Source organism: Mustelus asterias, chromosome 12 (genome assembly GCF_964213995.1).
Source record: "Mustelus asterias chromosome 12, sMusAst1.hap1.1, whole genome shotgun sequence".
NCBI lineage: Eukaryota > Metazoa > Chordata > Chondrichthyes > Carcharhiniformes > Triakidae > Mustelus > Mustelus asterias.
This window is the reverse complement of record NC_135812.1, coordinates 3,716,798-3,777,745: the sequence shown is the minus strand read 5'-3', so window position 1 is coordinate 3,777,745 and position 60,948 is coordinate 3,716,798. Positions and strand designations below refer to the sequence as shown.

At 48.6% G+C, this 60,948-nt stretch overlaps 1 protein-coding gene across 2 annotated transcripts; it reads right to left on the bottom strand.

The window, feature by feature from the left end:
• Nucleotides 1-1,650: 1,650 nt before the first annotated feature.
• LOC144501179 (transient receptor potential cation channel subfamily V member 3-like) lies at nt 1,651-49,414 on the bottom strand. Of its 2 annotated transcripts, XM_078224598.1 has the most exons (21): nt 49,304-49,404; nt 48,245-48,398; nt 41,278-41,373; nt 39,458-39,550; nt 38,154-38,225; nt 35,962-36,024; nt 33,959-34,009; nt 32,000-32,133; nt 28,381-28,560; nt 27,066-27,209; nt 24,051-24,340; nt 18,747-18,923; nt 16,528-16,728; nt 13,609-13,698; nt 10,721-10,794; nt 9,018-9,183; nt 8,086-8,152; nt 6,212-6,480; nt 5,648-5,784; nt 4,084-4,184; nt 1,651-2,189 (listed from the first exon to the last, which is right to left on the bottom strand). In XM_078224598.1, exons 2-20 carry the CDS (start codon nt 48,358-48,360, stop codon nt 4,112-4,114), a joined length of 2,493 nt encoding a protein of 830 aa, XP_078080724.1. In that variant the 5' UTR covers nt 48,361-48,398; nt 49,304-49,404; the 3' UTR covers nt 1,651-2,189; nt 4,084-4,111. The 2 variants fall into 2 exon arrangements, with proteins under 2 accessions (XP_078080724.1, XP_078080725.1); XM_078224599.1 differs by lacking the exon at nt 38,154-38,225 and having other exon boundaries at nt 49,304-49,414.
• Nucleotides 49,415-60,948: the final 11,534 nt, after the last annotated feature.

The window sequence follows — 60,948 nt, the reverse complement described above, 5'->3', positions numbered from 1 at the left end:
GTGGGGGGGAATGAGGCTTCGGGCAGCACACTTACCCTTGGACCTACTGAGGTCCTTAAGTGGTGACTTATAAGTGCCTCGTTCCACCTTGTCACAGCAGGGGGAGGCCCAGCTAAATGGGTAATCCAGCAGTTTATTAGGCATTCTGGTGTCTGATAGGAAGGGGGACGATCTCCTATGGGGGCCCTGTGCCCATCGGAAACATTCCCTCCCCCCCAAAGGCCATACCCCTCTGTAACCCCTTGCCCCTGGCCTATGGTCTCACTCCGCCCCACTTCCCTCAGTGGGCTTTGCCAGCCAGGCCCCTGCTGATATCCCGGACTTCCATAAGTCCGGCTTTCATAACCCCCTCTTCTTCAGGGACGGGCTGAGGTCCCAGCTGTGGCCGTCCCTCCAGCCTGGCTCTTCAGGGACCACAGAGCTGTCGGCCAATCGGACTGGCTGATGGTTCTCTATGATGGGAATTCCTGTCCAGAAAAGGGCAAAGTCTTGACCCGGGGCAGCTAATAAAACCCTGCCAAACGTGAAGTGGCCGAGACAGCTTAAAATCCGGCCTGAGGGAGAAGTCAAGCCCCAGCCTGTTCCAGCTTGTCTGAGAGTTGCGACTTGTCAAAACATCCTTTTAATTTTGTTCTGCAGTCTCCAGTGATCCTACATCCTGATGTGGAAACCAGGATTTCTGCAGGGTATTCGGAATGTGGCCTCACTAATTCAACGGAAATTTAACATTACCTTCCAGTTATTGCTTTCTGTTCATCTGGAAATTAAACTCAATTCTAGGTTCTCAATCTTTGGAATTTGAGTGAGTCACCGTGCAGCTTTAGTGAATTATGTATCTCTATCTCCCAGATCTCTTTGCTTCACTGCACCACTTTGTTTCTTCACACACGTCAGCCAAGGGTGGTTTTGTCATGTGGCCCATTATTGACCCTTCTACTGCTTGAAATAGATTTAAATATTTCCATAACACCGTGACAAAACTGGGCCTCTGAAATGTAATGGCCCCTCCCCAGTGATAGGCATAGAATACAATCCCTATAGTGCAGGAGGAGGCCATTCAGCCCATCAAGTCTGCGCCAACTCTCTGACAGAGTATCTTACCCAGGCCCTCTCCCTATCCCACATATTTACCACGGCTAATCCCTCTAACCTACACATCTTGGGACACTAAGGGACAATTTAGCACGGCCAATCCACCTAACCTGCACATCTTTGGAGTGTGGGAGGAAACTGGAGCACCCGGAGGAAACCCATGCAGACACAGGGGAGAACGTGCAAACTCCGCACAGACAGCGACCCAAGGCCGGACTCGAACCTGGGTCCCTGACGCTGTGAGGCAGCAGTGCTAATCACTGTGCTACTCTGCCGCGATACAGAAACAGGCCCAAGTCAGGAGGGGAGGGAGATAGGATAAAGGATGAGAGAACGCGGGGGGGGTGGGGGGGGGGGGGGAGCAAGTGGGGAGGAGGGATGTGGAGTGGGGAGGGGGGAATGCAGAAAGGAGAGGAGAGAAGGGAAGCAGGGAGAAGATAATCACTCCCATTTCCTTATGAGTTGCCGCTTCTATGTATCCAAGTGCAGTTCTTCTGTTAGAGATTTAAAAATAATTGCATTTATTAATAAGTAATTGAGATACAAAGATTAAAACTGCCAGTTTAACAGATCTCACAGTTTAATAACATATTTCAACACAGTTTAGACATAGGAAATTTGCAAAATATCTTGTAATATTCTGACTCTTAAGTTGAAAATATTCTAATTCACAATTAAATTCCCTTAAATGGGAAAAGTCCATCAGGTGGGACATTATATTCCAAGGGATGAAACAGTCTTGGGCAGTAGCGGGAGTGAATGAATCAGCGATCAATCCAAATCAGACAATGTGTAGAACTGAGTGCTGAAAAACCAGCGTCGGATTTACACTCAGCGCCAATATTCTCACCAAATGGTTTTCCAAGAAACCAGTCCGACTGGCTCCTTCCACAGATCATATTTCTGACTTTAACCTGCTGATGTTTATCATTGAAGCATTACCGCAAACTCCCGGACATCCCCATCGGATTTACCTACAGAAATTACAGCACCAAACAGTCCAGGTTTCTGGTCCACTTGAGCTTCCACAGATCCCTGGTTCGTCTCACACAATTAACATATCCTTCAGAGGGCTATGTCCACAATACAGGCATAAACTGCGACAGAACACACAGAAAAGCCCAACATTAGACTTGAGAACATCCAGGATAAAGAGGCAGAGCTTTTAAACTCGGGCCAGGCTGTTCAGGGTGGACCTGCTCACACTAAGGGGAGTTTAAATCTGCCACTCTCTCCCTCAATAGGTGTTGCCAGGGGGGTAGGGGAAAGAGAGGGAATGGGGATTGGTATATTATTAATAGCTCAGAGTATTCAGGATCAGGGATCCAAGGTGCATAGATGGAGTTAAGGAACAGCAGAGCAGAGGGGCAGAGTGGCCTCGTGTGTTCCAGCTTTGAACATTTTCAGAACATATTTATGGAAAAGAGAGTGGCAAAGGATTCTGAAACAAAGTCCAATAAGGACCTGAACTTGATGTGAGACCCAGGGGAGAGTGTTAAAGTTTAAAGTTTATTTATTAGTCACAAGTAGGCTTACATTAACACTGCAATGAAGTTACTGTGAAATACCCCTAGTCGCCACACTCCGGCGCCTGTTCGGGTCAATGCACCCTAACCAGCACGTCTTTGGACTGTGGGAGGAAACCGGAGCACCTGGAGGAAACCCACGCAGACACGAGGAGCATGTGCAAACTCCACACAGACAGTGACCCAAGCTGGGAATCGAACCTGGGTCCCTGGAGCTGTGAGGTAGCAGTGCTAACCACTGCACTACCGTGCTGCCCAATGTGTGACTTGGGGGGAAAGTGTGTGACCCGGGGGTGGGGGGTGGGGGGGGGGGGGGGGGAGCGGGGGCGGTGGTGGGGTGGAGATGGGTGTGACCCAGAGAGTGTATGATCTGGGGGGAGGGGTGTGACCCAGGGCTGGGGACTGTGACCCGGGGTGGAGGGGTGTGACCCGGGGGGGGGAGGGATGTGACCCGGGGGTGGATGTGACCGGGGGTGTGTGAGGTGGGGAGGTGGGTGACCCAAGGGAGGGGTGGTGTGACCAGCAGACTGATGTACCTCAGTCCCACCTTATAGCACAAATTGAACTTTCATCTCTCAGTCGGAAGGTTCATGTCCCTTTCATAACTGCAATGATAGTCCAGAGACTCAAAGACAAAATTTAGGCTGACATTAAGTGATTGCCGCACTGTCAGAGGGTCAGTGCTGAGGGAGTGCCGCACTGTCAGAGGGTCAGTGCTGAGGGAGTGCCGCACTGTCAGAGGGTCAGTGCTGAGGGAGTGCCGCACTGTCAGAGGGTCAGTACTGAGGGAGTGATGCCCTGTCAGAGGGTCAGTGCTGAGGGAGTGCCACACTGTCAGAGGATCAACATTGAGGGAGTGCTGCCCTGTCAGAGGGTCAGTGCTGAGGGAGTGCCACACTGTCAGAGGATCAACATTGAGGGAGTGCCGCATTGTCAGAGGGTCAGGACTGAGGGAGTGCTGTCCTGTCAGAGGGTCAGTGCTGAGGGAGTGCAGCACTGTCAGGGGGTCAGTACTGAGGAAGTGCCGCACTGTCAGAGGGTCAGTGCTGAGGGAGTGCCGCACTGTCAGAGAGTCAGTACTGAGGGAGTGCCGCACTGTCAGAGGGTCAGTGCTGAGGGAGTGCCGCACTGTCAGAGGGTCAGTACTGAGGGAGTACTGCACTGTCAGAGGGTCAGTACTGAGGGAGTGCCGCACTGTCTGAGCTGCTGTGCTCTCTCAGGTGAACACAATGTGTCCCATGTCATAGTTTCACAGAGGAGCAGGGAAATGATTCCTGGTGTTTTGGCCAATATTCATCCCTCAACCAACATCGCTAAACAGTTGACTGGTCAGTGTCGCGGCTAAACTGTCTCGATTACAACAATGACTACATGTCCAAAATACGTCACTGGCTGTAAAACACTTTGTGATGTTCTGAAAGGAGTTATTGAAATGCCAGTGCGTGTTTCCCTCAGTCACACATACCGTGCAGTCAGCGTGGCTCTGTGCTGTATCACTGTTCATCAATCAATTCAGCCATTGTTTCGATGCGAGTGTCCCATTCATTCCAGTTGACCTCATTTAACCTGGTTTGTGATGATTTGGAGAACAGACATTAAACAGGATTCCCCGGGTGTTGCAAACTGATTGTTTTTACCCCTGCTGTTGTCCACTGCCCCCCACAGGCACTCCGCATTGCTGATGCGATGCCTCCATTGGGCCCTGGCTGACAAACTAGCACCTCACCGCAGAGTCACATCTCCGGACAGATTAGCAGTGCGGGGAAAGAGCCTGGGTGAGCTCCTCTGCCAATGAGTCAGTGCAGACACGGTGGGCCGAATGGCCTCCTTCTGCACTGTAGGGTATCTGTGTCACACTGAGTGCCTTTGGTCATGGAGCCAATGGAATCCTCAGCTGATATCCAGTCAGTGCGAGGGTGATCATTCACTCCGTTGTGGAACTGTGACAGATCTGTTATTTGACCTTTATGCTTCCCGATGTGATCCCACCTTAATGCCTCTGACTTTGTGTGCCCCGAGAATGGAAATTGATGGGGGTGGGGGGTGGTTTTGGTTTAAAACTGCTGGGGTTACCCTGTCTAACATGGAGGCTCACCTCTTTCTAAGCTGCGGTTCTCGCCACAATCGGGCCTCAGAGAGTTAATCCATGCCCTCTGCGAGGAAAAAGCCTCAACATTGAAAGGGGCCTCACAGCCAGTCAACACTCAGCACCCAGCCACCTGGTGCCTCCGAGCTCAGGACCCCAAAACCTTGCCCCAGCGGGGCTGCGACGCAATCTTTGGGAACCCCTGATTTAGCTGGTTAAAGAGATTCTATTAAGCTTCACCAACATTTACCCACCGCCCACCTGCCCCAGACTCACCATTGCCCACCTACCCCAGACTCACCATTGCCCACCTGCCCCAGACTCACCATTGCCCACCTACCCCAGACTCACCATTGCCCACCTACCCCAGACTCACCCACCGCCCACCGACCCCAGACTCACCATTGCCCACCTACCCCCAACCTCACCCATCGCCCACCTACCCCAGACTCACCATTGCCCACCTACCCCCAACCTCATCCATCACCACCGACCCCAGACTCACCCATCGCCCACCTACCCCAGCCTCACCCATCACCCACCTACCCCAGACTCACCCATAGCCCACCTACCCCAGTCTCCTCTAATTGTAACGTATTCATTCCAGATATGGGTTTTGGAGGAGTGAATGGATAGCGGGGAGGGTCTGATTATGAAGGTACAGATCGGATTCCTTCCCAGTCCCTGGTGTCTGATGTGAGCTCCCTTCAGTTGCTGTCTTGACTGACACCAAGAATGGGTCGAGTGACTGAATTCTGCTCCAATGTCTTATGGTCTTAATGGGGAGTGGCCGTAATGATTCCTGACTGTGTTGTGAAGTACCTGCCTATTGGAGCATTGGTCAAAGCCCAGAGCCTGGTTAATATAGAAATTCTGCCGCCATCAAATGCCGTGATATTTCTACAAATCTGTTTTCTTGTGAGCACTTGGACATTATGGTTACCTCAGGCACCATCGCTTGTCTTCCCTCCCATCAGGTGTGATTCCGACTGTCACCTCAGTGAAGCTGTGGTTGTTTTTACATCTGGTCCGAAGCCACTTAGGCAGACTTCTCTCAAAGTGAAGAGTCGTTTCAGCTCTCTGGAAGGATCACATCGAGTTACTTTGCATCTTTGGCACAGAAACAGGCCATTCGGCCCAACTAGTCCATGCTGGTGTTTATGCTCCATCGAGCCTCCTCTTACTTCATCTCCCCCCATCAGTAAATCCTTCTATTCACATCTCCCTCATGTGTTTATCCAGCTTCCCCTTAAATACATCTGCACTGTTCACTTCAGCTGTTCCTTGTGGTAATGAGTTCCACTTTCCCACTATTTCCTGGGTTAAGACGTTTCTCCTGAATTTCCAACTGGAATTATCAGTGACAACTAACATTCATGGTCCCCCTGTCTACCCTTTCAAACCTGTTCATTAGTGAAAGACCTTTATCAAGTCATCTACGTTTTTCCTTTTCTAGTAACACTCAGTAACGTTACGGGACGTGAGGCTCTTGGGATTCTCCACCAACCTGCAACTTCCAGATCTTCTCGCTCTCGCTGGAGATCTTGGTCACGGTCTCTCCCATCAGGGCGATCAGCATGTTCAGCAGCAAGACAAAGGTCAGGATTACATAAAGCACGAGGAGCGTGTGGAAGAAGATGGGGAAAGTGGAGTGCTTCTGGATGTCCAGCTCTCCCAGCCCGATGGTGAGTTTGAACAGCTCCAGGATTGCAGAGCTGAACCCATTGTACAGGCAGTCGGTGCCGGGCGGACATTCCTCAATCAGCGAGGCGAGAGCTATTGGAAAAAGCACAAACATTATCGTGGAATGAAAGCAAAGGGAATGAAACGGGAAGGAGGCTTGTATTTCTGCAGCGCTTTTCACAACAAAAGCACATCGAAAAATACTTTACAGTCAATGAAGCACTTCTGAAGTGTAGTTACTGTCATAAGGTAGGAAACGCAGCAGCCAATTTTCACACAGCAAGATCCCAATTTTCACACAAGATCCCAATCTTCACACAGCAAGATCCCAATTTCACACAAGATACCAATTTTCACACAAGATCCCAATTTTCACACAGCAAGATCCCAATTTTCACACAAGATCCCATTTTTCACACAGCAAGATCCCAATTTTCACACAACAAGATCCCAATTTTCACATAAGATCACAATGTTTACACAAGATCACAATTTTCACACCAGATCACAATTTTCACACAACAAGATCCCAATTTTCACACAAGATCCCAATTTTCACTCGGCAAGATTCCAATTTTCACACAGCAAGATCCCAATTTTCACACAGCAAGATCCCAATTTTCACACAGCATGATCCCAATTTTCACTCAGCAACATCCCAAGTTTTACTCAGCAAGATCCCACAAACAGAAGTTGTAATAATGACCAGATACTGGCCACCATTCTCCTTGTGGCCACAGTTGCAGACAACTTCAAAGCAGCGAAGTGCTTTTCATTTCCTCTTTTGCATAAACATTGAGGTTAGGAACAATGGAGGGTAATTTAGATGTTTTCAAGCGTGAAGAGAAAGATAAGCAAATAATGCTGACTGCATGCTGTCTAAAACCATTAAGCTGTCAATCAAAGAAGAGTTAAAAGGACTGGAGTGAAATTGAATGGAAATATAACTTTTCAAAGGGTCTGAAGAGATTTCAAAGGCTTTCAGCTTTCTATGAAGGCTCAGAGACTTGAAATAAATGCTGTGTTAAAAGAATGGTGTTAAGTGAGCAGCAATGGAGAAAGGAATTCCACATCCCCCTCATGAAAGTGACTGAATTCTGTCAGTCCGAGGACTTGAAAGGGGATTTCTCAAACCTGCAAAGTTTGAGAGATGGAAAGGGGGATCCCTTCTGCTGTATAAAGTGCTGCTGGGATTAGGGAGCCTGCCCGGTGCTTCCTCCCACACTCCAAAGGTGTGCAGGGTTAGGTGGATTGGCCATGCCAAATTGCCCCTTAGTGTCAGGAGGACGAGCTAGGGTAAATGCATGGGGTTATGGGGAAAGGGCCTGGGTGGGATTGTTGTTGGTGCAGACTCGATGGGCCGAATGGCCTCCTTCTGCACTGTAGGATTCTAGGATCATCTCAAAACTCCATGAGAAAATTTCAGATTTACTAAAGTAATGGGCAGGGAAAAAGCCAGATGCTTCATTAAAACTGCGGGACTGTCGTAACAAAACATTCCCGGTCTCCCTGCTCCCCATTCCCACAGCCGGGGAAAATTCTGGAGGAAACCAAGGGCACAGAGCGGAAATATTACCCTGGGGGAAAACTCTCTCCGAACTCCACAGGTGATTGGGACAATTCCAGGAGACCACACAGACCGAGTGTTCTCCAAAACGGCAGCGACAAGCGCAGGAATATTTTCCAAGCCGATCTTACCTGCTGCAAATCCCACGATGAAAACTGCATAAACCAGCAGGAACCGTAGGATGTCCTGCAGAATAATCTGTCAAACACAGTTGGAAAGATGTTTCTTTAATTGATTCGGATTGTGTGGCTCTGCTCATCTCAGTTATACCAGAACCATACCAGTTACACCAGTTATATGGGGGGGGGGGGGCGACACCACCACAGGACTTCCCAGAAGCTTTTCCAGCCAGTGCAGTCCTTTCTGAAGTATACGCACTGCTGTAATGTGGGAAACACAGCAGCCAATTTGTACACAGCAAGCTCCCACTAACAGCATTGCGATAAAGACCAGCTAATCTGAACTTGAATGATGTTGATTGAGGAGGAGGTAATGTCCGGGACACCCAGAGTAACTCCCTGTTCATTATGAATGAGTTCCATGTTGTCTTTAACATCCAACAGACCTATTGGAACAGGATGTGGGACCCAAACCTCTGCAGGTCGGAGCATAGCAACAGGAAGACGCCATAGAGTTTTACAGCTCAGAAAGAGGCCCTTTGGCCCATCTGCACTGGCCATCAAACGCCTATTCTAATCCCATTTTCCAGCGCTTGGTAAGTTCCTTATATGCTATGGTGTTTTGAGTGTTCATCTAAATGCTTAAATGTTGAGAGGGTTCCCTCCTCTACCACCCCTTCAGGCAGCGAGTTCCAGATTCCCACCCTCTGGGTGAAAAAGTTTTTCCTCAAATCCCCTCTAAATCTCCTGCTCCTTGCCTTAAATCTCTGCCCCCTGGTTATTGGCCCCTCGACTAAGGGGAAAAGTTCCTTCCTATCCACCCTGTCTCTGTCCCTCACAATGTTGTACACCTCGACCAGACTCGAATACTGGACAAAGCAGCAAGTGTCCATAAGCGGAGGGGAAACAAGGTGCAGTCTCACTGGGAGCATTTCTCCACTTACCTTTTTAATCATTACGCAGTAAATTCCGGTCAGTTTGAAGCCTCGCGTATAATACAGAACGTTGAACCATCCCAGGGCCAGAGCAAGAACGAGCAGGATTCTGGAACCTTCCACCTCTGCCCAGCACAAGGTGTTGAAGATGATCACGAGAGAGGACTGGAGAAAACTGACAAGAGAAAGCAATTCACATGTTTAGATGACTAATTGACCAGCTATTTGGAAGAACCAGCAGAAATCAAATGGGCCAAATGGCCTCTGTCTTTTGATGGACCGTTCTTCGATGAGGCAGCAACAAACTGTCTTCCTTCTTCTTGCTAAATTCTCTGCTCCCTTCCTGTAGCCCTCACCCTCACTGGGTAACTGCCCCTCTCATGTCTGCCATCCTATACTCAGTCCTAGCTCCCTCTAGCCCATCCTCAAAGGGGCTGAGAATTCAGCCTGCCCTCACATAGATCAATTCACGCTATGATGATTGTAGTGCAGTATGGATATCTACATAAATAGGGTTCTTGTGTTTGAGGGGAATGTTTAAAAATTCAGCTTAATGCTGCAGGCAGTCAGTATGTCTGGAAGGAATGCAATTCAGACTCTGGGAGAGCAGGATAATTACTCATTTTTAATTTTGCTACGACTTTCACCAATCTTTACAGATGCACCATAGAAAGCATTCATTTTGGTTGTATCACAGCTTGGTATGGCTCCTGCTCTGTCCAAGACCCCAAAAAACTACAAAGGGCTGTGAACGAAGCCCAGTCCACCACTCAAACCAGCCTCCCACTCATTGACACTGCCGACACTTTTTGCTACCTCGGAAAAGCAACCAGCATAATTAAGGACCCCACTCACCCCGGACATTCCCTTTTCCACCTTCTCCCATCAAGAAAAGATACAGAAGTCTGAGGTCACGTACCAACCAACTCAAGAACAGCTTCTTCCCTGCTGCCATCAGACTTTTGAATGGACTTAACTTGTATTAAGTTGATCTTTCTCTACACCCTAGCTATGACTATAACACCACATTCTGCACTCTCTCTTTTCCTTCTCTATGAACGGTATGCTTTGTCTGCATAGCATGCAAGAAACAATACTTTTCACTGTATACTAATACATGTGACAATAATAAATCAAATCAGATCAAATCAAATCAAAAACGTGGGTAATATGCAATCCTGATTCTGTAGCAGAGAGAAACAGCTTTTGCAGAAAGCAGTCAAGGTAGAAGGATTTTGCAGGCTTTTGGAACTCTCTCTATCTCTGAAATCCTCAAGACTGTCTACACACATTATAGCAAGGATATTTATGGATGCTAACTGTATTTAAAGTGGCATTTAAGTCTGTAAGAGGAATGTTGCTTATTTGGAACTGAAAGAGTGATAAGTTAGAAAGTAACATTGTTTTCTTTTCATTTTTAAATATTGTTCAACGGCTAATAGTTAGGTTGCTTCATTTGTTAGAGTTATATTTAAACTGTGTTATTAAATAAAGTTTGTTTTATGATTTAAAAAATCCCTAAATTGTCAGCATTCTTAGAAGGAAGCATCCTTTCCTCCCGCTGATGCCAAAATAGGAAGATTGGTGCGTCTAGTCTGGCTTCATAATATACCCCGGCGTTCTGGTCCAGCAGCCTAACACCACGCAGACTCAGATTCTCATTCTTACTCACATTCACACACCCTATGTAGTTAGCTGACAGGAGAACTTACAATAGAACGTGAAAGGATCCATCCACCAGCACAGAGTGTAGATTGGAACGCCGCAGGTAAATCATTTCTGCCCCCTGAAAGAAATAAAGGGAGTTGATCAGTATTTGCTCAGGTTCTGAGATCTTATTTTTTTAAGTTTTAGTTTATTTGTGTCACAAGTAACACCGCAATGAAGTTACTGTGAAAATCTCCGAGTTGCCACACTCTGGCGCCTGTTCGGGTACAGTGAGGGAGAATTTAGCATGGCCAATGCACCCTAACCAGCATGTCCTTCTGCAGCTGATATGTCTGCATCCACTGCCTCCCCTTCCAGCCTCTTTGAAAGACGCACCTCTAGTAGCAAATCAATCCAACTCTCCTGCCCTGTTTCCCATCAACTTGCAATCTTTCTCCTCTTCTCTTTCCCTGCAGTGCTAATGTTCAGCACAGCTCCTGTCTGAGTGGAGAAGGTTCAGAGGTGATTGAACAGAGGTGTTCGAAACCAGGAAGGGTTTTTAGAATAAATGGGGGGTAACTATTTCCAGTGACAAAAGCATTGGCGGCCAGAGGTCACAGATCAAAGGTGACTGGAGAAATGCAGGAAGGAAAAGAAATTGGAGGGTTATGGGGCAAGTGCAGGAAGAATGGGAATAAATGGATAGCTCTTTCCAAGAGATGGGCTGAATGGCCTCCTGCTGTCCTGTGTCATTATTGATTGCAGGGCTACACCTGTAAGTCCTGGCGATCATCTTTATAAACTTGTGCTGAGTTAGCTCCATTTGATTTGTTCCCATTCTGTCGGTCAAAAGGTTTGGAAAAGGTTTTGCTTGGTTTAAATCAGAAGAGCAACTTTTATTAGCTTCAGCGACTGAAAGTAGACCGCTGGGAATGAGAAGAGCGCAGCCCTCAATCCGGCCCTGTTCCAGACTTACCTCAATCCGTCTGCTGTTAGACCCCCATCGATGCCGTTGTAACGCCAACACTCTGCTGGCTGTTTTTCCATCTTAAACACAGTAAGAAGTTTAACAACACCAGGTTAAAGTCCAACAGGTTTATTTGGTAGCAAAAGCCACACAAGCTTTCGAGGCTCTAAGCCCCTTCTTCACCTGAAGAAGGGGCTTAGAGCCTCGAAAGCTTGTGTGGCTTTTGCTACCAAATAAACCTGTTGGACTTTAACCTGGTGTTGTTAAACTTCTTACTGTGTTTACCCCAGTCCAACGCCGGCATCTCCACATCATGATTTCCATCTTAAAACCATAGAACCATAGAATCCTAAAGTGCAGAAAGAGGCCATTCGGCCCATCGAGCCTGCACCGACCACAATCCCACCCAGGCCCTATTCCCATAATCCCATGCTTTTACACTAGCTAGTCTCCCTGACACTAAGGGGCAATTTAGCATGGCCAATCCACCTAACCCGCACATCTTTGGACTGTGAGAAGAAACTGGAGCACCCGGAGGAAACCCTCGCGGACATGGGGAGAATGTGCAGACTCCGCACAGGCAGTGACTCAAGCTGGGAATGGAACCCGGGTCCCTGGCGCTGTGAGGCAGCAGTGCTAACCACTGTGCCACGTGCTGCCCCATCTTCTATAAAGGCCGGCTGATCCAAAGCTCTGCCGTCCATGTCCAAACTCAGATCAATCCACGGTCACCCTTGTCCTCACTGACATGGATTGGCTCAATTTTAAAACTGAACTTCTATTTTCCAGTTTGGTGTTCTGAAGAGCCATACTGGACTCGTAACGTTAACTCTATTTCTCTCTCTGCAGATGCTGTCAGACCTGCTGAGATTTTCCAGCATTTTCTGTTTTTGTTTCAGATTCCAGCATCCGCAGTGTTTTGCTATTAAACATGGAAATCTGTTCCATCCAACTACACCCAGGGAGAAACTACTTCTCCCAAAGGGTTGTGAATCTGTGGAATTCGCTACCCCAAAGTGCGGTGGATGCTGGGACAGTGAGTAAATTTAAGGAGGAGTTACACAGATTTTTAATTGGTGATGGGTTGAAGGGTTACGGGGAGAAGACAGGAAAATGGAGATGAGGAGCATATCAGCCATGATCGAATGGCGGAGTGGACTCGATGGGCCGAATGGCCTAATTCTGCTCCTATATCTTATGAATTTATGTATTTATAAACTTAAAGGGCAACTGTTCGAAACAGCCACCACATTGGATCACCACATCAAGACCAGCGAAAAGATGTCTAACTGTATATTCCTTTGTTTTACCTTATCCATTACCTTATCCAGAAAATGGGTGACACGGTGGCACAGTGGTGAGCGCTGTTGCCTCACAGTGCCAGGGACCTGAGTTTGATTCCTGGCTCGGGTCACTGACTGTGTGGAGTCTGCACATTCTCCTTGTGTCTGCGTGGGTTTCCTCCGGGTGCTCCGGTTTCCTCCCACAGTCTGAAAGACGTGCTGGTTAGGGTGCATTGTCCATGCTAAATTCTCCCTCAGTGTACCCGAAAAGGCGCCGGAGTGTGGCAAGTAGGGGATTTTCACAGTAACTTCATTGCAGTGTTAATGTAAGCTGACACGTGGCTAATAAATTAATAAACTGAAAAAAACTTTGATGTCTTATTCTGCGAGCTGTAGTATTGTGTATGTGTGCTCAGGGAATGGGTGTGACAGGTGGAATGGTGGTTGCAATTTACTCGCTATTTTACATTCGGGAAATAGTTTCAATAAACTATTCCTTGTTCTTTGTTTAAGTGAAGAAACCCGGTTTGTCTGATCCTTCGCAATCGGGGAGTGTAAATAGTGGGATTTCTGCAACATTGGCAAAGCACTTTCTAAAGCCCCTGCGATTGTCAGAGCTGTAACAGCAGAATCGGGGAATCGCGTTTCCCTCTCCTCACTTATCGTGACAATAGCAAAGCACCCACAGAACCGTAACACCCACCTCCTTAATCAGAAAGTACACAGTGGTGAGCAGGATATAATTCTGTGTCTGGAAGAGCCAGGGCAGGTTACTCAATGTCGAAATCAGCGTCTGTGTCAGAGGCAATCAATTCAAATCATTAAAACAGTCATCAAAGATTCAGCTCACTCTAATTAAACACACTAAAGTCGTGGTATGAAATACCAATCCTGGTTAATATTGCATTGTTGTATAAACGTGTGATCTTGCTGTGCACAGGCAGGCTGACGTGCTTCTGACATGACAACTCTTTAAAGGCTTTCCATTCCAATGTCAAACACTGAGGGACATCCTAGAATCATAGAATCCCTACAGTGCAGAAAGAAGCTGCACCGACCACAATCCCACCCAGGCCCTATCCCTATAACCCCACGTATTTACCCTGCTAACACCCCTCACACGAAGGGGTAATTTAGCACGGCCAATCAACCTAACCCGCACATCTTTGGACTGTGGGAGGAAACCAGAGCACCCGGAGGAAACCCACGCAGATGCGGGGAGAATGTGCAAACTCCACACAGACAGTGACCTGAGCCGGGAATCGAACCTGGGTCCCTGGCGCTGTGAGGCAGCAGTGCTAACCACTGTGCCACCATGCCGCTCTACATCCTGTTGTTAAAGGTACTATACAAATGCACGTATCTCATTTTCTTCCTCAATACAGTGCATTATAATTCATTCATTCATCACAGACTTTTTAAAGTACAGAAGGGGCCATTCGGCCCATCATGTCTGCCCTGTCTTGCCCAGTGACATTTCACCGATTCATCTAGTGACATTCTCCTGCCTTCTCTCCGTGACCCCGTATGTTGTTTCTTTTCAAATAATGATCTCATTCCGTCTGGAACGTTCTGAGTGACCCTGCCTCCCTCACACCCTCATTCCAAACTTGAACAATTGGGCTGAATTCTCCGACCTCACCCACAGCTGGGATTCTCCAGTCCCGCTGTAGTGAACAGGGATTTGGTGGAGTTCCAGATTCTCGCTGGCAGAGGAGGTGGGGCGTGAACGGCTGGAGAATTCTGGACATTGGCTCTATTCTCCCTCCACAGACACTGTCAGACCTGCTGAGATTTTCCAGCATTTTCTATTTTTGTTTCAGATTCCAGCATCCGCAGTAATTTGCTTTTATCAAAGTACTTTTTTTACTTGCTCTGCCATTTCCTTATTCCCCATTATAAATTGTGCTGTCATTTTTTTGGCACCTTTAGAAACCTTTTCCTTTGATCTAATCCAATCTTTAACTTTCTTTGTTACTCACAGCTGACTCACTTTTCCCCTTGGGTTTTTGTGCCTTGAAGGAAGGTCAGTTTGTAATCCTTGGCCTGAGATTTACATCCTCCCGGCACAGGAGGGGCAGGAGGGTCGTGTAAAATGGCGTGGGTGTCCGTCCCACCACTTCCTGCCCACACCCCACCGAGCTCAGCCGTATAATGTGCAGCAGGGGGGCCAGGCAAGCACCCAAATTGGCGGACATTGTTCAATCAACAACGGGTCAATTAGGTTTTTATCAAACCTATTAACTCTGAAATACACTGCCCACTACCCACTGCCCACTGCCCACTACCCACTGCCCATATCCACTACCCACTGTCCACTACCCACTGCTCACTACCCACTATCCACTGCCCACTGCCCATATCCACTACCCACTGTCCACTACCCACTGCTCACTATCCACTACCCACTGCCCACTGCCCATATCCACTACCCACTATCCACTGCCCACTGCCCATATCCACTACCCACTGTCCACTGCCCATATCCACTACCCACTATCCACTGTCCACTGCCCATATCCACTACCCACTATCCACTGCCCACTGCCCATATCCACTACCCACTACCCACTATCCACTGCCCACTGCCCATATCCACTACCCACTGTCCACTACCTACTGCCCACTGTCCACTGTTCATCAAACACTGCCCACTACCAACTGTCCACAGCCCACCAGACACCACCCACTGTCCACTGCCTCCTGCCCACTATCCACTGCATGCCCACTGGTGTTGGGGCAGGGGGAGGCCCTACGTTTCCACCACCCCCCTTCCCACCCCCACCCCCCCAATTATTCAGCCCTATTCTTTACACACCAGCCATTCCTGTCGACTATCACACATTTAATGCATTTTTCCAATTCACCACAGCCACCCTGCCTCACAGACCACCGTAGAATCCCAACATTGCAGACGGAGACCATTCGGCCCGTCATGTCTGTACCGACTCTCCCAAAGAGTCCACCCCTCTGCCCTATCCCTGTGATCCCCGCATTTACCATGGCCAATTAACCTAACCCACACAACTTTGGACTGTGGAAGGAAACCGGAGCACCCGGAGGAAACCCACGTAAACACGAGGAGAATGTGCAAACTCCACACAGACAGTGACCCGAGCCGGGAATCGAACCCGGGTCTCTGGTACTGTGAGGCAGCAGTGCTAACCACCGGGCCACAGTTTGTTTAGATTTAGGACCCAAGTTTTGGATTGAAATACATTGTAGATACATTGCGGGGATCTGGATAAGTATTCAATGGGGAAGGGAACAGAGGGTTAGTTACTTTGATAGATTTAGATGAAGAAAGACGGGAGGAGACTGTAAGGAGTCTCACAACACCAGGTTAAAGTCCAACAGGTTTATTTGGTAGCACAAGCTTTCGGAGCGTTGCCCCTTCATTGGAGCAGGTGATCAGGTGAGTGATGACCTTGACCTGATGAAGGAGCAGTGCTCCAGAAAGCTCGTGATACAAAATAAACCTGTTGGACTTTAACCTGGTGTTTGAGACTTCTTACTGTGCCCACCCCAGTCCGACGCCGGCATCTCCACATCATGGGAGGAGACCGGAGTCGAGTACAAACGCTAGCATAGACCGGTTGGGCCGAATGGCTTGTTTCTGTACCATATGTCCTATGATGTGTGAATACTGCTCCTGGACCAATGCTTTGCTTCTCTCGGGCCTGTAGGAGGCGACGAAGGTGAGGGTGATGATGTAGGTGAGGTAAAACAAGAAGCTGACAAGAAATAAACAGGCGCCAAAGTCCTCCCACTTCTTCTGGAGAAGTTCGTTCATTGGCTCCACACAGAGCATCTCGTGACGGTTCTGGAATCAGCAGAAGACTGGTAAACATCAGCCCGTCCCAGTAACATGTTCCCCAGTAACAATTCCCCCCACCACCACCCACCCCCCCCCCCCTCCACCCTGCCCCCACTCCCCCCCCCCCCCCCACACCCTGGCTGCCTCTGTGTGCGCCCAGATGGGGACCCAGATGGGGCCTCCCCCTGCCCCAAAACCAGTGGGCATGCAGTGGACAGTGGGTGGTGTTTGGTGGGCTGTGGACAGTTGGTAGTGGGCAGTGTTTGATGAACAGTAGACAGTGGGCAGTAGGTAGTGGGCAGTAGGTAGTGGGCAGTAGGTAGTGGGCAGTAGGTAGTGGGCAGTAGGTAGTGGGCAGTAGGTAGTGGGCAGTAGGTAGTGGGCAGTAGGTAGTGGGCAGTAGGTAGTGGGCAGTAGGTAGTGCCTTCAGGCACTTTCTCCAAGTGACTAATCATAGAATCCCCACAGTGCCGAAGGAGACCATTCGGCCCATCGAGTCGGCACCGACTCTCTGACAGAGCATCGTACCCCGGCCCAACCCCCCGCCCCATTCCCTTAACCCTGCACATTTACCCCCCCCTAACCTACACATCTGTAGTCATCATGTGTGCGCCCAGATGGGGACCGTTGGCAGACTACATGGGGCATCACAGCTGAGCACAGATACGTAGGCATCAGCAGCAAGGCAAGAGGAGAGTAGGGGGGGGAAAGGGAGGAGGGAAGTGGAGATCCAACAGGCTCCTCCAAGAGGAGGAGGAGAACGGGAAGGGAAAGGGGGAATGAAATGGGTGCAATCCCAAAATGAAGGGAGAATACGGAAGCTCTAAAGACGCCCCCTGCTGAGATCAGGGAACACCAGGAATGAACGCTGGCACCTGGGCAGTGCCAACTGACCCTCTGGAGAGAGTGGGGGGGGGATCAGAGAGCGCTGGAGGTGGGCAAGAGGGAGAAAGAGAGAAAGGGGTGGGAAGAGATAAGAGAATGGAAGGGAGTGGAGGAGAGGGTTTGAGAGGAGGAATGAGATGAAGTGGGGGGAAGTTGGAGGGGTAAGGGAGGGGCGGGAGGAGAGAGGGAGGGTGGCTTGGAGAGGGGAAGGGGTGATGGATGGGTGGGGAGGGTGGGGTAGAGTGGGGAGGGGTGAGGGAGGGTGGGATGGAGTGGGCGAATGGTGAGGGAGGGGTGAGGCAGGGGTGAGGGAGGGGTGGGTTAGAGAGGAGGAGGGCTGAGGGAGGGGGAGGAAGGGCTGAGCAACGGGGGAGGGAGGGGTCAGGGAGGGGGAGAGAAGGGTGATGGAGGGGTGGGATAGAGAGGGGGAGGGGGTAGGGAGGGTGGGGTGGAGAGGGGAAGGGGTGAGGGAGGGGTTAGGGAGGGTGGTGTGGGGAGGGGTGAGGGAGGGGGTAGGGAGGGTGGAGTGGAGTGGGGGAGGGTTGAGGGAGGGGATAGGGAGGGTGGGGTGGAATGGGGAAGGATTGAGGGAGAGGGAGGGGTGAGGGAGGGGGAGATGTGAAGGAGGGGAGGGGCGAGGGAGGGTGGAGTGGAGTGGGGGAGGGTTGGGGTGGAGTGGGGGAGGGTTGGGGTGGAGTGGGGTAGGGTCGGGGTGGAGTGGGGGAGGGTCGGGGTGGAGTGGGGGAGGGTTGGGGTGGAGTGGGGGAGGGTCGGGGTGGAGTGGGGGAGGGTCGGGGTGGAGTGGGGGAGGGTTGGGGTGGAGTGGGGGAGGGTCGGGGTGGAGTGGGGGAGGGTTGGGGTGGAGTGGGGGAGGGTCGGGGTGGAGTGGGGGAGGGTCGGGGTGGAGTGGGGTAGGGTCGGGGTGGAGTGGGGGAGGGTTGGGGTGGAGTGGGGGAGGGTTGGGGTGGAGTGGGGGAGGGTTGAGGGAGAGGGAGGGGTGAGGGAGGGGGAGATGTGAGGGAGGGGAGGGCGAGGGAGGGTTGGGGTGGAGTGGGGGATGGCTGATGAGGCAGTGGGACAGTTTGGGGGTATCTTGCTGCCGTTCTCTCGGTGAGCTCTCTCTGGCAGGGGAAACGCACCGTGTTCCTGCTGCTGTACACAACAGTCTGAAGCACCGAGTTCTCCTCAATGGTATCGACCCCCGACAGATCATATAGTGAACAAGACACAGGTCCGTACTCCCACTCGGTGAACTTTCTCGAAAGGTGCTTGTACTTCTTCTGTTTCATTTCCCTTCCCAGAATGTGTTTGAATATCTGCAGGGAGGTGAGAAATGTTTAGTATCCAGGTAAGTATGTCCTCTGGGACTCTCTGTGAGAAATATCAAGAAGAAACTGTGGGAATAACAGCTACACGATGCCAACTCCCATTCCGAGCACCAGCAAAGGAAGGCCATTCTGCCGTTCGATTGGACCATGGGCAATCTGTCTCTCAACTCCTGTCTTTGCTCAAATCCTGTGATCACCCCAAAATTCTCCTGATATAAAAACAGAAAATGCTGCATAAACTCAGTGGTTATGGCTGCATCTGGGGACAGAGAAACATCCATATGACCCTACTACACAACTGGAGTCATGTGGCAACATGGCGGCACGGTTGCACAGTGGTTAGTGTGGTGAACCATAGATGGTTACCACTATGGGTACTGAACCATAGATGGTCAGCACTATGGGTGTTTGTAGATATGTTACTGTTGTCACTGTTGGGGTTAGGGTTGGGCTGTTCTACCTGTTGATATTGTTCTGTGGTACACTCCAGTTGGCTCTGCCTACCTGGAGGAGTATAAAGGTCACTGCACTGCCTGGTGACCCTTTAGTCTGGGATTGTATTGTATATAGTGTGCTCCATTCTTGTCAGTAATAAAAGCCTTTATTTCCCGGGTACGATCCAGCCTCCCGAGTGATTTAATCGCGCATCAGTTAGTGCTGCTGCCTCACAGCAACAGGGACCGGGTTCAATTCCCAAATTGGGTCACTGTCTGTGTGGAGTTTGCACCTTCTCCCCGTGTCTGCGTGGGTTTCCTCCGGGTGCTCCGGTTTCCTCCCACAGTCCAAAGATGTGCAGATTAGATTGACCCTTAGTGTCAGGGGGATTAGTGAGGTAAATATGTGGGGTTACAGGAATAGGTGGAGTGGGGGAGGGTTGAGGGAGAGGGAGGTCAGTGCAGACTCGATGGGCTGAATGGTCTCCTTCTGCACCGTAGGGATTCTATGAGATGATTCTATTTTCTCTCTGCGCAGATGCTGCCAGACCTGCTGAGTTTATCCAGGATTTTCTGCTTTTGTTTCAGATTTCCAGCATTTTGCTTTTATTAACATTCTGTCAGTTGAAAATTTCAATCCATTCTGAGCCGCAGCAGCATTCCAGGTTTTCCCTCCCCGTTGTGTGAGGAATTCCTTCCTCACCTCACTCCGGAATAGCCTGGCTCTCACTTTAATGAGGGATGTGCTGGTTAGGATGCATTGGCCATGCTAAATTCTCCCTCAGTGTAACCAGAACAGGCGCTGGAATGTGGCGACGAGGGGATTTTCACAGTAACTTCATTGCAGTGTTAACGTAAGCCTTACTTGTGACACTAATAAATAAACTTTGCTTTACTTTTAACATTCTGCCCCTTTGTTTATACACATTCTTACACGGTTTAAGAATGAGTGGTGTCTCTGTCCAGACAGAGATGAAGAGGATTTATTTTCTCTCTCGGAGGGTTGTTACTCTGTGGAATTCTCTTCCCCGAGAGCAAGGGGAGGGTCAGTGAATTTATTCATGGCTGAGTTACACAGATATTGATCGATAAGGGAGTCGAGGGTTACGGGGGAAAGAAAGGAAAATGGAGTTGAGGCCATGACCGGAATTTAACCGTCTGGCCCACCCCGAGGCTAACGGAAAATGCCGTCCTGCCAGCCCCGGGTGTGCCGGTGAAATTCCGGCCCAAAGCTAGGTCGGCCATGATCTTATCGAATAGCGGAGCAGGCTCAAAGGGCCGAATGGCCTATTCCTGTCCCAAAGTCCTACATTCCTGTGTTGTTTTGGATTCCCCCACCGGAGGAAGTAGAGGGGCAGAAACTAACCCATAAAACAGGCAGGCTTGGGTCAACTAGGATGTAAAAATCTGAAACCTCTTCCTGCCTCCACCACCCCCCCTTCCAGTTTTAACCTTGGGTGGGATACGGGGGGGCAGGGTGGGTGAACAGACACCCAACCTGCTCCCAGGAGGTGGGTTCCAACCTAAAACTAACCAGGCTGCACACCGCAGATTGAACCACCATTTCAAATTTAACCCCGGCTGTGCCAGGCGATCAGGACGAGGGGCTAAGGGAAGGTTAGGAGTTGGATCCACGTGCTTCACCAACACCCACTGCTGGACATCCACAGACTCCCCCAATCTCCATCCGGTCCTTCTGGTCCCAGCCAGGATTTCTGATCTCTCTCCCAGTGTCTGCGGTCCTTCCCTCTCCTGCACTCCCCAATACCAGCCTGGTAGTAGAAACACCTCCCCCCAATCCCTTCATCCCCTCCCCCAATCCCCTCCCCAATCCCCTCCCCCAATCTCCTCCCCAATCCCCTCCCCCAATCCCCTCCCCCAATCGCCACCCCACCAGCCTCTCAATCTGGATGTGATTGAAGATACAAAAAGCAGGAATACAATCTTGTCATTAAATCCACAAGGCCAGAGGGAATCTGTAAGAAATTTTGTTCCTCCCTAACTTGCGGAACCATTCGCACGTTAGTTAAATAACAACTGGTGAACAGGAATCATTACAGAAACACCATCAATCGGATTTAAAACCTTAATCCCACTCTACCCCCACCTCCAATCATTACCCAGTCCTGTTTCTCCTGATCTATCCGACCAAAATCTCCAAACATCTTAAACGCCTCAATTAGAAACATATAAAGATAGAAGATAGGAGCAGGAGGAGGCCATTTGGCCCTTCGAGCCTGCTCCGCCATTCATCACCATAATGGCTGATCATCCAACTCAATAGCCTAATCCTGCTTTCTCCCCATAACCTTTGATCCCATTCGCCCCAAGTGCTAGATCCAGCCGCCTCTTGAATACATTCAACGTTTTAGCACCAACTACTTCCTGTGGTAATGAATTCCACAGACTCACCACTCTTTGGGTGAAGAAATGTCTCCTCACCTCCGTCCTAAATGGTCTACCCCGAATTCTCAGACTGTGACCCCTGGTTCTGGACTCCCCCCACCATCGGGAACATCCTCCCTGCATCTACCCTGTGAACTGTGCCTGGGAATTAGCTCCCTGTTTATTTTTTTATTCTGATGGGAATACAAGTCTATATAATCTGTCCTCCTAACTTAACCCTTTTACCCCGAGTATCCTCCTGATGTCTCTTGTCGAACCAGACCAATATATTCCTCCAGAGGCAGAGTGTTAGAATAGAACATTGTTCGGAGCTACACCGCGCCCTCTAGTGTTCTCTTTGCAAGATGCAGCTACAGCACAGGCTGCCTTTCCCACAATAGCACTGACATTTCAGTCCAAAACTTTGGAGTCAGAACACAGGAAAGGACAGGAAGGCGAGGGGAACAGGAGGAACACCGGGAGAAGATCAGGAAACCCAGAAACAACAGGAAAACTCAGGAGAAGATCAGGAAGCTTGGAAATAACAGGGAAAACTCAGGAGAAGATCAGGAAGCTTGGAAATAACAGGGAAAACTCAGGAGGAGATCAGGAAGCTTGGAAATAACAGGAAAAACTCAGGAGAAGATCAGGAAGCTTGGAAATAACAGGAACAACTCAGGAGAAGATCAGGAAACTTGGAAATAACAGGAAAAACTCAGGGGAAGATCAGGAAGCTTGGAAATAACAGGAAAAACTCAGGAGAAGATGAGGAAACTTGGAAATAACAGGAAAACTCAGGATTATGAGGGAAACCACAGGAAAATGTGGGAGAAGATCAAGAAACTGAAAGAACAGGAAATTCAGGGCAAGATGAGGAAACTTGGGAAAAGACACGAAAGACTGGGAAAACACAAAAAACCTCTATGGAGGAAAGGACATTTCTAGGAAATTCCTCTAGTTCTGACCCTCTCAAAGTACCTGCAACCACAGTAACCGACTACAATAAGACCAGGGTCCAAATGACCTGTTTTTCAGATCTGCAAGGTCCCCCATTCTCAGGAACATGTCTTGGATTTACCTAATGATGGACTGGGGGGATTTGTGGGGAGCAGGATTGTTTAGTAACATACTGGATAAAAGCAAATGACTGCGGAAGCTGTAATCTGAAACCAAAAGAGAAAATGCTGGAAAATCTCAGCAGGTCTGGCAGCATCTCTAAGGAGAGAAAAGAGCTGACGTTTTGAGTCCAGATAACCCTTTGTCAAAGCTAAAAGGCAGAGAAAGTGGGAGATATTTATACTGCAGGGGGAGGGAATGAAAGACGAGTCATAGCCACAGAAACCAGGGGGAAAGACTGCTAATGGCAGCCCATAGAGAGAATAGAAGGTGTGAATGGCCGAACGGCAGAGAAGCTGAAATCAGAGGATAAACTGTGACGGATGATGTGGGGGGAGGGGGAGAGATGGGTAGGAGAGAGGTAAAATTGGGAAAAAGGGGGGGAAGGGGAAGCAAAGGGGGAGAAAAGGTAAGGAAAGGGGAGATAAAGAGGGAAAGAGTGGGAGGCAAAGAGAAATAAAGAAAAACAATAAAGAAATAAGAGGTGGAGAACAGTTAAAAATGAAATAAAATGAAAGGATTGTTTAGTTGCGTGAGGGATGATTGTGTAGTGATGCTGTTCCTGAACTGGCGTTCAGGGAATTATAATTTAGTCAAATTTGAGATCAAATCCCTCCCAGGAAGTGGAGAATTTCAATTCATTTTTAAAAATTTAGAAGTAATGTGTCGATCTCAGTAAAAAGGCGATGAAAAGCTGTGGGATTGACGTAAAGTCCATCTGACTCACTAATGATGTGGAGATGCCGGCGTTGGACTGGGGTGGGCACAGTAAGAAGTCTCACAACACCAGGTTCAAGTCCAACAGGTTTATTTGGAATCACGAGCTTTCGGAGCGCTGCTCCTTCAACAGGTGTGTGGAGAGTTGGGTTCACAAACAGGGCGTGAAGGAGCAGCACTCCGAAAGCTCGTGATTCCAAATAAACCTGTTGGGCTTTTACCTGGTGTTGTGTGATTCACTAATTGTTCTTGAAGGGAGGAAAGCTGCCACCCTTACCCGGCCTGGCTCTGTCTGTGACTCCGGACCCACATCAGCAGGGTTTAGTCTGGAGTGGGCACTCGATTGTACAGTGACCTGGTCCCACCTCCACTTCCTGAAAGGTAATTATAGCTGGCAGTTTACCTGCCAACCTCTGCCAGTGATACCCCACCCCGAAGGAGAGCCAGGTGGTTTCGGACGTACCCCGATCTTGCCAGTGTGAGCGGCCAGGCGCAGTGGGGTCAGACCCTCGTGGTTGGTGATTGTCTCCAGGTTGGCGCTGGGCTCCATGTCTGTGCTCTTCATCAGGATAAAGTCATACATCTCCGTCAAAAAGCTCCGCGAATCCGTTGTGTCATAAGCGATGGACACCAGCGCGTGTAGTACCGTGTTCCCCGCCCGGTCCTGTGCCCGCGGGTCAGCGCCATGGTCCATCAGGAAGGTCACAATGTCCAGCTGGTTGGTGCAGGCGGCCAGGCTGAGCGGGAACCCCCCTGTGCCCGGTGTTTGGGGGTGAGGGTTGAGGGTGGGTGGGGGAGGGGATCGAATAGCACAACATCATAAATTTAGTCACTGTCAACATGAACTCTCTGTACCCCCTCCCCCACCATCCCTTCACCCCACCCCCTCACCCCACCCCCTCATCCCACCTCCTCACCCCACCCCCACCACTCCCCACCCCCTAAAGTGACAGAGTCATAGAGTCAGAGAGGTTTACAGCATCGAAACAGGCCCTTCGGCCCAACTTGACCCAGTTTTTACTATTAAGCTAGTCCCAATTTCCCACATTTGGCCCATATCCCTCTGTACCCATCTTACCCATGTAACTGTCTAAATGCTTCTTAAAAGACAAAATTGGACCCGCCTCTACTACTACCTCTGGCAGCTTGTTCCAGACACTCACCACCCTCTGTGTGAAAAAATTGCCCCTCTGGACACTTTTGTATCTCTCCCCTCTCACCTTAAACCTATGCCCTCTAGTTTTAGACTCCCCTATCTTTGTAAAAAAAGTTTATTTATTAGTCACAAGCAGGTTTACATTCACACTGTAATGAAGTTACTGTGAAAATCCCCTAGTTACCACACTCCGGCGCCTGTTCTTTACTATCTACCTTATCAATGCCCCTCACTATTTTATAGACCTCTTATAGGATCACCTCTAAGCCTCCTCTGCTTCAGGGAAAAAAGTCCCGGTATATCCAGCCTATCCTTATAACTCAAACCATCAAGTCCTGGTCGCATCCTAGTAAATCTTTTCTGCACTCTTCCTAGTTTAACAATATACTTTCTATAATAGGATGACCAGAACTGTACATTATGCCAAGTGTGGCCTTACCAATGTCTTGTACAACTTCAACAAGAAATTCCAACTCCTGTATTCAATGTTCTGACTAATGAAATCAAGCATGCCGAATGCCTTCTTCACCACCCTGTCCATCTGTGGCTGCACTTTCAAGGAGCTATGAACCTGTATCCCTGGATCTCTTTATTCTATAACTCTCCCCAACGTCCTACCATTAACTGAGTAAGTCCTGCCCTGGTTCGATCTACCAAAATGCATCACTGTGGTAAACACTGTTAGCTTATTACCTGTATATGTGACATGCCTGGACACATCCCTGTCGGCCCTACCCGAGACTCCTCCCCCCCCGGTCCAGGTATAAAGGCGACTGCTCCCCACCCCCCTGCCTCAGTCTGGACCAGTTCACCGGCATGGGTGTGCTCCAAGTCTTTTGCTAATAAAAGCCTATTTGTTCTTGTGTACAAACTAGTCTTTGCTCGATTGATGGTGCATCAATCACCTCGTATTTATCTAAATTAAACTCCATCTGCCATTCATCAGCCCACTGGCCCAATTGATCAAGATCCCTTTGCAATCCGAGATAACCTTCTTCACTGTCCACTATGCCACCAATCTTGGTGTCATCTGCAAACGTACTAACCATGCCTCCTATATTCTCATCCAAATCATTAATATAAATGACAAATAACAGTGGACCCAGCACCGATTCCTGAGGCACACCGCTGGTCACAGGCCTCCAGTTTGAAAAACAACCCTCTACAACCACCCTCTGTCTTGTCATCAAGCCAATTTTGTATCCAATTAGATACCTCACCCTGGATCTCATGACGTCAATTCACCAGCTGGAGTCTAACCAAGTACAGAGACGGGTGAAAACTCAGTGTCTTTCTAGTCTCTGTTACTTGAAGCATTTTCCCGGTGAGACACAGGGGGGAGGGAGCAATGTCAATTGAAAGTTACTCTTGATTTTCGATGAGTTGTGAGAGGTGTGTGTCTGTGTCTGTGTCTGTGTCTGTGTCTGTGTCTGCGTCTCCCTTCTCCCAGTTCCCAATCGTACAGTCAGCTGCACAAAGGGAAGTTAAAGTGACAAAGCTTCACCACAGTGTCCATTTATCCGTTTCTCACCAGTCTGTCCATTGTCACCTCACCAGTTTGTTTATCTGTTCAGATATCTGTTGTGGACAGCAGCCTTGCTGGGGATCTGCTCCAGTGTATGCCTGTGTGTATCGATCTATCTCTGGGTGTCTGTCTGTGCTGAGCATTTATTGTCCAACATGTAATTGTCCTTGAAAAGGTGGTGGTGAGCTGCTGTGTGTTGGTCTTTGCATGTTAGTCTGTGTTTGTATGTGTCGTAGTAAGAAGTTTAACAACACCAGGTTAAAGTCCAACAGGTTTATTTGGTAGCAAAAGCCACACAAGCTTTCGAGGCTCTGAGCCCCTTCTTCAGGTGAGTGGGAATTCTGTTCACAAACAGAACTTATAAGACACAGACTCAATTTACATGAATATGTCCCATGTGTGTGTCTGTGTGCGCATCTATCTCTGTCTGTCTATCGGTGTGTGTGTGTCTCTGTGTGTGTGTATTTATCTGTGTCTGTCCATCTGTGTGTGTATCTGTGTGCGTGTGTGTGTGGATCTATCTCTGTCTGTCTATCGGTGTGTGTGTGTTCTGTTGTCTGTCTGTGTATCTCTATGTGTGTGTGTCTGCATCTGTCTATTTGTGTGTGTGTGTGTGTGTGTATTTATCTGTGTCTGTCCATCTGTGTGTGTATCTGCGTGCGTGTGTGTGTGGATCTATCTCTGTCTGTCTATCGGGGTGTGTGTGTGTGTGTGTTTATCTGTTGTCTGTCTCTGTCTGTCTATGTCCATCAGGCTGTGTGCTTGTTGCAGTTCTGATGTTACTGTTTTAAACTCACCGAAGTAGAAGGAGCACTGTTTGTGTTTCTTGTTGCGGAAGAAGCTGCCTTTGGCCATGGCGTCAACAGCGGCGCCGTTTTCCACCAGGAATTTGACCAGGTCGCACCTCCTTCTCTCCACAGCGATATGAAGACTCGTCTGCCCTGGAAACAGGGGCACACCACGGATTACACTGAACCCTACGTAGCCTACATGTTGTGGGGCGGGTGGGTGTGTGAGTGTTTGTGTGTGAGTGAGTATGAGTGTGGGTGTGTGAGTGTTTGTGTGTGAGTGAGTATGAGTGTGGGTGTGTGAGTGTTTGTGTGAGTGTGGGCGTGTGTGTATGTGGGTGTGTGTGTGTTTGTGTGTGAGTGAGTATGAGTGTGGGTGTGTGTGTGTTTGTGTGTGAGTGAGTGTGGGTGTGTGAGTGTGTATGTGAGTGTGAGTGTGTATGTGTATGTGTGTGAGTATGTGTGTATGTGTGTGAGTATGAGTGTGTATGTGTGTGTGAGTGTGTGTGTGTGTGTGTGTGAGAGTGTGTGTGTATGTGTGAGAGTGTGTGTGTATGTGTGAGAGTGTGTGTGTATGTGAGTGTGTGTGTGAGTGTGTGTGTGTGTGGAGTGTGTATGTGTGTGTGAGTGTGTGTGTGTGAGTGCGTGTGTGAGAGAGTGCGTGTGTGAGAGAGTGTGCGTGTGTGAGAGAGTGTGCGTGTGTGAGAGAGAGAGAGTGTGTCTGAGAGAGTGTGTGTGAGAGCGAATGTGTGTGTGAGAGCGAGTGTGTGTATGAGAGCGAGTGTGTGTGTGAGAGCGAGAGAGAGTGTGAGAGCGAGAGAGAGTGTGTGAGAGAGAGTGTGTGTGTGAGAGAGTGTGTGTGAGAACGAGTGTGTGTGAGAGAGTGTGTGAGAGTGTGTGAGAGAGAGTGTGTGTGTGCAAGAGAGTGTGTGTGTGCGAGAGAGAGTGTGTGTGAGAGAGTGTGTGTGTGAGAGAGAGAGAGAGTGTGTGCGAGAGAGTGTGTGTGCGAGAGAGTGTGTGTGCGCGCGAGAGAGTGTGTGTGCGAGAGAGTGTGTGTGCGAGAGAGTGTGTGTGTGAGAGTGTGTGTGTGCGTGAGAGAGTGTGTGTGTGCGAGAGAGTGTGTTGTGTGCGAGAGAGTGTTGTGTGCGAGAGAGAGTGTGTTGTGCGCGAGAGAGAGTGTGTTGTGTGCGAGAGAGAGTGTGTGTGTGCGCGAGAGTGTGCGTGTGCGAGAGTGTGTGTGCGAGAGAGTGTGTGTGTGCGCGGGTGTGTGTGTGTATTCTTCTCAGAAAGCGATGAAAAGGAACTATCCCGCACACTTTCACACCTCTGTAAATCTTGTCGGTGTATGCTGCGTTGATGAAGGCTTTCAGGTCTCCTGTCTTCTTTGAAAAGGAAATTAACTTCTTGACAATTTCCACCATCTTAATGTCTTGGGCTAGTTCCTCAGTTTTGTTGGTTATTTTTAGCAAGGCTTTTATCAGACAGGTTTGGCCAGTGTTTGGATCTGTGGCATGAGAAAGCATTGGAGTGAGGGAATCCACATACCCTGTCCAACCAGCATCCATCCAACCCCAATCCCAGAGGCAACATCCTGCTAATTAACTGAGTGACTTCCCAAGAGCAAAGCGGCTGAGCACTCAGTTGCAGACGCACCGGGCCAGACCACAAAGAGACCCTTTGAACCTCTTTTATATCATCCGTCCCAGATACCAACCCGACCGTCTCCCTGCGGCTTTTGCGAGTCCAGCCGCCTGGATTCAATCATTTTTCTCACAAATTTTCCAGCAGTGACTGCAAAACTGCATTGATAATCCAACATTCCCCACCACCGCAAACCCAAACATGACAGAAAGTTCCCCAAAGCCTCAACTCAGGTGATAATTGTCTCAATAATTTCATGTTTTGAAATTCGAAACAAGGTCAATGAGTTGACGGCACAAATCATTGCGAATGAGTTTGATTTGGTGGCCATTACAGAGACCTGGTTGCAGGATGGTCACGACTGGGAGTTAAATATCCAGGGGTATCAGACTGTTCGGAAGGACAGACAGGGAGGTAAGGGAGGTGGTGTAGCTCTGATATTTAAGAATGATATCAGGACAGTAATGCGAGATGATATTGGTTCTATGGAGAAAAAGGTTGAATTCATTTGGGTGGAAATGAGAAATAATAAGGAGACAATGTCACTGATAGGTGTAAGTCTATAGGCCACTGAATAATGACATCATGGTGGGGCGAGAAATAAACAAAGAAATAACTGATGCATGTAAAAACGGTACAGCAATTATCATGGGGGATTTTAATCCACATATCAATTGGTCAAATCAGGTTGGTCAAGGCAGCCTTGAGGAGGAGTTCATAGAATGTATCTGCGATAGCTTCCTTGAACAGTATGTAATGGAACCGACAAGGGAGCAAGCTATCCTAGATCTGGTCCTGTGTAATGAGACAGGAATAATTAATGAACTCACAGTTAGGAATCCTCTCGGAAGAAGCGATCACAGTATGGTTGAATTTAAAATACAGATGGAGCGTGAGAAGGTAAAATCCAAAACCAGTGTCTTGTGCTTAAACAAAGGAGACTACAATGGGATGAGGGAGGAGTTGGCTAAGGTAAACTGGGGGCAAAGACTTTATGGTGGGACAATTGAGGAACAGTGGAGGACTTTCAAAGCGATCTTTCACAGTGCTCAGCAAAAGTATATACCAGTGATAAGGAAGGACTGTAGAAAAAGAGATAATCAACCATGGATATCTAAGGAAATAAAGGATGGTATCAAATTGAAAGAAAATGCATACAAAGTGGCAAAGATTAGTGGGAACCTAGAGGATTGGGAAATCTTTAAAGGTCAATAGAAAGCCATGAAAAAAGCTATAAAGAAAAGTAAGATGGATTATGAGAATAAACTAGCTCAGAATATAAAAACAGATAGCAAAAGTTTCTACAAATATATAAAATGAAAAAGAGAGGCTAAAGTAAACATTGGTCCTTTAGAGGGTGAGAAGGGGGATGTAATAACTGGAAATGAGAAAAAGGCTGAGGCATTGAACAGGTATTTTGTGTTGGTCTTCACAGTGGAAGATACAAATAACATGCCAAGAATTGATGACAGGAAAGCTATGGCAGGTGAGAACCTAGAAACTATCATTATCACGAAAGAGGTAGTGTTGGGCAAGCTAATGGGGCTAAAGGTAGACAAGTCTCCTGGTCCTGATGGAATGCATCCCAGGGTGCTAAAAGAGATGGTGGGGGAAATAGCAAATGCACTAGTGGTAATTTACCAAAATTCGCTGGACTCTGGGGTGGTTCCTGCAGATTGGAAAACAGCAAATGTGACGCCACTGTTTAAAAAAGGAGGTAGACAAAAGGCAGGTAACTATAGGCCGGTTAGCTTAACTTCTGTAGTGGGGAAAATGCTTGAATCTATCATCAAGGAAGAAATAGCGAGACACCTGGATATAAATTGTCTCATTGGTAAGATGCAGCATGGGTTCATGAAGGGCAGGTCATGTTTGACTAATTTGGTGGAATTCTTTGAGAACATTCCATGTGCAGTGGACAATGGGGAACCTGTGGATGTGGTGTATCTGGATTTCCAGAAGGCATTTGACAAGGTGCCGCACCAAAGACTGCTACATAAGATAAAGGTGCACGGTGTTACGGGTAATATATTAGCATGGATAGAGGATTGGTTAACTAACAGAAAGCAAAGAGTGGGGGTAAATGGGTGGTTTTCTGGTTGGCGATCAGTGACTGGTGGTGTGCCTCAGGGATCAGTGTTGGGACCGCATTTGTTTATGATTTACATAGATGATTTGGAGTTGGGGACCAAGTGTAGTGTGTCAAAATTCGCAGATGACACTAAGATGAGTGGCAGAGCAAAGTGTTTAGAGGACGCTGAAAGTCTGCAAAGGGATATAGATAATCTAAGTGAGTGGACGAGGGTCTGGCAGATGGAGTACAATGTTGGTAAATGTGAGGTCATCCATTTTGGTAGGAATAACAGCAAAATGGATTATTATTTAAATGGTAAAAAATTGCAGCATGCTGCTGTGCAGAGGGACCTGGGTGTCCTTGTGCAGGAATCTCAAGGAGTTGGTTTGCAGGTGTAGTAGGTAATTAAGAAGGTAAATGGAATTTTGTCCTTCATTGCTAGAGGGATGGAGTTTAAAAAGTGAGGTTATGTTGCAGCTGTATAAGGTGCTGGTGAGGCCACACCTGGAGTACTGTGTACAGTTTTGGTCTCCTTACTTGAGAAAGGATATACTGGCACTGGAGGGGGTGCAGAGGAGATTCACTAGGTTGATTCCAGAGTTGAGAGGGTTGGCTTATCAGGAGAGACTGAGTAGACTGGGACGATACTCACTGGAATTCAGAAGAATGAGGGGAGATCTTATAGATTCTGGGTGAAGAAGTTCCTCCATAATTCAGTCCTAAATCCGCTCCCACTTATTTTGAGGCCATGCCTCCTAGTTCTAGTTTCACCTGCCAGTGGAAACAACCTCCCTGCTTCTAGCTTATCTATTCCCTTCATAATTTTATATGTTTCTATAAGATCCCCCCTTCATTCTAAATTCCAATGAGTATAGCCCCAGTCTACTCAGTCTCTCCTCATAAGCCAACCCTCTCAACTCCAGAATTAACCTAGTGAATCTCCTCTGCACAAAACTGTACACAGTACTCCAGGTGTGGCCTCACCAGCACCTTATACAGCTTCAACATAACCTCCCTGAGGCACACCCTAGTCACTGATCGCCAACCAGAAGAACACCCATTTACCCCCACTCTTTGCTTTCTGTCAGCTTGTTTGGTAACTGGGGAGTTTGTACAATTAGCGAGTCACCGCACTTCAATAAAAATCGGCAAATGTAAAGTTTTGAAGAAGTTTCTGAGAGACGGGATTGTGGATGTTTCAAAAACACAACTTCTCCATCAACTTTACCTTTTAACTTTTGGTGAGAGAGACAACCATTCGACTCCTCAATCTTTTGAAGTAGAGTGTCGATGGTATATAGATCTCCTTCGAATATGGCATCAAATAGCTGAATCCTGTATGTTTTATAGTCGTGTTGATATCTTGACAGGAGAAGACAAGTTCAGTTTTCCATCAATGTCTTAGTAGTTTTGCTATTTGCTAACTGCCCCCTCCCCCGCCAACTACCTGACCCTTCCAGCAATCACTCCGAGCAGCATTGTTCCACACATCAGTAAGGTGTGGGTTCTGGTTGTATCACAGCTTGGTATGGCTTCTGCTCTGTCCACGACCACAAGAAACTACAAAGGGTCGTGAACGAAGTCCAGTCCATCGCTCAAACCAGCCTCCCATCCATTGACTCTGTCTACACTTCCTGCTGCCTCAGAAAAGCAGCCAGCATAAATAAGGACTCCACGCACCCCGGACATTCTCTCTTCCACCTTCTTCCCTCGGGAAAAAGATGCAAAAGTCTGAGGTCACGTACCAACCAACTCAAGAACAGCTTCTTCCCTGCTGCTGTCAGACTTTTGAATGGACCTACCTCACATTAAGTTGATCTTTCTCGACACCCTAGCTATGACTGTAACACTACATTCTGCACTCTCTCCTTTCCTTCTGTATGAATAGTATACTTTGTCTATGTCTATATAGCGTGCAAGAAACAATACTTTTCACTGTATACTAATACATGTGACAATAATAAATCAAATCAAATCAAATCAAGCCCCGGCTCAGAATATCGAATAGCCTGATGGTGATGGTGATGGTGATGGTGATGGTGGTGGTGATGGTGATGGTAGTGGTGATGGTGATGGTGATGGTGATGGTAGTGGTGATGGTGATGGTGATGGTAATGGTAGTGGCACCAGGCTGGCAGTCCCCAATTTGTGTGTTCAAGAAAAGTGCTGGAAAAACTCGGCGGATCTGGCAGCGTCTGTGGAGAGAGGAACAAGAGTTAACATTTTGAGTCCAATGTCACTCTTCTTCAGAACTTTCTCCTTTGGTTACAGATCTCCAGTATCCACAGCATTTTGCTTTCTTGGGTTCTTCCAATTGCACTAGAGGCTCCTGGGAATATAACCACAAGGATTGCCAGATGGTTGTAAGATCCTGTCAGCGTAAATGCAGCAAGAATTTGGTGCAAGAAAGCATTGTTGATTGTCGGAAAAACCCATCTGGTTCACTAATGTCCTTTAGGGAAGGAAACCTGCCGTCCTTACCCGGTCTGGCCTACATGTGACTCCAGAGCCACAGCAATGTGGTTGACTCTCAAATGCCCTCTGAAATGAAGGGCAGTTAGGGTCGGGCAGTAATTGTTGGCCCAGCCAGTGACGCCCATATCCCATAAAAATGAATTGAAAAGGAAATTCTCCCACTGTGAACTCCTGATACCACGGGGACAAAGTATTTTCCCGCTGAGTTTGTCTTTTCCGCCATCACCATCAGGCTATTTGATATTCTGAGCCGGGGCTTGATAGACCCCCTCCAGAGGTTTGAACACGTAGCCCAAGCGGATACTCTTGGTGGCAGTACTGAGGGAGTGCTGCCTTGTCAGAGGTGCCGGTCTCCAAATGTGATATTAAACCAAAGTCCTGTCTGGTTCTCTCAGTTGGCGACAGCTGCTATTGGAGGAGGAGCAGGGGAGTTCTCCTCAGTGCCCTGGCCAACATTTATCTGATCTTTAATCACATGGCTTCTTGTGAGACCTTGCTATATGTAAGTTGAAGCCCCAAGTTTCTCTGTTACGATAGTGACTATTCTTCGAGAGTGTTAATTTGGTGTAAAGCACTTTGGGTTGTGAAAGGCGACATGTAAATGCGATTCCTTTCTTTCATTCCATTCTGGTCTTCCCTCCTAAGAAACATGAGGGCCCAAGATGTTTACCTTCACTAACAACAATACCAAAGGAAGGAGGAAGCTTCTTACCTGGATCCATCTGTTGTGTTGCCCTGCTCGACAGGAAACCTAGTCTTATGGCTGCTCAACGAGGGTAACAGGGTGACAAATTAGAAATGAGAGTTTAAATGTTTTTCCACAGACTGATACACGGATTAAAGATCAGACTTGGGGAGACGGTGGAGGGGAGGTAATGTCGTTGGACTAGAGATCCAGGCTGATGTCCTGGCAACATGGGTTCAAATCCCAACATGGTAGCTGATGGAATATAGTCTCAGTGATGGTCACCATGACAATGATCACTGATTGTCATAAAAATCCATCTGGTTCGCTAGGAAATTTGCTGTCCTTTCCTGGTTTGGCTTACACGTGACTCCAGGCCCATGGTAAATTTTCAGCTCCGTGCCTGCCGGAGGGTGATTTTTTAAAATTGAAACTATCTACCACGGTGGGATTCGAGCCAGGAATCCCAGACCATCGCTCCAGGGTTTGTGCTTTACCAGTTGAGTGACCTGTAACACTAGGCCGCAGGAGACTCACAGTAATGTGGTTACGACTCTTACCTGCCCTCTGAGTTGGCCTGACAAGCCTCTCAGTTCAAGGTGGCAGAGTAAGGGAATTGGACTGATGCCCTCTCAGCTTTGGGAGTGAGCTTTAAGCAGAAACGTTGCTTATTCAGCAATGTTCAGCTGTGTTGGGAGGGACAGTATGTGCGATGCAGAGGGGAGCAGCTAGTTACTAAAGGGCAGTGACTGAATCAGTGGCAGCACTGTCCAGTCCCGGCGACAGCAACTGAATCAGAAAACCCAGAAGAAATTGGAACAGGGACTCGGCCATTCAGCCCCTCCAGCCTGCTCTGCCATTCAATAGGATCATGGCTGATCCGACATTCCTCCTGTCCACTTTCCTGCCCTTTCCCTGTAACCCTCGATTCCCTCACTGATCAAAAACCCATCTCAGTGTTAAATATACACAAGGGACGGGATTTTATGACCTCGCTTGAGCGAGATTGTAAAATCCCGCCCGAAGCCAATGGAGATTTCCGTCCTGCGAGCCTTTCCCGCCTCATTCCGGGCGGCTGAGTTCCGGCCAAGGGCTCTGCCCCCACAGCTCTCTGCAGCAAGGAATTCCAAAGACTCGCAACCCGCTGAAAGAAGAAATTCCTCCTCATCTCAGTCTTAGATTGGCGCCGCTTTATTCTGAGACTGTGCCCTCTGGTCCTAGACTCTGCCATGAGGGGAAACATCCTCTCAGATTTACCCTGTCGAGCCCCTTAAGAATCCTGTCTGTGTCAATGAGATCACCTCTCATTCTTCTAAATTCTTCGGGGGGTGGGGTTAGGGTTGGGGCTCCAACGTACACGGGGTGGTTACGTGATTCCAGTGAATCCAATATCCAAGACCGTAGAAACTAACAAACAGAATCCAGCAGCTATAATGTACCTCGATAGGTAACTACAATCATACAGGTGCAGGGGTTCACAGAATCACAGAATACTACAGTGCAGAAGAGGCCCTTCGGCCCATCAAGTCTGCACCGGCGCTTGAAAGGCCCTGACCTGCCCTCCTAATCCCACTTGCCAGCACTTGGCCCACAGCCCTGAATGTTATGATGTGCCAAGTACTCGTCCAGGTACTTTTTAAAGGATGTGAGGTATCCCGCCTCCACCACCCTCCCAGGCAGCGCATTCCAGACTATCACCACCCTCTGGGTAAAAAAGTCTTTCCTCAAATTCCCCCCCAAACCTCCCATCCCTCACTTTTAATTTGTGTCCCCCTGTGACTGACCCTTCAACTAAGGGGAACAGCTGCTCCCTATCCACCCTGTCCGTGTCCCTCATCATCTTGAACACCTCAATCGGGTCACCCCTCAGTCTCCTCTGCTCCAGAGAAAACAACCCAAGCCTATCCAACCTCTCTTCATAACTTCAATGTTCCATCCCAGGCAGCATCCTGGTGAATCTCCTCTGCATCCCCTCCAGTGCGATCATGTCCTTCCTTACAAATCTTACGTCTTGGAAATTATACAAATACCTGACTGTGAGTGCAGCACAATTATCTTTCACCACTTTCACTTCTTCAGAGAGTTTAGCCGAACTATGAAATGAAATGGAACAAGGGAAGATGAGCACGGCTCTGTTTGGTGGTATACAGAGAGTCCTGCCACTGGTGAGATCTTCATCATTGTTTATCGACAGTAAACAAGGTTTGTTATTTTCTTCATCACAAATGCCTTTTATAGTAAAAATTAACACAGCACAACAGAATCCATTGCGTATTCTAGTGAAAAATACACCTAGGTTTGGATTGGAATCATAGGGAGGGCGGCAGGGTGGCACAGTGGTTAGCGCTGCTGCCTCACGGCACCAGGGACCCGGGTTCAATTCCCAGCTCGGGTCACTGTCTGTGTGGGAGTTTGCACATTCTCCCCGTGTCTGCGTGGGTTTCCTCCGGGTGCTCCAGTTTCCTCCCACTGTCGGAAAGACGTGCTGGTTAGGGTGCATTGGCCGTGCTAAATTCTCCCTCAGTGTACCCAAACAGGCGCCAGAGTGTGGTGACTAGGGGCTTTTCACAGTAACTTCATTGCAGTGTTAATGTAAGCCCACTTGTGACACGAATAGATAAACTTTAAAAACTTTAAGAATCCCTGTAGTGCAGAATGAAGCCATTCAGTCCATCGAGCCTGCAACAACAACGATCTCAACTAAGCCCAATCCCCGTAACCCCATGCATTTACCCGAGTTAGTCCTCCTGACACTAAGGGGCTATTCAGCATGGCCAATCCACCTAACCTGCACATCTTTGGACTGTGGGAGGAAACTGGAGCACCTGGAGGAAACCCACGCAGACACGGGGAGAATGTGCAGACTCCGCACAGACAGTGACCCAAGCTGGGAATCGAACCCGTGAGAGATTGGAACATTGAAGATTGGACAGGCCAGGGGGAAAAATACACTGGGATTAGAGGTAGAGAAAGAGAGTAAGTGAAGGATTGTAATTGTAGAGATGGGACTAAGAATTCTACCTGGACAGGTGGCCACACTGATGTCTTAGAAATCTTTGAAACCCTACAGCACAGAAAGAGGCCATCTGGCCCATCGAGTCTGCACCGACCACAATCCCACCCAGGCCCTACCCTACCCCCATATTCACCCACTAATCCCTCTAATCTACGCATCTCAGGACACTAAGGGGCAATTTTAGCATGGCCAATAAACCTAACCCGCACATCTTTGGACTGTGGGAGGAAACCGGAGCACCCGGAGGAAACCCACGCAGATACGAGGAGAATGTGCAAACTCCACACAGACAGTGACCCAAGCCGGGAATCGAACCCAGGTCCCTGGAGCTGTGACGCAGCAGTGCTAACCACTGTGCTATCGTGCCGCCCAAAATTGAATTCAGATTTCACCATCTGCTGCTGCAGGATTCGAACCTCAGTCCTCAGAACATTAGCTGAGTTTCTGGATTAATAAAAAATAGCAATAATACCACTAGGCCATCGCCTTCCATGAATGTTATAATGTGCCAAGTACTTGTCCAGGTACTTTTTAAAGGATGTGAGGCATCCCGCCTCCACCACCCTCCCAGGCAGCGCATTCCAGACCATCATAGAATCCTACAGTGCAGAAAGAGGCCATTCGGCCCATCGAGTCTGCACCGACCACAATCCCACCCAGGCCCTATCCACATATCCATCCACTAACCCCTCTAACCTATGCATCCCGGGACACTAAGGGGCAATTTAGAATGGCCAATCAATCTAGCTCGCACATCTTTGGACTGTGGGAGGAAACCGGAGCACCCGGAGGAAACCCACGCAGACACAGGGAGAATGTGCAAACTCCACACAGACAGCAACCCGAGCCGGGATTCGAACCCAGGTCCCTGGAGCTGTGAAGCAGCAGTGCTAACCACTGTGCTACCATCACCACCCTCTGAGTAAAAAAGTCTTTCCTCAAATCCCCCCTAAACCTCCCACCCCATGTTATTGACAAATTGCCAGAAAGATTTTCAGTTTCACAAAAACCCAGCGGTATTGCACCTCCAGCTAGTTTTAGAATAAAACTCCCCAATCCTCTTTGTGCAAATGATGGATAAGTCGGGTCTCTGATAAACAGTAGTCTGTGTGCTGGATCTGAAAGGACCTGATTGCTCAATAATCACCCCTGGATATGTTACATTTTACACCTGATCGAATTACATTAATGAATCGAATCGCGTACCTGTTCACTCTACCCTGATCCATCTGGTGATTGAAGCATCCATCAATGGTATCCTCGCTGTTAAAATACTCACTGTTGCACAGAATAAATTGTTTAAATATTGAATTATTCTGATCCCATTTTGCAGAACAGGATATATAATCCTGCGACAAATCAGATCGCTCAGGCCATTGTTCATTGTCACCTTACGGTGCTTATGAATTGCGGTATCATATTTGGGACTGTGGGACTGGGGACATTGTGGAGATTGTCAGATAGGTAGAGAAAGCAGCCCTGATATCTCCTTTCACAACGGTTACCCTTACATAGTTAAACAAAATCTACAGCAAATGAAACAGGCCACAATCTTACTTAGTGGTGGGGCAGGTTTGAGGGGCTGAATGGCCCACTTTAGCTCCTGCTGGTGTGGGTAATGGCTCTGGCCCAGTTGGCAGTATCCCCACCGCAAGCTTTCAGCTCCATATCCCACTCCAGGCCTTGAGTACAAAAATCAGGCTTGAGACTCCAGTGCAGTGCTGAGGGAGTGCTGCACTGTCAGGGGCGCCGTCTTGTGGATGAGACCTTAACCTGCTCGGATAAATGTCAAATATCCCACGGCATTATTTCAGAGGAGGGCAGGGGTGTTCTCCTAACCAGGCGGCATGGTGGCACAGTGGGTAGCACTGCTGTCTCTCAGCGCCAGGGACCCGGGTTCAAATCCCGGCTTGGGTCACTGTCTGTGTGGAGTTTGCACGTTCTCCCCGTGTCTGCGTGGGTTTCCTCCCACAGTCCAGAGATATGCGGGTTAGGTGGATTGGCCATGCTAAATTGACCCTTAGTGTCAAGGGGATTAGCAGGGTAAATATGCGGGGTTACGGGGATAGGGCCTGGTTGGGATTGTTGTTGGTGTCGGTTCGATGGGCTGAATGGCCTCCTTCTGCACTGTAGGGATTCTATGATTCTACTTCTATGACCAATACTTATCCCTCAACCATCATCACAAAAGACAGGTAATTGGATCATTGCTGGTTATGGGATCTTACTGTGCGCAAATTGGTAGATGTGTTTCCTGACATAACAACAATGGCAACACTTCAAAAAATACCAAATCGCCTTCAAGTTACTTTGAGACATCCAGTAGTCAAGGAAAATGCTGTATAAATGTCATTTTTTTTTGTTCTTACACTCCAGAGTTGTTATCATTTCATATTTATCTCCTTACTTCTGCCATTCTTGTCAATCTTACTGCTGCTTTAGTTCTTCAGTCAGGTATCTCAGTTACTCAGAGTTGGAGAGCACACACATCGATGTAGCAAAGTAAATACCTGATAGTGTTATTTTTATCCATCTGAAATGGAAAACACTCATAAATGCTTTCCTCTGTTATCGATTCAATCCCTTCAGGATAGTCCTCTGACCTGTAAGTTCAAATGAAAGCCACCAAAGATATATCAAACAACAACTCCATCCAAGTTACATCTTCAACAGAACAGAACATCCCCAAGTCCCTCATGGGGTGAAGTGGACACACCTGAAGAGGGAGAGATTGGAAGATTCCCGATCAAAGGCACGTTTGTGAAGGAAGGTCGGAACTGAGGAGCAGGGAGGGTGGAGATTGAAACGGACACAGTTCTGAAGGTGTTTGACAGGGTGGAGGCTGAGAGGTTGTTCTCATGGATCGGGGTAATTTATAACACAGGGAAACTGATCATTTAGAACTGAGATGAGGAGAAATTATTTCAATCAAAGGGTTGTGAATCTTTGGAATTCTCTGCCCCAGAGGGCTGGAAATGCTCCATTGTTAAATTTATTGAAGGCTGGGAGAGACAGAGTTTTGGTCTCTGGGGAAGTAAGGGATTTGGGGAGTGGGTGGGAAACTGGATTCGAAGCCCAACATCAGCCATGATTGTATTGAATGGAGGAGCAAGCTCGATGGGCCGAATGGTGCCCCCCTGCTCATGTTTCTTATATTCTTGTGAGAAGAATAGGGAGTGAAATCATAGAATCGTAGAATCCCTACAGTGCAGAAGGAGGCCATTTGGCCCATTGAGCCCGCACTAATTCTCCAACAGAGTATCTTACCCAGACCCTCTCCCCCACCTTATTCCCATAACCCCACACATTTACCATGGCGAATCCACATCTTGGGACACTACGTGGCAATTTAGCATGGCCAATCCACCTAACCTAATCTTTGGAGTGTGTGAGGAAAGCAGAGCACCCAGAGGAAACCCACGCCCACATGGGTAGAACGTGCAAACTCCACACGGACAGTCACCCGAGGCTGGAATCGAACCCTGGTGCTGTGAGACAGCAATGCTAACCACTGTGCCACTGTGCCATGTATTTGAGCGTGTGGGATCTAGATGGCTGAAGGCATGGATAGCAAAGGTGGGGTGATGGGAGGGTGGCTACTCACAAGAGGCTAGAGATTTGATTTGATTTATTATTGTCACGTGTATTAACATACGGTGAAAAGTATTGTTTCTTGCGTCCTATGCAGACAAAGCATACCGTTCATAGAGAAGGAAAGGAGAGAGCGCAGAATGTAGTGTTACAGTCATAGCTAGGGTGTAGAGAAAGATCAGCTTAATGCAAGGTAGGTCCATTCAAAAGTCTGACAGCAGCAGGGAAGAAGCTGTTCTTGAGTCGGTTGGTACGTGACCTCAGACTTTTGTATCTTTTTCCTGATGGAAGAAGGTGGAAGAGAGAATGTCTGGGGTGCGTGGGGTCCTTAATTATGCTGCTGCTTTTCCCAGGCAGCGGGAAGTGTAGACAGAGTCGGTGGATGGGAGGCTGGTTTGCGTGATGGACTGGGCTTCATTCACGACCTTTCGTAGTTCCTTGCGGTCTTGGACAGAGCAGGAGCCCCATACCAAGCTGTGATGGAGGAATGCAGAGAGTTTTGTAGGCTTTTGGGGAGTTTGTAGGATTGAGGGGAGGTTAGCGAGATGGGGAGGAGTGAGACTATGGGGGGATTTGAAAACAAGGGTGAGAATTTTAATCTTTAATCGCTCGGACACTGGGAGTGAAGAGGGAGAGCTCAGCAAGGGCTGGAGGATCAGAGAGGACAGGCCAAGGGCAGCAAAGTTTCAGGAGAGAAAGGAGGGAGATTGAGGAAGGGGATTGAGAAAAAGGCCAATACCTGATTATGGAATTGGTATCGACCCAGAATGTAAACTTTTCACCATTGCTGTTGCCAGTCGAAGGTTCACCAATCTCCTCAGCAGAGCCAGTAGAACTGTTAAATTCAGATTAAAGACAGACATCACAGACCAATTAGTATTGTAGCATCCAGCAGGGACAGATACACAACGATGTTAATAAAAAAGACTTGCATTTCTATAGCATCTCAAAACAATTCACAGCCAATAAATTACTTTGATGGGTCGTCATCGTTGCAAAGTAGGAAATGCTGCTGCCAATTTGTGCACAGCAAGATCCCACGGATGGCAATGTAATAATGACACACTAATGTTGGTTGGGGGATAGATATTGACCAGTACACAGGGGATTCATGCCCCACTTGGTGCCGAATTAGACAAACTCTCCAGAGATTGTGGGAATGGGTTCAGTTCAACTCAATTTCCCCGAGGTTAGACTTTCAGCAATTTCCACACTCCGAACGAGTATCCCAAAGGCGAGGGATCCCACATTCCTCATTGATATCCCAAAGGAAGGGACAGAGACGCCCACACTCCTAATCGAGATCCCAAAGGCAAGTTTCTCCTACAATCCTCATCAATATCCCAAAGGAAGGAACAGGGACTTCCACATTCCTAATCGATATCCCAAAGGATGGTACAGGGACTCCCACATTCCGAATCGATATCCCAAAGGACGGGACAGGGACTCCCACACTGCTAATCAGTATGAGTGGTTTCAGCTGGGAGGTGGGCACGGTTGGGGCTGCTGGATGCTGATGGGTGGTGTTTATTGTAGGGTCCACCTGTGATTTGGCCCCACAGTCCAATAGGCTGATGACATCTGGAGTTCAGGTGGCAAAATGAAGAGCAGCATTCTGGGATACCGCAGGATGACCAACAGACAGGGAACCGATCCTGAAGTGTCAGTGCCTCTGGGAGAGCGGTCTGGGTTTACAATCTGGAGTCTTTGGGAGTGAAGGCCTGGTTTGGGAGTGAAGGCCTGGTTTGGGAGTGAAGGCCTGGTTTGGAAGTGAAGGCCTGGTTTGAAAGTGAAGGCCTGGTTTGGGAGTGAAGGCCTGGTTTGGGAGTGAAGGCCTGGTTTGGAAGTGAAGGCCTGGTTTGAAAGTGAAGGCCTGGTTTGGGACTAAAGGCCTGGTTTGGGAGTGAAGGCCTGGTTTGGGAGTGAAGGCCTGGTTTGGGGGTGAAGGCCTGGTTTGGGAGTGAAGGCCTGGTTTGGGAGTGAGGGCCTGGTTTGGGGGTGAAGGCCTGGGTTGGGAGTGAAGGCCTGGTTTGGGAGTGAAGGCCTGGTTTGGGGGTGAAGGCCTGGTTTGGGAGCGAAGGCCTGGTTTGGAAGTGAAGGCCTGGTTTGGAAGTGAAGGCCTGGTTTGGAAGTGAAGGCCTGGTTTGGGAGTGAAGGCCTGGTTTGGGAGTGAAGGCCTGGTTTGGGAGTGAAGGCCTGGTTTGGGAGCGAAGGCCTGGTTTGGAAGTGAAGGCCTGGTTTGGGAGTGAAGGCCTGGTTTGGGAGTGAAGGCCTGGTTTGGGAGTTAAGGCCTGGTTTGGAAGTGAAGGCCTGGTTTGTAAGCCTGGAACCGGCTGTAGTTCAGGATGTTGGTCTGGTCACCCAGCAACAGAACAGTGCTGTTGTTTCTCTGATTCCACATTGATGATGTAATAATCGGGCGACAATGCTGCTGATCTCAGACTGAGAGGGAGACTCACAAAGCTGTCAGTTTTTAGCTGTGCACCAATGGAAGTTCTCACCTGAATTTCCCTCTTACACAGGTAAGTAAATGACCATTTACTCAAATATACGCTTTATCACTGGCTCACAAAAACCTTGAGATTTGTATTTGCAACTACAGAAATGGGATTTCTTTCCAAAAACAATCCCTTCTAAGAATTTTCCCCTCCTTCTGAAGGAGAACAGTCCGGAAGGCTTACAGTTACCTTGTGAAAGTGCCATTTCACACGGGGAAACTCAGACAGCGAGTCCGGTCACACTCACTGACAACCACGGATTAGAGGGTAGCACTCATCCCCGAGCAACATGTCATGGGTTTAACTCCTAATCTAGGGACTCGAACACATAATTCAGGTATTAGTGAGGGACTGTAATACACCAGAGGGTCAGTGCTGAGGGAGTGCCGCACTGTCGGAGGGTCAGTACTGAGGGAGTGCCGCACTGTCAGAGGGTCAGTACTGAGGGAGTGCTGCACTGTCAGAGGGCCAGTACTGAGGTAGTGCCACACTGTCGGAGGGTCAGTACTGAGGGAGTGCTGCACTGTCAGAGGGTCAGTGCTGAGGGAGTGCCGCACTGTCAGAGGGTCAGTGCTGAGGGAGTGCCGCACTGTCAGAGGGTCAGTGCTGAGGGAGTGCCGCACTGTCAGAGGGTCAGTACTGAGGGAGTGCCGCACTGTCAGAGGGTCAGTACTGAGGGAGTGCAACACTGTCAGGGGGTCAGTGCTGAGGGAATGCCGCACTGTCAGAGGGTCAGTACTGAGGGAGTGCCGCACTGTCAGAGGGTCAGTGCTGAGGGAGCGCCGCACTGTCAGAGGGTCAGTGCTGAGGGAGTGCCGCACTGTCAGAGGGTCAGTGCTGAGGGAGTGCCGCACTGTCAGAGGAGTCCCGAAAGCTTGTGTGGCTTTTGCTACCAAATAAACCTGTTGGACTTTAACCTGGTGTTGTTAAACTTCTTACAACAAAAGAGAATCAGTCCTGACTGATTCTTAACAAACTGGAAGTGTAAATAATGTGGCTCCTGCAGTATTGGCAAACATATGTGCTCTCTAAATTCACAAAGAAACCCAGCGATGGTCAGTCTGGAAGTCGCAGAATGGAGGAGTCATTCTCCCCCCTCCTCACGTGGGCCTAACGCCCCACTTTCAACTTAGCAGAGAGAGGGCATGCGGAAGAGAAGATTTAGAAAGGTCCATAAGATCATAAGACATAGGAGCAGAATTAGGCCACTCGGCCCATCGAGTTTGCTCCGCCATTCAATCATGGCTGATATTTTTCTCATCCCCATTCTCCTGCCTTTTCCCCATAACCCCAATCCCCTTATTAATCAGGAACCTATCTATCTCTGTCTTAAAGACACTCAATGACCTGGCCTCCACAGCCTTCTGCGGCAAAGAGTTCCACAGATTCACCACTCTCTGGCTGAAGAAATTCCTCCTCATCTCTGTTTTAAAGGATCGTCCCTTTAGCCTGAGGTTGTGCCCTCTGGTTCTAGTTTTTCATCCTAGTGTAAACATCCTCTCCACGTCCACTCTATCCAGACCCCACAGTATCCTGTAGGTTTCAATAAGATCCCCCCACATCCTTCTAAACTCCAACGAGTACAGACCCAGAGTCCTCAACCGATCCTCATAGGTCACAAAGGACTTTGTGAAAGAGAGAGAGAGAGAGAGAGATCCTGTGATGGGAAGTGACACAGAATTTCCTGTCGTGAACTGGCTGAATGTTGCAATGTCAGGGTTATTTGGACAGCTGATTTTTTTGCCAGCTCCAGCAAGGCAGAAGCCCTGGTGATTGCTCCATCGAGTTTGAGCGGCAGATCTTCCTCACTTTCCCCCTATCAGCTCACGTGATTGGCTACTTGCCCTATTATTGGCTCAGAGGTTGTCAATGGCAGTAATGAGGAGAGTTTACAACAATGGGAGGGAGGGAGGGAGGGAGGGGGGGAGGCGGAGCGCACAGAGACCTCACTCATCAACATGGCTGGAGCTGCAGCGCTTCTCGGAAGAACTGAAGAAAGGAGACCTATTACTGAATAATCCCGCACAATGTCTGGGCTGTTATCGCACTTAATGGTTATCATCCTGGGCTCTTCCAAACGGTCGCTACCTCCGGCATCCTTACTCTACTTCTCAGAGAGATGAGGGTTCACTTTGTAACTTAGCATCTCGTGCGGATCGCTGGGACAGTGATGCCACTGTCAGACTTCCTTCTTTGTTGTACCATCTGGTTGTCATACATCCTACTGGAATATACCATCTGGCTCACTTGCACGGTGTTTGACTGTAGCATCGGGATCTCCAGCTGCGTGCTGAACTGTATGGCATGGGTGGTGTTCAATCTCTTGGACAACGCTGTGTTTTTGTGGCTCTTTCACACCACATGGCGGGTCACTCTGTGGTTCTCATATATCACCCTGGACACCAACCTCTGGCTTGTCTACAGCTTCTCGGACCAAAGCAATTGGTTTCTGTATGTGGCCTATGACTACTTCAGGTGGCTCTCCCACGTTCTGTCCAGCTTCTCCATGTGGTCCGCGTATTTTAGAGCCAGGAACAATCTGTGGCTGGCGTACGTTTGGTCGGATTATCTCAGGTGGCAGGCGTACGTCATCAGAGATTACTCCCTCCTACTCAGCTACACCATTTACAACTACACGGTCTACTTCGCCTACACCATGCTGGACCTGACCATCAGTCTGTCGCAGAACTTGCTGGGCCACGCAAAGTGGGTGTCCTACATCTTACCGCTCAACACGGCCTGGGGGTGCATGGCCGATATGCAGTACATCATCTGGCTCCTGTACATCGTAAAGGACACCGGCATTAACCTGTGGTACTTCACTGAGGAACGCATGCTCTACCTCTCCTACCTTCTGTCTGAGTCCATCAGTCGGCAGATGTACGTTTTGCAGGATTACCTGTTGAGGCTGTCGTGCATCCTGCTGGAGTCTGACGCCAGCCTCTGGTACCACCTGGGGGACATCGGCCTTTGGCTCTTGTGCATTGTCTTTGAGTATGTGATATGGTTCTGGTTCGTACTCTTCGAGCATCTGCTCTGGTTGACCTACCTGCTGTTTGATTTCACCATTGGCCAGTCTTGCTTGCTGTTTTACTACATCATGTACCTGCTGTATATTCTGCTGGATTGCATCGCGCACGAGTCACGGTTCCTAATGAACTACATCATGTGGTTGTCCATCATCTTGTTGGACTGTATCAAGTGGGTGACATCGATTGTGCTGCAGGTTTGCTGAGAGTTTGACTGTTTGATTTCAGGTCCTATTTTCCTAATAAAAGCATTGAAATCCCAGTCTCCCGTTTATTTACCAGCCTGATGGTTAATTTCACTTAGAATCCCTACAGGAGACCATTCGGCCCATTGGGTCTGCACTGACTCTCTGACAGAACATCTTACCCAGGGCCCAATTCCGTAACCCTAAATATTTACTCTAACCCGCACATCTTGGGACACTAAGGGGCAATTTAGCAGTAGGAGTTCAGAGAGTGAATAAAAGCCTTCTTTTACTGAAGCTTCGAGCCTCGTGTCCAATTGATGCGCATCAATTTTATTAACTAACAATGGAGCTATCAGAACTTTAACACACTATCCCAGACTGACGAGGTCCCATCCGAGCAGGGAGTCTTATACCTCTCCCAGGAGGCGGAGCCCGACTGGGATGTGCCACAACAGTAACAAACACAGGTGTAACAATCCCACCCTAACCCAACAGCAACATTAGTACAATCAAACAGTAACCTATATACATTCCTGTAGTACTGGCCAGCCCTGGCTCAGTACTATCCAGTGGGAACCAACGATGGTTCACCACACACAGAGGGTGGTGAGTGTCTGGAACAAGTTGCCAGAGGTAGTAGTAGAGGCGGGTACAATTTTGTCTTTTAAAAAGCATTGACAGTTACATGGGTACGATGGGTATAGAGAGATATGGGCCAAACGCGGGCAATTGGGACTAGCTTAGTGGTTTAAAAAAGGGGCGGCACGGACAAGTTGGGCTGAAGGGCCTGTTTCCATGCTGTAAACCTCTATGACTCCATGAGATTAGAGGGAGGTTTGTAGTGGGGTCCCCAGGAGTCAGTGCTGTTCCTGATATAAACTATTGACCCAGACTGTGGTGTTCAGGGCCCGATTTCAAAACTTGCCGATGATACAAAGATTGGAAACATTGTTGTTGTGATGAGGAGAGTCAACTTCGGAAGGACAGAGACATGTTGGTGAATTGGGCAAACAAGCGGCAGCTGAAGTTTAATGCAGAGAAATGTGAGGTGATTGATTTTGGCAGGAAGGATGTGGAGAGACAGGATAAAATAAAGGGAGAAACTGGAAAGGGGGTGCAGGATTGGAGGGACCTTGGTGTATATGTACACGAGTCATTGAAGACAGCAGGGCAGGTTGGCAAGTTAAGAAAGTATAAAGTATCTCAGGCTTTATTAACAGAGGCATTGAGTACAAGAGTAAAGAGGTCATGTTGAACTTGTATAAGACACTAGTTAGGCCTCATCTGGAGACTGCATCAGTTCTGGGCGCCATGCCTGAGGAAGGATGTGAAGGCACTGGAGAGAATACAGAGGAGATTCTCAAGAATGAGTCTAGGGATAAAGAACAGTAGCTATGAGAATAATTTGGAGAGATTGGGACTGTTTTCCTTGGAGAAGAGTGAGAAGCTGTTCCCATTCAAGAACATCAAGAACGAGAGGGCACAGATTCCAACTAATTGGCAAACGGAGTAACGGTGATCTGAGGGAAACACTCTTCACCCGGAGGGTGGGTGGAGTCTGGAAAAAACTTGCTGATAGGCTGGAGGAGGCAGGTTTGAACGAGCTATTCAAAAGGGAATTGGATTTCTATCTGAAAAGAAAGAATGTGGAAGGTTACGGGGATAAGGCAGGAGAGTGGGACTGGGCAGAATGATCGTTCAGAGAGGCAGTACAGAGTCGATGGGCTGAATGGCCTTCCTGCACTGTAAAGATTCAGAGATTCTGTGACCAACTTGTATTTAAAAAACACCTTAAACATTTTAAGGTGCTTTAGAGCAGTGTTATTGGACTAAAGATGAGTCAAAGTGAGAAGTTTTAAGTAACATCAGCAAGAAGGAAAGAGAATCAGAGACAGAGGGAAAGGTTCACGGAGGGAATTCCGGAGCTTGAGGGCCAGGGAGCTGAGATTGTCCACTGCATCTCAAACTGAGTTCAAAAATCAATTTCTTACCCATTCTGCTTCTCAAACTCTGCTTCATAATTGCACAAGATTCTGTTAATGTAAATGTCATCAGGAGGGTTCCAGTAATCCTCAGTTGGGCTGAGATTATCTGAGTCGATGTTCATTCTTAACGTCAACGTTCTGCTGCCTTTTTATTCGGAATCTGCAGCAATGAGAAAATGTCCGTCAGTAATTCAGAACATCCACACTCAGACTCAGACTGTGATAATGAGGGGATTAAATCTCCCCCTCTGCTTGCCCTCTCTCTCCCCTCATCTTCCTGAGAGGGACCGATACGCATTCAGGCACCCTCTGGCTGCGGCTGTCCTTTTGTGGGAAGCGTGAGGTTCAGCATGCTGTTCGACTGCGTGAGGCATCGTGGCCGAGCTGGCATCCTGCTATCTGGTGTTAACAGCACGGGAACCGTTGTTCCAATCCCAGTTAGCGTTTAGCCTGGCAAGCCCATCTCTTTAAAAGCTCCAGCCCCCTCAGTATATCGTTCGCTATTCACAGCTCCCGTGCCAGTGTGAGACTGTGTGACAGACACTCTCCATAACTGGCAAAGCTCCAGGTTAATGGAACGCAGATGGAACTCTTACCAACACTCACACTGGAACCGGACGCAGCCAGATTGACACATTCACACTCACTGTTTTATAAATACAATTCCCAGAACAATATCTAACAGGCTGGAACGTAGAAAACATGTACAGGAGGCTACTCGGCCTGTCAGAGACCAACCTCTACCTCAGTTACACCTTCCCACACTATCCACGTATCTCCTGACTCCCTCAGTTTCCAAAAGTCTAGGAAGATCTGACTCAACGATTGTCTCTCAGGGGGAGAATTCCAAAGATTCACAACTCCCGAATGAAGAAATTCTTCCTCATCTCAGTTCCAAATGATTGACATTTTATCCTGTGTCTTTGCCCCCCCCCCCCCGTGGGCTAGATGCCCCAGTCCTGGGGAAAGCCTCCCAACATCTACCCTGTCAACCCCCGAACATTTTAACGAGGTCACCTCACTCTTCCAAACTCCAGGATCCGGATCCAGTTTATTCAATCTCACCTCATGGAACTGACTATTCCCCTTATCTCAGGAACCAATGCTGGATGTGGTTTACACCTTCCCCTTCACAAGGCTGAGCAGGCTGCGTCTAACAGCTCCCAGTTCTAGCATAAAATGCGGAAATAGCAACTGGAAATTCAATCAGATGTCCAAAAACAGCTTCCGCCGCCAAACCCTTAAAGGAACAACCACACAGAGGTAGAAAAATCCAGAACGTTTTGTCCAAACCTCTTTGTGATGGAGAATTTGCTGGAGGCTGGTGATTTTGTAGCCCAATCCACCATGCAAACCAGCCTCTCTCCATTGACTCTGTCTACACTTCCCGCTGGCTCGGCAAAGCAGCCAGCGTAATTAAGGACCCCACACACCCCGGACAATCTCTCTTCCACCTTCTTCCATTGGGAAAAAGATACAAAAGTCTGAGGTCACGTACAAGGTTCAGATGGCTCGATTGAGGGTTACAAGTTAGCAAGGAATGAGCTGAAAAACAGGCTTAGGAGAGCTAGGAGGGGGCATGAGAAGTCCTTGGCGGGTCGGATCAAGGAAAACCCCAAGGCTTTTTACTCTTATGTGTGGAATAAAAGAATGACCAGGGTGAGGTTAGGGCTGGTCAAGGACAGTAGTGGGAACTTGTGTATGGAGTCAGTAGAGGTAGGAGAGGTGATGAATGAATACTTTTCTTCAGTGTTCACCAAGGAGAGGGGCCATGTTTTTGAGGAAGAGAAGGTGTTACAGGCTAATAGGCTGGAGGAAGTAGATGTTCGGAGGGAGGATGTACTAGCAGTTTTGAATAAACTGAAGGTCGATAAGTCCCCTGGGCCTGATGAAATATATCCTAGGATTCTTTGGGAGGCAAGGGATGAGATTGCAGAGCCTTTGGCTTTGATCTTTGGGTCCTCACTGTCCACGGGGATGGTGCCAGAGGACTGGAGAGTGGCGAATGTTGTTCCTCTGTTTAAGAAAGGGAATAGAAATGACCCTGGTAATTATAGGCCGGTTAGTCTTACTTCGGTGGTTGGTAAGTTGATGGAAAAGGTCCTTAGGGATGGGATTTATGACCATTTAGAAAGATGGGGATTAATCCGGGATAGTCAGCATGGATTCGTGAAGGGCAAGTCGTGCCTCACAAATTTGATAGAATTTTTTGAGGAGGTAACTAAGTGCGTTGATGAAGGTAGGGCAGTTGATGTCATATACATGGATTTTAGTAAGGCGTTTGATAAGGTCCCCCATGGTCGGCTTATGATGAAAGTAAGGAGGTGTGGGATAGAGGGAAAGTTGGCCGATTGGATAGGTAACTGGCTATCTGATCGAGAGGGTGGTGGTGGATGGAAAATTTTCGGACTGGAGGCAGGTTGCTAGCAGAGTGCCGCAGGGATCGGTGCTTGGTCCTCTGCTCTTTGTGATTTTTATTAATGACTTAGAGGAGGGGGCTGAAGGGTGGATCAGTAAATTTGCTGATGACACCAAGATTGGTGGAGTAGTGGATGAGGTGGAGGGCTGTTGTAGGCTGCAAAGAGACATAGATAGGATGCAAAGCTGGGCTGAAAAATGGCAGATGGAGTTTAACCCTGATAAATGTGAGGTGATTCATTTTGGTAGGACTAATTTAAATGTGGATTACAGGGTCAAAGGTAGGGTTCTGAAGACTGTGGAGGAACAGAGAGATCTTGGGGTCCATATCTACAGATCTCTGAAGGTTGCCACTCAAGTGGATAGAGCTGTGAAGAAGGCCTATAGTGTGTTAGCTTTTATTAACAGGGGATTGGAGTTTAAGAGCCGTGGGGTTATGCTGCAACTGTACAGGACCTTGGTGAGACCACATTTGGAATATTGTGTGCAGTTCTGGTCATCTCACTATAAGAAGGATGTGGAAGCGCTGGAAAGAGTGCAAAGGAGATTTACCAGGATACTGCCTGGTTTGGAGGGTAGGTCTCATGAGGAAAGGTTGAGGGAGCTAGGGCTGTTCTCTCTGGAGCGGAGGAGGTTGAGGGGAGACTTAATAGAGGTTTATAAAATGATGAAGGGGATAGATAGAGTGAATGTTCGAAGACTATTTCCTCGGGTGGATGGAGCTATTACAAGGGGGCATAACTATAGGGTTCATGGTGGGAGATATAGGAAGGACGTCTGAGGTAGGTTCTTTACTCAGAGAGTGGTTGGGGTGTGGAATGGACTGCCTGCAGTGATAGTGGAGTCAGACACTTTAGGAACATTTAAGCGGTTATTGGATAGGCACATGGAGCACACCAGGATGATAGGGAGTGGGATAGCTTGATCTTGGTTTCAGATAAAGCTCGGCACAACATCGTGGGCCGAAGGGCCTGTTCTGTGCTGTACTGTTCTATGATCTATGTACCAACCAACTCAAGAACAGCTCCTTCCCTGCTGCTGTCAGACTTTTGAAAGGACCTACCTTGCATTAAGTTGATCTTTCTCTTCACCCTAGCTATGACTGTAACACTACATTCTGCACTCTCCCCGTTCCTTCTCTATGAACGGTATGCTTTGTCCGTACAGCGTGCAAGAAACAATACTTTTCACTGTAAATACATGTGACAATAATAAATCAAATCAAAAATCAAAAATTTTTCCCTCGGTGAGTTGTGTTAAGGGTACCTGTGATAGGTATGTCCCTGTCAGGCAAGGAGGAATTGGTAGGGCTAGGGAACCGTGGTGCACCAAAAAAGTTTCTTTGTTGGTTAAAAAGAAAAAGGAGGCTTATGTTCGGATGAGACGTGAGCACTCGGGTAGTGCACTAGAAAGCTTTAGATTGGCTAAGAGGGAGTTGAAGAGCGAGCTTAGAAGGGCTAAAAGGGGACATGAGAAGACTTTGGCGGATAGGGTTAAAGAGAATCCTAAGGCGTTCTATAGGTATGTCAAGAACAGAAGGTTGGTTAGGGCAAGTTTAGGGCCAGTTATAGATGGCAGAGGGAAGTTATGTGTGGAACCGGAGGAGATTGGTGAAGCACTGAACCAATATTTCTCTTCGGTGTTCACGCAAGGGGACATGAATATAGCTGAGGAGGACACTGGGTTGCAAGGGAGTAGAATAGACAGTATTACAGTTGATAAGGAGGATGTGCAGGATATTCTGGAGGGTCTGAAAATAGATAAATCCCCTGGTCCGGATGGGATTTATCCAAGGATTCTCTGGGAGGCAAGAGAAGTGATTGCAGAGCCTCTGGCTCTGATCTTCAGGTCGTCGTTGGCCTCTGGTATAGTACCAGAAGATTGGAGGTTAGCGAATGTTGTCCCATTGTTTAAGAAGGGGAACAGAGACTTCCCCGGGAATTATAGACCGGTGAGTCTCACTTCTGTTGTCGGCAAGATGTTGGAAAAAATTATAAGGGATAGGATTTATAGTTATTTGGAGAGTAATGAATTGATAGGTGATAGTCAGCATGGTTTTGTGGCAGGTAGGTCGTGCCTTACTAACCTTATTGAGTTTTTTGAGAAAGTGACCAAGGAGGTGGATGGGGGCAAGGCAGTGGACGTGGTATATATGGATTTTAGTAAGGCGTTTGATAAGGTTCACCATGGTAGGCTTCTGCAGAAAATGCAGATGTATGGGATTGGGGGTGATCTAGGAAATTGGATCAGGAATTGGCTAGCGGATAGGAAACAGAGGGTGGTGGTTGATAGTAAATATTCATCATGGAGTGCGGTTACAAGTGGTGTACCTCAGGGATCTGTTTTGGGGCCACTGCTGTTTGTAATATTTATTAATGATCTGGATGAGGGTATAGTTGGGTGGATTAGCAAATTTGCTGATGACACCAAAGTCGGTGGTGTGGTAGACAGTGAGGAAGGGTGTCGTAGTTTGCAGGAAGACTTAGACAGGTTGCAAAGTTGGGCCGAGAGGTGGCGGATGGAGTTTAATGCGGAGAAGTGTGAGGTAATTCACTTTGGTAGGAATAACAGATGTGTTGAGTATAGGGCTAACGGGAGGACTTTGAATAGTGTGGAGGAGCAGAGGGATCTAGGTGTATGTGTGCATAGATCCCTGAAAGTTGGGAATCAAGTAGATAAGGTTGTTAAGAAGGCATATGGTGTCTTGGCGTTTATTGGTAGGGGGATTGAATTTAGGAGTCGTAGCGTTATGTTGCAACTGTACACAACTCTGGTGCGGCCGCACTTGGAGTACTGTGTGCAGTTCTGGTCCCCACATTACAGGAAGGATGTGGAGGCTTTGGAGAGGGTGCAGAGGAGGTTTACCAGGATGTTGCCTGGTATGGAGGGGAGATCCTATGAGGAGAGGCTGAGGGATTTGGGATTGTTTTCGCTGGAAAGGCGGCGGCTAAGAGGGGATCTTATTGAAACATATAAGATGATTAGAGGTTTAGATAGGGTGGATAGTGATAGCCTTTTTCCTCTGATGGAGAAATCCAGCACGAGGGGGCATGGCTTTAAATTGAGGGGGGGTAGTTATAGAACCGATGTCAGGGGTAGGTTCTTTACCCAGAGGGTGGTGAGGGATTGGAATGCCCTGCCAGCATCAGTAGTAAATGCGCCTAGTTTGGGGGCGTTTAAGAGATCCGTAGATAGGTTCATGGACGAAAAGAAATTGGTTTAGGTTGGAGGGTCACAGTTTTTTTTTTTAACTGGTCGGTGCAACATCGTGGGCCGAAGGGCCTGTTCTGCGCTGTAATGTTCTATGTTCTATGTTCTATGTTCTATGAAACTCTGGAGTGTGTTACAAAGCCCGACTAGACCCCAACAGCTTTTCTATTTTGGCATTAGTGTGAGGATAAGGGGCGGGATTCTCCAGCCACGCTCACCTCAAAACCAGAGAATCCCGCTTGAGGTCAATGGACCTTTGCATGGTCTTCCCTCTCCCGCCCGTGACAATTCCCGTAGCGGGCTGGACGGGAGAATTCCAGCCAAGGTGTTGCACTCCGGGTGTGATTCTATTGACACACTAGGAAGCTTTTATCAAAACAAACTTTATTTAACAAAACCGTTTGAATATAACAAATGAATTAGCTTAACTTTGAACAACAGGGCGGCACGGTGGCACAGTGGTTAGCACTGCTGCCTCACAACACCGAGGACCCGGGCTCAATTCCCAGCCTCGGGTCACTGTCTGTGTGGAGTCTGCACATTCTCCCCGTGTCTGCGTGGGTTTCCTCCGGGTGCTCCGGTTTCCTCCCACAGTCTGAAAGACGTGCTGGTTAGGTGCACTGGCCGTGCTAAATTCTCCCTCAGTGTACCCGAACAGGTGCCAGAGTGTGTTGACTGGGGGATTTTCACAATAACTTCATTGCAGTGTTAATGTAAGCCTACTTGTGACAAATAAATAAGCTTTAACTTTGTTAACTGAAATACAATTCTTAATTGCTAAACTATTTTATTAGTTGCAATTCAAACAATATTCCTCTTATAGACGTAAACTCATCTTAAAAATCAATTAGCAACACACAAGCTTCTTGCTTGTACCTGGGCTGCTAGTCCTTGAGTCTTCAGAATACCTCTGGAGAGAGAGAGAGACAGAGAGAAAGACCTATTTCTCCAAGCAGGTCCCACAACAGCAGCCTACAGAGAGAGAGAGACATCTCCTGGATCTTTCAGAACCTGGCAGGAACTGCTTGCTTATCCCTGTAAACCTAGCTCCTCCCCTTAAGCACATGGACTCTGTAAATCAACATAATCAAACCACAACTCTGAAACCCCAAGGAGAAAAACAAACAAAAATGCATTAACTCAAATTGAAACAAACACATCTCCAACTAAAATCCATCATCAGCCTGTATGTTCAGCATGTGAGCTGCCTGCTGCAGACAAATTGACACCGTGTAAGACAGAGCTGAAATTTTAAACATACCACTTACAAAATGAATACATTTCTTAAAGGCACAGTATCATCGCAGTTGGAAACAAATCCATTTCGAATAGTGACTTTTGCAACATAAGTGCATCGCAAAATGTTCCACAGCAATGATGTTCTTTTTGAACTGTAGTAACTGTTACAATGCAGGAAATGTGGCAGACAATTTATGAATAGCAAATCCTCACAATGACCAACCAATCATCTCAGTGATATTGGTTAAGATATAAATATTGGCCTATCAGGCTGCAGAGCTTTCCTGCTCTGCTCTAAAATGGAGCCATGTCATCTTTAATGTCACCTGACAGTGCGGCACTCCCTCAGCACTGACCCTCTGACAGTGCGGCACTCCCTCAGTACTGACCCTCTGACAGTGCGGCACTCCCTCAGCACTGACCCTCTGACAGTGCGGCAATCCCTCAGCACTGACCCTCTGACAGTGCGGCACTCCCTCAGCACTGACCCTCTGACAGTGCGGCACTCCCTCAGCACTGACCCTCTGACAGTGCGGCACTCCCTCAGTACTGACCCTCTGACAGTGCGGCACTCCCTCAGCACTGACCCTCTGACAGTGCGGCACTCCCTCAGCACTGACCCTCTGACAGTGTGGCACTCCCTCAGCACTGACCCTGTGACAGTGCGGCACTCCCTCAGCACTGACCCTCTGACAGTGCGGCACTCCCTCAGTACTGACCCTCTGACACTGCGGCACTCCCTCAGCACTGATCCTCTGACAGTGCGGCACTCCCTCAATACTGACCCTCTGACAGAGCTGCACTCCCTCAGTACTGACCCTCTGACAGTGCGGCACTCTCTCAGTACTGACCCTCTGACAGTGCAGCACTCTCTCAGCACTGACCCTCTGACAGTGCGGCACTCCCTCAGTACTGACCCTCTGACAGTGCAGCACTCCCTCAGCACTGACCCTCTGACAGTGCGGCACTCCCTCAGTACTGACCCTCTGACAGTGCAGCCTATATAATTAAGATATTGTTGATGGAGAATGTGGATTTATGTAATTTGAACATTGATGAAAAGGGAGACATGTTGCACTTATCGGGACAAACACAAGAATGCCAAATTTCAAATAATCATGACAGTTTATCGAATTTGACAGAGTTGATTCCTCCTGAATGAAAAACGAAAAAGCTCCAGCGGCGTTTCTCTGTCCAGCAATATTCAGGAAAATGGTTTGTTTAACTGAGTCGAAATTAATCCCACCGATTTCCAATTGGCTGCCGGAGTGCCGTGTTCCCGGAGGACTGGCCAATGGAGGCAATGCAGGAATGGAGGCAAGAAGTCATGTGATGGGATCTCCAGGATTCCACCCAACCAATGTTGGCAACCCTTGCAGAGAGCTCTCTCAACACAACGGGGTAAAATTAGTCTTGGGCAGAGCGGTAAATCAGACAGCATTGCATTTAACATCTGCTCATGCTCAGTTTTGTTAAAGTTCCGATTGGCTCAGTGTTGTGTCACTTTCTAAGTGGCCTTTTGACCGCGTTTTCTCTCTCTCTCTCTCTCTCTCTCTCTTTCAACTCGTGTCCAGTAAACCAACAGCCAACAGGGTGTTATAATTGACAAAGAACAAACCAAGATCACGCATTCTTTCAGCGACGGGACGGTGGCACAGTGGTTAGCACTGCTGCCTCTCGGCGCCAGGGTTCCGGTTTGATCCTGGCCTTGGGTAACTCTCTGTGCAGAGTCTGCACGTTCTCCCCGTGTCTGCGTGGGTTTCCTCCCACACTCCAAAGGTAAGTAGGTTAGGGGGATAGGCCATGGTAAATGTGCGGGGTTACAGTGGGAGGTGGGATGCTCTCTTGGAGAGTACGGATTCTATAATTTGAGAACCTTCCTGTGTGTTGTCCATCTATCCAAGACCAGATTCTGAAAGGAGGAAATGAGACATGGAGAGAGGTCAAACCACAAAGCCTTCCTGAGGTTGGAGCGAGGCAGTGTGGAGATTCTGCAGCTGTTTGCACTGTTTCCTCTCCATGGCAACCGGGTGTATGACTCCAGCGGAGTTCGCTTTGCAAAAGGTGGAGACTTCCTCTAATTTTGTGTTGCACTTGCTGGAAGTTAACAAAGACAGTGCGGCACTCCCTTAGTACTGATTCTCTGACAGTGCGGCACTCCCTCAGTCCAGACCCTCTGACAGTGCAGCACTCCCTCAGTCCAGACCCTCTGACAGTGCGGCACTCCCTCAGTACTGACCCTCTGACAGTGCGGCACTCCCTCAGTCCAGACCCTCTGACAGTGCGGCACTCCCTCCGTACTGACCCTCTGACAGTGCGGCACTCCCTCAGTACTGACCCTCTGACAGTGCGGCACTCCCTCAATACTGACCCTCTGACAGTGCGGCACTCCCTCAGTACTGACCCTCTGACAGTACGGCACTCCCTCAGTATCGAACCTCTGACAGTGCGGGACTCCCTCAGCACTGACCCTCTGACAGTGCAGCACTCCCTCAGCACTGACACTCTGACAGTGCGGCACTCCCTCAGTACTGACCCTCTGACAGTGTGGCACTCCATCAGCACTGACCCTCTGACAGTGCGGCACTCCCTCAGTACTGACCCTCTGACAGTGCGGCACTCCCTCAGCACTGACCCTCTGACAGTGCGGCACTCCCTCAGTACTGACCCTCTGACAGTGCAGCACTCCCTCAGTACTGACCCTCTGTCAGTGTGGCACTCCCTCCGTACTGATCCTCTGACAGTGCGGCACTCCCTCGGTACTGACCCTCTGACAGTGCGGCACTCCCTCAGTACTGACCCTCTGACAGTGCGGCACTCCCTCAGTACTGACCCTCTGACAGTGCGGCACTCCCACCGTACTGATCCTCTGACAAAGAACAAAGAGAACAAAGAACAGTACAGCACAGGAAACAGGCCCTTCGGCCCACCAAGCCTGTGCCGCTCCTTGGTCCAACTAGACCAATCGTTTGTATCCCTCCATTCCCAGGCTGCTCATGTGACTATCCAGGTAAGTCTTAAACGATGTCAGCGTGCCTGCCTCCACCACCCTACTTGGCAGCGCATTCCAGGCCCCCACCACCCTCTGTGTAAAAAACATCCCTCTAATATCTGAGTTATACTTCGCCCCTCTCACCTTGAGCCCGTGACCCCTCGTGAACGTCACTTCTGATCTGGGAAAAAGCTTCCCACCGTTTACCCTATCTATCCCCTTCATAGTCTTGTACACCTCTATTAGATCTCCCCTCATTCTCCGTCTTTCCAGGGAGAACAACCCCAGTTTACCCAATCTCTCCTCATAGCTAAGACCCTCCATACCAGGCAACATCCTGGTAAACCTTCTCTGCACTCTCTCTAACGCCTCCACGTCCTTCTGGTAGTGCGACGACCAGAACTGGACGCAGTACTCCAAATGTGGCCTAACCAGCGTTCTATACAGCTGCATCATCAGACTCCAGCTTTTATACTCTATACCCCGTCCTATAAAGGCAAGCATATCATATGCCTTCTTCACCACCTTCTCCACCTGTGTTGCCACCTTCAAGGATTTGTGGACTTGCACACCTAGGTCCCTCTGTGTTTCTATACTCCTGATGACTCTGCCATTTATTGTATAACTCCTCCCTACATTATTTCTTCCAAAATGCACCACTTCGCATTTATCCGGATTAAACTCCATCTGCCACCTCTCCGCCCAATTTTCCAGCCTATCTATATCCTGCTGTATTGCCTGACAATGCTCTTCGCTATCCGCAAGTCCAGCCATCTTCGTGTCATCCGCAAACTTGCTGATTACATCAGTTACACCTTCTTCCAAATCATTTATATATATCACAAATAGCAGAGGTCCAGTACAGAGCCCTGCAGAACACCACTGGTCACAGACCTCCAGCCGGAAAAAGACCCTTCGACCACTACCCTCTGTCTCCTATGGCCAAGCCAGTTCTCCACCCATCTAGCCACTTCTCCTTGTATCCCATGAGCCTTAACCTTCTTAACCAACCTGCCATGTGGGACTTTGTCAAATGCCTTACTGAAATCCATATAGACGACATCCACGGCCCTTCCTTCATCAACCGTTTTTGTCACTTCCTCAAAAAACTCCACCAAATTTGTAAGGCACGACCTCCCTCTTACAAAACCATGCTGTCTGTCACTAATGAGATTGTTCCGTTCTAAATGCACATACATCCTGTCTCTAAGAATCCTCTCCAACAACTTCCCTACCACGGACATCAAGCTTCACCGGCCTATAATTTCCTGGGTTACCCCGGCTACCCTTCTTAAACAACGGGACCACATTCGCTATCCTCCAATCCTCAGGGACCTCACCCGTGTCCAAAGAAGCGACAAAGATTTCCGTCAGAGGCCCAGCAATTTCATCTCTCGTCTCCCTGAGCAGTCGAGGATAGATGCCATCAGGCCCTGGGGCTTTGTCAGTTTTAATGTTCCCTAAAAAACCTAACACTTCCTCTCTTGTAATGGAGATTTTCTCTAACGGGTCAACACCTCCCTCCGAGACACTCCCGGTTAACACGCCCCTCTCCTTCGTGAATACCGATGCAAAGTATTCATTTAGGATCTCCCCTATTCCCTTGGGTTCTAAGCATAGTTCCCCTCCTTTGTCCCTGAGAGGTCCGATTTTCTCCCTGACAACTCTTTTGTTCCTAACGTATGAATAGAATGCCTTAGGATTCTCCTTAATCCTGCCTGCTAAGAACATCTAGTGACCTCTTTTTGCCCTTCTAACTCCCCGTTTGAGTTCTCCCACAGTACTGATCCTCTGACAGTGTGGCACCCCCTGAGTACTGACCCTCTGACAATGCGGCACTGCCTCAGTATTGAACATCTGACAGTGCGGCACTCCCTCAGTATTGAACATCTGACAGTGCGGCACTCCCTCAGTACTGATCCTCTGACAGTGCAGCACTCCCTCAGCACTGACACTCTGACAGTGCGGCACTCCCTCAGTACCGACCCTCTGACAGTGCGGCACTCCCTCAGCACTGACCCTCTGACAGTGCGGCATTCCCTCAGTACTGACCCTCTGACAGTGCGGCCCTCCCTCAGCACTGACCCTCTGACATTGTGGCACTCCCTCAGTAATGAACCTCTGACAGTGCGGCACTCCCTCAGTACTGATCCTCTGACAGTGCGGCACTCCCTCAGCACTGACCCTCTGACAGTGCGGCACTCCCTCAGCACTGACCCTCTGACAGTGCGGCATTCCCTCAGTACTGACCCTCTGACAGTGCGGCACTCCCTCAGCACTGATCCTCTGTCAGTGTGGCACTCCCTCCGTACTGACCCTCTGACAGTGCGGGCACTCCCTCAGCACTGACGCTCTGACAGTGCAGCACTCCCTCAGCACTGACCCTCTGACAGTGCGGTGCTCCCTCAGTACTGACCCTCTGACAGTGCGGCACTCCCTCAGTACTGACCCTCTGACAGTGTGGCACTCCCTCAGTACTGACCCTCTGACAGTGCGGCACTCCCTCAGTACTGACCCTCTGACAGTGCGGCACTCCCTCAGTACTGACCCTCTGACAGTGCGGTGCTCCCTCAGTACTGACCCTCTGACAGTGCGGCACTCCCTCAGCACTGATCCTCTGTCAGTGTGGCACTCCCTCCGTACTGACCCTCTGACAGTGCGGGCACTCCCTCAGCACTGACCCTCTGACACTGCGGTGCTCCCTCAGTACTGACCCTCTGACAGTGCGGCACTCCCTCAGTACTGACCCTCTGACAGTGTGGCACTCCCTCAGTACTGACCCTCTGACAGTGCGGCACTCCCTCAGTACTGACCCTCTGACAGTGCGGCACTCCCACCGTACTGATCCTCT

Coding starts and splice junctions, on each gene's coding strand:
- LOC144501179 (XM_078224598.1), bottom strand. CDS start 48,360: ATGAACATCGACTCAGATAATCTCAGCCCAACTGAGGATTACTGGAAC. Junction 41,374..48,244: donor GAGTTTGAGAAGCAGAATGG/GTAAGAAATTGA, acceptor TGAATTTAACAG/TTCTACTGGCTCTGCTGAGG. Junction 24,341..27,065: donor ACAGTGCTCCTTCTACTTCG/GTGAGTTTAAAA, acceptor CACCGGGCACAG/GGGGGTTCCCGCTCAGCCTG.